The following is a 69,452-nucleotide window of genomic DNA, read 5'->3' as shown; positions in this document are numbered from 1 at the left end:
GCCAAAACCAACACCAAGCCAGAACGAAACTCTAAAATATTTTCTACTAACTGAAACTGAGGTACAGTATTTGCATTTTGAAGCCGACGTTAACGACTCACAAGCAAAGTTTTTTTTTTTTGCCTGGCTAGTGAGCTTGTTGCCATAGTCTACATACATTTTTTATTGGTGATTCAAGTGCAAAAATATTAACTAGGAATTTTGATTTGATTAAAACGCCCTGCAATGCAAGTTAGTAAAATGAAAAAACACCAAATACACACGTAGAAGAACGTTTGATAAGAATAATACCTGGGTCTTATAAAAAGTATAGGGATTTGATCGATGCCTTCCTACAACCCCTCCTTCACTCGCTTTACTGCCACACATAACTTCCAATCCCTTATTTTTTGGTTTATTTGGTTATAAAAACCTGATTTTTTCACGCAAGGACATCACTGCGGTCACAAATTCAAAAACTGACAGAACAAATGTTTGGAAAGGCTTCCTGTCATCCTCTTGCCTGTTAACAAAACATAGCGTACTGAGATTTGGTTTTCTCCGCAAGTCCCAACTTGAGAAAGTAAACTTGCTACACCTGTCGCTAGCATAAAAAGTTACCTGGATTTTCAAACATAGGCTACCGCAGTGACGATCGGTGAGGGAAAGCAAGAAAAGCAGTGCTTACCTGAGCGAAAACTATGCAAAGTATAATGACTGAATTCTAGGTTTAACTTCTTATTATTTTTATCATGTCTATTTTAACTTGAAAATTACTGTATTCGTGACTAGAATTACTCGTAACGCTAGTGAGTAGTCTAAATCCTCACCAAACCGCATGTCTTGCCTATAAATGCCAATTAACGCAAACGCTTCTGTCAGAAACAATCACTGAGGCTCCAAGGTAATTACAATTACAAAGGTAATTACAAAGGTAATTAACAATTACCCAAATTCAAAAATGTCAAAAAACGCCTTCGTTTTATCCAATCATCACTCGTTTTGCAAAACGTCACCAGCTGCTTAGCCAATCAGATGTGTTATGGTGAGACCAGGTGAGTCTTGCTTTCCCAGTGACGTCAATGCATACATTCGCTAGAGCGGCTAGACTAACTCGTCAGAATGGTGCTCGTCACGGTACACCGCACAAGCATTATAATGCCGAAATAATTGTTGCTGTTTTTTGATGTCTCCTCGCCATGTACTGTACTTTAGCCTACTAGCTTTCATAGTCATGCCTTTGCCCTTTTTACAGCGTTGATGTAACGTTACTTCGCCAATGAACGTTCAGGTGCGGGTGCAATATTTAGTTTGTTAAGCTTCTATACGCAGGAGGCAAACTTATCCAGCTTTTTGTACAAATTGCTTGCGGTTGTAATGTTTAGACCTAAGTGTTAGTTTTTGTAGTGTAGGCCTAACTGAATATCTCAGAATGAATATTCATGACGAATTAAATATTTAGACAACTATTATTCCATGTCTAACACTGGATTTTGGTCCTGCAACGTTAAAATTAAGATTGTTCATGACTTCTAAACATTAAATGGATATATGATCACGACAAAGGCGAAGCACAATTTGACAGATTTTTATGTTTGATTTGTTTTGAAAATGCTCTCAGAGCGCACCAAATTGGAAATGTTTTTCAAAAATTTCTGGGGGAGGCCCCCCAGACCCCCCGCTGGAAGTGTTGCCTTCGGCAACACGCCTTCGGGCTTCGCCCGACGGTTACGCCCTTCGTGCCTAGGCCTACTACCTTGCTGCAGCATATTTACAAGTTGCTTTCCCAACGGTTTAAGCCACCGAACGTCACTGGGCTACCGGTACTGGTAATGGCCTTTAGCAGGCTTTCCGATTGTATGTAGAAATATGCGTTTACAAATTGAGCTGTTCAGCTTGTATTGGAAATGTTTTATCTCTCAGGTTTTTGCTCGTTAAGAAAGCTACTCTGTCTTCGCAACGCTCAATTAAATGCTTATACTGTAGCTTCACACGCTGAGAATTGAACTGTAGGCTATAACCTATAGGCTACAGTTGTCGTTGAACATGTGCTAGTAGCTAAGACTTCAACTTGAGGTTAAATGGCAGGCTCGGAACTCAACGAAGTAAAATCGTAAGCAATGGCTTATGGTTTTAGAAAAATGAGAGACTTTGAACAAGCGTCTGTGTATAGGCTAGATGTATTTTCAAATGTAGAAGGCTAGGTCAGGATGTCAGTCACGAACATATAAGCTAGCTTACCAAGCCAATGAAAATACATTAACCAAACTACTGAACAGAGGCTTAACGTGAAAAAAGACTTTATTTGAACAAAATCGTAGGCTATATAGGTTATTGTACGGTACGTAAAACATTAATACGGTAACTAGATTTCAAGCAAATAGACGGTTCAACAATCATAAAAAGTTTATTCCTACTGCTGTTCTGAGGATAATTGTTTTCTTTTGGTTTTTCAATGATAATATCTAATTTCATATTGAAGTTATAAAAAATCATACAGAATAGTTAGCAAGATATCCAGCATCACTTATCGCTTATTGAAAAAACATATGTTGAAATAATACATTTCGAACCAAGATCCTATATTGTCACTTTTTTGTGACAGCTTGTTTTACACAGAATAACTATGTAGCCTAATATGTATACGCGCCCGAATGAACAGGTTGAGCCCATTTCCCAGATGCTTGGTAAGCTACAAAAACATTGTTTTCTTGGGTCATAAAATACATGCAACAAAGCTCGTTAGAAGTAATAAGGAAAATGGCACAAACATTTCAAATAAAATCACCCAATAACCAAACAAGTCACAAAAACACAGTAAAAACTCAAGTTATGGCGCACGTTCAATATCACGAGCCCTAGTTGGCTAAAAGGAGACCGTAGGCCACTTATGTATTTTCCGCAGCCTAGCCAATAAACTCATCGTTTTCGAGAACAGCGCAAAACACAATACACAGTAGCCTAGTTTATAAAAATGTCCTCATCGCAGATAAATTAAGTGATGAGCTAGCAAAGTAGATAGGCCTACATCAGTTGGTTCAGGATCAGCCGTAGGCCCATTTTCCCCTTAAGTATTTAGCTTGTCTTGATAAGCTTGGGTAAATTGTGAGTTGCATGCAAATTAGGTAACATCTCTCAGAAGTTTTTCGTACAGTTCTAAAGTTGGTAAGCCAAAATGTTGGCTTATTATAACTTATAAGACAGAAAATATAGCGTAGACTACTAAAAAGAATAGACTAATTTGGCTCAGTCATGATCTAGCCTATAGCCTACAGGTATTCAAATGCTGCGGGTCTTGACGGATAAGATTTTGTCGGATTATTTTTCTGCAGCCCAGTCCAAAGGTTTTACTGTAAAGTAGGCTACTTTCTTCTCTTGTTATCATTGAAATCCTTTGGCAGTGTTGCGACATTGTCGTGTTCTTCGGCATTGAAAGCACAGCCGTTTACCTTTAAAATAATAAAATCAATCGTTTAGCCTACACTGCTGTAGGCTAAGTTTAATAATTATTTTGCGTATTCAAACAAAAACAGAGTCGAAATACTTCATAAGGTCACCAAGTTTACTTTCAGTTAATTAAGTTATAGCCTAGAGATATAACCTGCAGAATGCAGATAGTAGCCTACTTATAATGAAAATAAAAGTTTATCATAACTATTAGATTTCTCATATTGTAATTTTGCATCCAAAATATGGTAGGTTATCTTTTAACAATAGTAGGCTAAGTGCGATCAAGGGCCGTTTTGAGATATAATTTCTGGTTAAAAGTTTGCTACACCACTGAAGTCCATTTGAATGCAGTAGGCTAGGTCTAATGTGACAAAAAAAATTGTATAAAAATGCATCAATGTAAGTGGGAAAATGATACAGTACAGTACTAACGTAGTTACCTCTCATTGTAGTGTGCAATCTTCCGCATTTCCATCTGTATCTGCGAGTTCTTGTGTTAAAGTTGCAAATTCCAAACCGTTTTTCCATTTTTCTGCATGCCTGTTCAAAAGTAAGCAAACCTCGGACTCGACCGGTTTTGGGAGAGATGCGAGCATCTTCGGCACTAACTCCGACTCTTTTAGCAGGTGTTGGAAGAATGTTAGTCAATGATAGTGTTTGCGGTTGAAAAATTGTTTCTGTTGAGGACTTTTCCGAAACCGATGGTGGTAATGTTGCTGCAGTATACGAGAAAGTCTTAGAAAAAGGGGAACCGTCTGATGTCAACGAAATCAAAAGATGTTTGAGAGATGAGATTTTCGGCGACGGGTTTGTGGTATAAGGAATCGTTGTTGGCAAAACATCTGTAAAAAAAGCCACTGTTGTATAGGATTGTTCAGCCGCAGAACTTTGGGTTGCGTTAGGCAAAGTCAGGTTAAATTCACTACAGTTCATGGAAGGTACTTTCTTTGGTTGATTAGATATCTGAGTTATTGATTTTGCACTAGGCATTGTTGTCGTCGTTATTTCAGGCGAATGAATGAGCGTAGACCTGCCTGCAGTAGTCTTGCTAGAAGGTTTATGACTAGAAACAGTTGATAAGTTTAATTTGGTCTTGATGGATGCAGGTGTCTCTGTTGCTAGCCGTGATAACAATGTTGAGATGAAATAACTTTTATTTTTATGTTTAGCAACACCGACGATATAACTTGTCTTCTCCAGTTGTTTCAGAGCAACAGTTTCGTTTTTTGGTTTATCAACTTTGCTTTTCAAATTGGTTTGCGACTGTGCTGAATCACCTGTGACCGCGATTTGGCCGGTAGTTAGCGTAAAAGATTGCGGGGCATGTGCTTGTGCTTCAAAGGGTGTCAATTGAAGGGTTAGCTGATTGGGAATAAGGAAAGCCGTCGGCTTTAAAAACGCACCTTTGTACGAACTTGCATTTTGGCTTAATCTTGGAATTGTGGTTGTACCCGTTTCGTTTCGACTGGCTGTGTTAGTCAATTGTTGCACCACAATAGAACCTGCTACAGTAAAAGCTGGAACAATGGAATCATTTCCAAGAAGTTTTATGTCCTTCAGTTTTGATGGCATTTTACTGATCGTCTCGTTATTTAGCTTTGTAACCACTGAAATATAAAGCATGGCTGTTAATATAGCCATCATTAGCCTTGATAGGGTAACTAGCCTACACTGTGAAACAAGCAGGCTTAGCACATCTCTGAAACACCCTTTTTAACGTTATAATACCGTATGGAACTGAGCTGTCAAAATCATCAGCAGAAATAACTCGCTAATGTTACAATTTGTCATTCATAGTACAGTATCACAAAATTCTGGTTTGCAATGCAATGCAGCACAGAGGCGTAGCCAAACAATATAAACACAATTACACTACTCACATTTCAAAACGAAAAAAAAATGAAAAGGTCTGAAATAGTTATAGCCTTACAATGAAAGACAATTTTTAAATTATCAAAAAGTTAACGTTAAAGCGACGTGAAAGTTATTAGAGCAGAACACTACTGATACACAAAAAAACGATTAAAACAAATCAAAAATAACAACCTATCTGCAACTGTGTAAAACCAACTACTGTACACTACAGCATTTCGCAGGCATTCTGCTGTAATTTTGTGCCTTAAAAACTGTGATTGCAATTAGGATAATGTACCCAGACAGCAAAATCAGTCATTTTTACATTGATTCTACGTCTGAAAAATGATGAATTTTACTGTCTGGGTAACCAAATATAAACGTGAAAAACTTTTTGAAAACAGAACAAACTCACCTAAAACAATTCCTACTCCAATAAGCAAACTTAACCCTAAGGTAGTCATCAGTAAGGAAATTGATTTAGGCATTTTTCAAGAAGCTTAACAGCTTGTCTTAAAATTAACTTTAAAATTTTTCTAAATACAATCCTTCAGTAAAATGGTATAATCAGGTGTGACATCAACAGATCAAGGAGTTCGTTCTCAGAAACATTGTGCAAAAACACTTGGAAATTGGAATGTTTTGTGCTTTTCAGACCGTTCAGGCTTTCCCTACATGTTGGTTGGTTTTGGATCTTTATCCTCGGATTGACAAAGTCATTGGTAGGTTAATCCATGCAGTCTCGCATAGGTCCTACTTGTAGAGGCTTTTGACGCAAGGTCGGTTACTGAGATTGGCAGAGTCAAGTTTTCCGATTGTTGAAATGTTGTTGCTGAAGAATTATTCCATTCACTAAGTGCCGCTGAATGGAGAACAGTCCTTGAAATGCATTGCTCAAGCGCACATCCCAAAAGCCAAACCAGCGGCGCTTGATCGAGTCGGAACCACTGTTAACGAGCGGACATCATGAAACTTCCTAAACTAGTCCACGCTTTTTTTTTCGGATAGCAAAATTACTTCACTTATTCAAATAACATTCTAAAGAAACTACTTAGAAGTAAAAACAAAAGATATGTTTCTATGTCGTAAATAGGCTGCTGTAGTGTGGTCTGTTGTCGTGGGATTCTTCAAACAATTATAAACTTTAATCTTTTCTATATGAATTTCCGCAGTTTACAACTCTAGGCCTCCTCCATGCTTTATGCCATTGATAAAAGTAGGTCGACACTGCTACAATACGCGATTAGGATGGGTAGCATTACTGCTAAATTATCCCACCCTCAATTATATTTTTCTAAACCTTTGAGCATTTCTTTGGTGTTTTCTCAAATTTATTTAACATTTTCATTACCTATGCTTATCTGAAAAGTTCACAAAAGCTAGAAAAACATGAAGCTTTTTACTTTTTCAAATGCTTTGCAGACTCAACACAATGTAACGCTTATTTTTTTTGCAATCTTAACTTCAGTTTTGAATTGCAGCCCAAGCCACTGCCTTCCAAGAGCACAAAGCTTGTCAGCAATTAGCGTTAAGCGCCGCATTTTTCAAAAAAACTCTGCAGAGAAAGCTATTGGCAATGTAAAAAAAGTCAATTTTAGGATTGCGTAAAATGTGTTCCCCAACTGTGTTTGTCTGCCCAGTTATCTCAGTGGTTAAGCTCAAAATCAAGTGGTGCTAGTTCGGTTCTCGGGTGTGCGCAGTGCGCTTGAGCATTTTTAAAGACTGCTCTCCATTCAATGGCACCTAGTGGGTGGAATAGGCTCACTTCAACCAACTATGCAAACCTCAATCTGTCAATCTTGGTAATCGGCCCTACATCAGTGGTTCAAAGACTCTAGAACAGTGGTTCCCAACTTTTTTGTTGTCACGGACCCCTTTGGAAAAATTATTAATTCTGCGGACCTCTACCTAAATTTTGCTTGAAACTCAACTAACATACTATTGACCAGTGGCGTAGCCAAGGGGGGGGGGGGGGGGGGTTACAATTCCCTCCCTTTGGCACGCGTGTGACGTCACGATATTGAGAATGATGCTTTCGGTCTCTTTATGCTTGAAAATGATGCTTTCAGTCTAAAAAAAAATTGCCTAATTTTAAACAAAACTGCATTAAAAGAGCGAGTTTTGCCAATACCAAACATCTTAGCCAGGAATTAGCAATAAGAAAACATAGAGACTTAGCTTTATTTTCGAAAAATGCCGAAAAAAACATGATCTTATCCTTTTGCTATGCCACCGGACAGCACCATTTTACAGGAATATTCATACCCACATTTTTGTTGAAAATGCTCTCAGAATGCACCAAACTTAAAGTAATTTTTCAAAATTTTCTGGGGGAGGCCCCCCAGACCCCCCGCCGCTGGGTCGTCACCCCCCCCCCTTTCAAAATTCCTGGCTACGCTACTGCTATTGACTATTGTAATAACTATGCTACTCAACTACTGTGTCGTATTGCATTGCCACTATGCCTCATGTAGCAAATATCAGGTTAAACACTTGCTCAAATAAGAAAATGAATGAATTGTTCAAGAAATGTCAACAGTATTTGAATATTAAGGTGACCCAAAGTGCCATGCCGACACTTTTTCAACGTAAGCAAGTTTAATGAGAGGGCTGTTGCTGCCTATCCTGAACTAAACGACTGAACTGTGGTTGAATTTTTGGCAATGCAACACGCATGTCATCTTCAACGTCCAGGCGATTTCGATATTTAGTTTTTATTGTAACAAGATCTAACCAAGCACTATATTATCTACTGGCCTACCAGTACAGCGTAGTCTCCAACTGCAAGCAGTGGTGTCGTTCCCCCACTATGAGGTAAACTTTGGTTGCACTGCATGCTTTCTATTACGTAATAGACGAGCCAATCTTGATTTGACTGTAATCGACATGCGTTGTGGTAGATGTAGTTGGTCAATGTAGCCTACACACTGTAGGCAGCAGCATAGATTTATTTTAATACATACCGGTACAGTTTATTCTCGCGGGCTTGAGCTTTATTGACACATTTGCATTCAAAGAGAGAAATGAAAGTAAACAGATCGCTTTTTGATTTTTTTTCCAAACTTAATCAAGGTAACCACGGACCCCCAAATGCTTTCTCACGGACCCCCAAGGGGTCCGCGCACCCCAGGTTGGGAACCACTGCTCTAGAAGTATGCGAAACTGCCAGGAATAGACTATTAAAAGCTTTGTCAGTCCATGAAAAAAGAAAAAAAACAAACCAGTTCAGTGGCTAAACGGTTGGCTCTTCCTAGACAGCAAATCAGTCATCTTTTACATTGATTCATTGTTTGCAGACGCTGAGGCTGAATCAATGTAGAAAGACTGGTTTGCTATCTGGATTGTGCTTGTGGATCTGGATTCGACACCACGTGAAATCATTACAAAAATTCAATTCAAATTATCTTTTCTTTACTGGGGCGCATGGGCGCCGATCCCTATAGGACAGCGGGGACATGTCCCCACCATCTTTTTACATGTCCCCACCATCTTTTTACATGCCCCGCCATCTTTTTACATTATTTTTATAACGTAATAGGGAAACTATTAACCGAATGTCACAATTGTATTAGTCAGACGTTTAAAACTTGGAAACCTTAGTTTAGTTAAACAAGAAGTTTTTGGGAAATTAAAACATCTGTAGCCTACCTGAATCTTCATTCTGAAGAGGGTTCGCCTCAAGCTGCTTCAAAACTGAAACAAATTTGTCCAACAAGATGGCTCACTTGTGCAGCTGCTGTAAAAGCAGGGCTTGGTAATTAAGTTATAAGTCAGTATTGGAAGTAGCTGTGAGTCAATTTGATTCAAATGTAGCAACGACTGCTAATTGGCTTTTGAAATCTTTTTCTTGTAGGTCGAGTGTGCTTGGATTATTAGAAACATTATCTGTCATTCAGCGATTGGAACGTTTTAACAAAGCCTTGCAAGGTTGCACGGTGACTGTGGCTGGCATGCTTGAAGGTGCTGAACTTTGTAGTGCTCCACTACAAACTCCACCATCTATGCAGTAAAGAAGAATTTCATCGTGTCTTTGTAAATGCTGAGAGAATAATAGTAATGGAGGATTGCAACTTTGAGTCATTGCAACTTTCACGTCCCACAAAGATCCCAAATCGTCTTCAGCATGGACATGGCCATCGCCAGCCTCCTCAACTTCAAACACCGGAGACGAAATATCGGTCAGAGTATTTTGCAGTCATTGACAGCGCCCAGTAAAATCTTACTGACTATTTCAAGTCGATCGATCTTGAGCACTACAAAGTTCTACAAGAATCACTCTTTAGTGGAAAGCTACAATCACATGTGGTAAACGATTATCCTGATTTCTCTGACACAGAGTCCCTTGCACAAGAACTATGCTTCTATCGAAAGCAGTAGGCCTACAATGGAAAGTTGGTGGAAGATTTTCGAATGATATTCAAGAAGATGCCATCCGCTGTTTGGCAAATGTTTCGCAAGTGGAACGTTTTGTGCGACTTTTTCTCATATCACCAGCCAGCTCGTGTTCAGCTGAAAGATCATTTTCAACTTTGCGACGTGTCAAAACTTGGTTACCATCGACCGTGACACAGAAACGGCTAAATCATGCAATGGTCTGCCATGAGCACAACAAAGTTTTGAATTTAATCAACCTCCATGACCTCTCCAAAGACTTCGTTTTTAATTCGCCGGAGACTCGTTGCCAAGTGTTTGGACGTCTGCTGTCCAATGCTGACACTGACAATTAAAATATTTATACATCGCATTAGACTTGTACCTACTGTATTTGTTTGTTTGTCAGAACAGACCCCCGATGTTTCTAGCTCGCTTCGCTCGACGCCCGTTTCTACCTTTTCTAGTAAATGTCCCCATCAATTTTAGAGAACGATCGGCGCCCATGCTGGGGCGAACATGTAGAAAACTTTAAAGTAAACACACAAATTTAGCACCAACAAAAAGAAAAGATGGCAAAACCAAAAGGTTTAAATTTAAAATCTGCATAAAGCAGCGCTTGAAAATCACTAACTTATCTCTAATTTGCACAGCTACCAAACCTAGAAGGTTGGTTTGGTTGGTTTTAGAATCTTTATCCTCGGACTGACAAAGCCTTGATAGGTTATTCCTGGTAGTTTCGCATACTTGTAGAGGCTTTTGACGCAGGGCCGGATACCGAGATTAACAGAGTGAAGTTGTTCGATTGTTGAAGTGTTAGCCTATTGCCAGGGGATTATTCCATCCATTTGGTGTCGCTGAATGGAGAGCAGTCCTTAGAATGCGTTGCTCAAGCGCACGCCTCGAGATTCGAACCAGCGCCGCTTGATCTTGAAGCTTCTTTGTTCACGAAGTCACGCGCTAACCAACTGAGCTATCGGGACGGACAATAAATAGAAAATATAAAAAACCGCACCGATTGTGTTCCTTCTCGCAAAAAAAAAAAATGGCAGAGGATAAGGCTGGTAATGATGTGGTGATATCGTGCACAGGGGTGTAGCCAGTGGGCCACCCGGGAGTTTGGAGGCCCTCCCCAGAAAATTTTGAAGAAAATATCCTAAAATTGCGCATTCTGAGAGTAATTTTAGCCTAAATCAATGGTAAAACTTTGTTAAATGATGCTGTACAAAGTGTGAAATTTCTATTTAAAATATTTCGGAGTGAGGAAAATTGGTCCCTTTATCCCTACCACCCCCGACTACGCTCCTGATCGTGAATAGGCATACAGTGCAAAATTTAAAAAGGGGCATGTGCTCATTGCTCAATGTCTGCATGTCCAGAAATTCTAGTGTCAAAAAAAACTTTACAAAAACACAGCATGGTTACACATTTTTATATGGAAAACAAACAAAGAATAAATTTCGTGCTATTTTTGTTTATTTTTGAACGTTACATAAATTATTTCATTTATGAATGTCCCTATAAATAATCTTTTTTGTGTTTTTTAAACTCAGAGTCACGCATATTATATGAGCATTTTCTGACGCAACGCTTGAGCAACTCTTAGATTTTGAATACGGTAAATGAAGCGGTTGGAGGGAAATTTGAACTTGATGCAAAAATGCAATTCCTTGTTGTTGAGAATTTGAGATATAATTTTTATATGCTATGAATTAAAGAAGACTTTTTGTGTAATTTTTTTGGAGACCCCAAAGTAGGATTACTGCATTTACCAAGACAGGCCAGTGTAAATTTAATGTAAGTGTAAGGCCAGGCCAGCCCAAGACAAGCCATGTAAGTTTAATGACAAGATAGTCTATCCAACTGTTTGTTTCACATCCACTTGCCAGACAATGCTTATTTACTTGATTCCAATGTAGGCAGTGGCGTAGCCAGAAAAAATTTTTGGGGGGGGCCAAATATTTAGTGAATTGAAGAGAACGACAAAATGTTTGATTTAAGACATCGCCACTTGATGTGCAGTGGCGCATCCTGGTGGGGGTTAGAGCGTGCCGAAGGCACGCGTACTCTAGGGGGGTCCGGGGGCATGCTCCCCCGGAAAATTTTTGCAAAATTACACTTAAATAATGGATTATAACGCTTTCTGGAAACACTTTCAGGGTAATATTTGTATGAAACTTATTAGCAGATAAACAGCTATTAACTTATTAAAGGTAGCTCTTATCTACACACAAACGGGCAAAAACTGCGGCTAAAATTAGAGAACACAAAAACTCAGCTACACAAAAACCCTACAGAGTAAGCGATTCTGAAATTGCTTCCACAGATTAGTTAAAAGAAGCGTAAATCGCGTAAACTTTGCGCGATTTACGATTTGCAAAATTTATTGGTGTCTTTCTGTGTGTCTAAAACAAGTCCTGGGGGGTGTTAATAGCCAGATGTCTTGGAAAACAATATAAATTTATGCAAATTATATTATATATTCAACAAAGGGTTCAACTTTGGAATCCAAACTTTGAAAATTTGGGGGGGGCCATGGCCCCGTTTGCCCCCCTGACTATGCCTATGAATGTAGGTCGTAATTTCAATCTGCAACTGAGGTACTTTTGCATATTTTTGAAATAGCCATTTTGTTATGTCAATGTTATTCTTAAATTAGAGGTAATACGGTATGTATTTGATTTAAAACTTATACTGTATATTGTAGGAAAATGATCACTTGCTTCAAAAAGGTGTGTATATCCTGGGACTAGTTGCAATGCTCTGGCATGGACTTGGACAATTTTATTACCTAAATGAGCAATTTTCATGCATATATTCATGTGTTTTATCGGGTTTTATCAAAGATAAAACCACGTCTTTTCATCGAATTAGTGCAGGTCCACACCACTGGAGTAGACTATGCAGATGACTAATGTGCACTGTCATGGTCTAGCATCAGCACAATTATTGCCTACATGGATTGTTAGCACATAGCCTAGGCTATAGGTTCTATGACCAATTGAGTAAATTTAAAGGTTAAAATATATAATTTAATATGTATTTACTTCAGAATTTATACAATGCAATAAACTAGGCTAGTGAGATATTTCATATACGTTAATTAGCTTACCTTCAAATCACACTATGTCAGTCCGAAAGAAGTCAAAGCATGATGATAATATGATCATGAGAAACCGTCCATTAAATCGAAGCATACGTGTGAAAGATCGCAAAAGAAGAGTACATGATCAAATTGTGAGTGTCGACTTTTTTATACTTATTGCTTATTTAGAAATATTTTGAAGCATGATCAGTGTTAAATATGTATATATGATATTTTGCACAAATGGGTTACCTGTCAAAGTGACACCCTACAAAGGTTACCGTACATTTCATGCTTATGCTGAGTAAATTATCCAATACAATTTTCTAAATCAACGAGATGGTTGACTCATTATGTTATTATGTTGACTGTTAGTAGGCTACTGTAGGTTATACCTTATGGTATGTGAATGTTAATATATATTAATATACTATCTGACTGACACAAGTCTCAGGGGACTGTATGTGAAAGTAAATAAACACCATTTACATAATTGATAACTGTTTTTAACCACAAACATTATGTGAGCTCGACTACAAATGTAAAATTAGTTTTTGCTGTGAAGTAAAAGATGTGTCCTGTCACAGAATTAGAATTTTGTTTATTCCCTATCATCTGTCTCATATATGTCATTCTCATTCAGTGCTGCTAAACCTGGTGTAATGGGTGGTCCTAAAGTATCATGCACCAATGTCAATCCCATTACGGTCAGGCCAATATTGTAGGATGGGTGACGATTATGGTGAATGGAATTTAGTTGATGGCTTATTCTGTCAAATATATATACCGTACGCATCAGCATTGCATTGACATGCGGATTATTAAACTTTAGATCCCAATACTGTTTACAGTCAACAGCTCTGTTTCTGGAATACTAGAAATTTCTAACTCTCATCATCATCTTATGCTAAACGAAATCATACATGAATGTAATATAGATAATTGTATGGCACATCCAGTGTAGAGAACCATAGAGTAGGCCTAGTTATACTGTGGTGGGTATGCTTTGATGATCATTTCAGATTCCATGACTTCATTTGCTTTTGCAATGGGTATTTGGTTTGTAACTTGGTTTGTAACAAATGGCAAACATGTTTTTGCACCATGTCTTCTTCCCTTTTGAGAAGTTTTATCTTTTTGAATGGGATTCTAGAAGCTTTATAGTACAACTGCTTTTCATCATAAAAAATTGATAAAAAATACTAATGAAAAAAACTTGCAGTATAAGTATGTAGTGTATCTATGAAACGGTATTCAAATGATTGTGTGCCTCACTTAATTTGTCTGCAAAGCATAATAATGTTTCCATGATTCCTGAATTGAAGAGTGAGAATCATAGCTTCAAAAGGTGTGCGAAAACGTGAAACCCTCAGAACCAGATTTTGGTAGCTTGTGTGATTACTGATTGCCTTGGCATACTTTTGTCAGCGTGAAATGATTTGGTGTCAAGCCATTTTTGTTTGTTTATGAAATGTTGCTGCCAATTTTAGGGATTTGTAGCGGCCGTCTTCTGTTTTTGTATGCTCACAGAAAGGCTGTAAACAACATTTTTACGCGATCAACCTGAATAAAGAGATTATTTATATTATGTACGGTAATCGATATGTTTTGCAATTCACATCTGCTCTACAAATATAAAATTGTTTTAAGGATTTTAAACGAACGATTTACGTTAAATTCTTTTCAAACCGCCCCCTCCCGAAATTTATCTTTTTTAGATGGTTAAAAACGGTTCTTTTAGTCGTTGTTTTTTTATATAATTGTTTTTTTACGTTTTATTTTTATTTTTATTTTTTCCATTTTTATATTATTTCCAATCGCTTCGTACATTTTTTCAAGTAACAACTCCTCATTTATCATAACAAAGAACTGCAAAAGAACGTGTTGAATTTAGTTGCTAAATAACTTCTTACAAATTAGTTTAATGCAGTTTTGACTGTTCTGTAAGTCAGAAGCAAGTGTGGTCGCATGCTCAGAAAGTGGTACCAATGACGAGGATGAGAACTTTTCGATACCAGTGATGACGATGTTAACAATCAACCTCCTTTGTTGCTTGTCTTAATTTCTTTTATTAGTTTGTTTATTTATTTCATTCCTGCCATTTCTTTCAATGCATGTAGCCTATTATAATGAGTATTTTATTCCTTAAAGTCTAATTGGTCAATCTACAGTCTACTCGACTGATACACGTTAACTTATCGATAAAAAATGTAGACTCTTGTAGAGAGTACCATACTAAATTGGAAAATTCAAGTTCTTTCAATTGAAATTTAATAAACTTGAATTTGTCAATTTAGTTTGGTATTTTATACTTTTATTCATGATTTTATGGATCATTGGTGAAGTCAAAAAAGATTTTAATGAAAAGTTCAGTGACGAAGTTTTATTTTGGCAACTTATCGATGTCTTGATTATCTCAGAACAGATATTTCAGAGAAGCAAAAGTGCAACTTTTGTTCCAACAGTTAAAATTTCGACAGATTCTTCGTACCGTACAAAAAAAACGTCGTTTTTTTTCTATTTTTTTTTTTCAAAAAACAAGATGGTTTTTTGAAAAGAACGAGCGCAGAAAAACGATTCACATCTTTATTTTTACCTACATTCATTTGATCTTTGCAGACGTCCAGTCAATGGTAAAAGAACCAATTTTGCGATATTTTGGTGATAAACCGTGAAATAGAACTAGCTGAACACCGCAAAAGAAACCACTGACAGTCTGAGATGAAACTGTTTTGATGCTAATTTGTGTGTGATCTAGCCTACTTCTGGATTGTGACTCTGTGTATTGTGAGATCGTACCAGCGTAAAGCATGTAGGTCAGATATCCTCCTAGCACCGATATTTTATTGATTCACAACCTTTAGGATTCAAACCCCAGTTTCAAGACCCAAGCTGCCGTCAACCGTGTTGCTATATCTCCAAAGAATTGCTGGTGGTTGGAACAAGCAAACACATTCTTAAAATTGTAAGGAAAGCTTTGTTGCAGTTGGCAGCAAAAAATATCGATCTTAAGCTATTTAAGTTTTATATTTGATATCAATCAAGTTTTGTTTTGCAACAAAACACCGCCTTATCGGCGCCTACCGGTTTGAATGGCTTTTTTCTACCCTCTCTATTTTGTCTTGTTTATTGTGTAAAATTGTTAATATTAATATTTGTTCAACCTTGTTGGGCATTTTGAAAGATTTGATTTATTTTTTTGCTACAAAACGCTTGAAGCATACAAGCAGCTACTCGAGTTATGCTACTTGACAGCGAAGTAACAATCGAACTGTAGTTACGAACTCCCTCTCGTTTGCTGATTGTTTTTCATCGGTTCTTGGTTTCATTTTCCTGCGGAAGACAAGCTCAAATGGGTTTACCTTCGAATTTTAATTCAGAATTCTTGCTGTGTGTTTTTGTTCCGTTAGTGATTTACCCGAAGAAAATCACTTGTAGACTGCCAATGCTCATAAAACAAGATTATGTTAATAATTTTTTTCTCTACATTTTGCGTCTTTTTTTCCATGAGAAAACATAGGCGCTTGCTTCTACAGCATGGTTATTATCAAAAAACTTTTTTGTTTGTATGTTTTGCACTATTATTGCGCTTAAAGCTATAAAATTTACTGAAGCTGTTAGCTTTGTTTAGAAGTTGTCTTTTTAAAATCCTTGGGATATTTGCAGTTTCCATGTACAGTAGTTTATAACTCGAGTGCAATTGTAAACCCTAATTAGCTTCCGTCTTTAAACTGTTATTGCAAGCATTTACAATTTAATTAGTTTTCAATCTTTTGAGTTCGCAATGATTAGCAAACTTCGCAAAACCACCGTTTTCAATAATATGCCCTTTCAGGTTTGATTTGCTGTTCATGCAAACATAAAACAGGTGAAAAATGTCCTTTAACAGCTTTTACGTGAAAACTCTTCGTCGAGGTCATTTATCAAACTGTGGTATATTGCTACGGAAGACTGTAATAAAGCTTTTGCAGTTGTCATTTGTCGAGAATTGATGCATTTTATGACTTTAAAAACGCGGCTGGGTTTATAGGAGTCTTTAAAGTCTGGAAATTACCAAAATTTGCACATACTCATGTATTCAGAAATGAAAAAGAAATCAGTTTCAGTTGTAGTTGTTGACTTGTATCAGCTAGAATAAACGTTCTTTTTACATTAAGATTGACTGCGTGAAGCACTATCGGCGATTTGCTTTGAACTGGGTGCGAGGTGAGGTAAATTTTGAACATCAGATTGGTCTCATTTTTGCTTCGAGGACAAATTTAAAACGATTGCGCGAGGTATCAAAGATTTCAAGTCACTCATTCTTGTAGACTGACGCATGCTGAGAAAAAGGCTGTGGTTGTCCTGCGTTGATAGAGATTTGGTTTCATTTCTGTCGCGTGGTCTCACTTTGAACGCAGTTGCACTGTTGGCAGGTACGGACAGGTGGTAGCGAGGAGGTTTCAATCCAGGAATAATAGTGATTGATAATTATGAAAACTGAACTGTGATGATTTTATTGCACAGCTGGATCGATAACCATAATGTGCTTGAGATATATGTAATTGTTAGGTTGATCACTGTCAGAATTTTTTTATGTTGTTAGTGATAGAGCACAGCCCGATACTAACTTCAAACCAACTTAAAGGCAGAATGTAATTCATCAAAGGGTTGATTTAAAAATTTTCGCCAAAACAGAAGCGCTGTTTGTAGCTCATGCTATCGAGCGCGGTTTCGATTAGGGATGTTTGAAATCGTTGTTTTTTGTTTTTTTTTCAAAGAAACTCCGAATCGAAATGAAAACAAGATAAAGAAATTCTGTTCCGAAACAAATTCAAAATGTCTCTTTTGTTTCGAACAGCTCTAGCATGAAGAATGTGGGCACTACGGTTTTGCTTCGTGGCAATAAATTTCAGTAAAATTGACAAATTCAAATTTTTTTGGATTTTATCTGACCAAACATTTCTTCCACCTATTACTTTTGCAATAATTAGAAGTATATAATGCAAAAAGTATCGCTGACATGAATTACCCAGTTGCTGGTAGGTGACAATGTAAACAAAAGCGAAATACAAATCAGTTTTTGTGGGAAGTTTAATTTTAACAATTTGAAGTGACATACACACTGCGCAGCCAGATATTTTGTCGAAGGTTTATTTATCAATTTTAAGAGTTATGAATAAATAAATCAACACATCGTCGTCAAACACGTGTTTTAGAAATTGAAGCATTTCTTTGGTGTGGTCACACAACTCATAAGCTCAACGTTGCTTTCCAAGGTTTCTTGTAAAATTCAAGGGTTTTCGAGGTAAAATTATTTGAGCTGTTGAAATTAGTTTCGTTGGAATAGTTGATAAATGTTGTAGCACAAGCTGATTTTCCAGTCCTCAGATTAATCAGATAATTGAATTAAACTTCAGTGACAGGGAATCTGAAACTTCTGTTTTTCTTAATCTGTTTAGTTAATTTTAGCAACTTAAATAGGTCGTGAGAAATCTAACAAAGCGACCATCTGGCAACCACACGAGGGTTTGTACCCCGCTGCGAACTCGTGAAATCTTATTATGACCGTGAATAGTCCATTCACTTCCACCATGTCGTCTCTGCCAGACCAATGCATGACAGAGGTGCTCAGTGATCTCAATCTGATCTATATTCGACAAATAGGTGCCAGTCTCAAAAAGGTAAGGCATCGATATTGTTTTGCATTTACATTGTATTGTTGGAACAGCTTGATTTCTGGTGACTGCCACTTGACAAAAATTCACTTGCTTTGAAGTTCATGCGTAATGTAAGAGCAAAGGTTGTTCTTGAATTTGCTTTGATCAACCCAAGGAGAAAAAGTCAACAAAAGATTGATTGAAAGCAAGGTGGCAATTAGGTTCCATACATCTTGACAGAAGCACTTCCTAGTGTGGTCATAAGATAGAAGTTGACATTATTTCATAAATCGGTGCAGTGCTGTATTTGGCATATATTATTACCAGTAATTTAAATTAGAACGAAACCGTATAAAAAAAATTGGTCCATTGTTTAATTTATGATTAATAGTGCAAATCAAATTACATTTCGAACATATTAACAGCGTTTTGTAAATACGGCTATAGCATTTTTATAGCTTTAGTTTAAATTATACGAATATTTTCAACTGACAGCATTGTGTTAAGACAACAAGCCACTTTTTGTTGAGTATGTAATAGTTTTTTATACTTTCATGTTTATATCGGCCGACACAAATAGCGTAGGAGCGTCACAGGCGCGGCATAATTACTAAGGTTAATTAAATGTAAGCTCTGTTCAAAACTTGACATCACTATAGTTATATTTAATGTCGTTAGCGCATGGCCGGCAACTGCGGTTTGCAGTTGTCTAACAAAACTTACTATTTTTTAAGAAATTGAAAAAACAAACCACTGGTCTTGCCCGTTCAAAGTGACGTCATTTTTCATAGTAGTGTCAAAACAATGTGAGCCTTGTGAGAGTTTTTTCTGGTTTTGTCACATTTTGATAAGGAAGTGTAAAGTTACAATTAGGTCCACAATACTGCTTGTGATGTCATCGTAGCAGTGTTGCTTTACTGTCAAGCCCATTCAAACACTTTTTGTCAAAATATGTGAAACATCGTTTTGCCTGTAATCTAAGCTCTAACCAATCACGCTTAGTTCTACTGTACTCCCATGGCTTGTGTGGAGAAAAGCAATTTTGCTGTTCTTGAAGTGAGATAACAGAAAAGTGGAAATGACAAGATGGAGCAAATTTTTTGATGTGCTGAATGCTGACACAGTTTAAAATGACACCTGTGGCGAATTACCGCCATTTAAACATAACATCCGCGTTTACACAATTCATTTGTCTTTATTATTGTTATATATATATTGTTGTTATATTGTTGTTATTGTTATATATTGTTATAGTCACAGTGATGAAAAATTTCGTTGCGTTTATCGCCGAATTTTTTGTGATGTCAAACAATGATTTGATGCAAGTCAAACGTTTATATGTTATTGCGATGCAGTGATGACACAGACATTGGATCCGATGAATAATTCTAACGTTTTTTTTTTATCAGCATTGTGGTTGAAATGGCGTCGAATGCTTTGCTGCGCCAACAAAAGTTATTCTTTCCAGCCGGAAAACAAACCCTTTTTTGCATTGATTGAACATCTGCAAATATTAAATCAATGCAAAAAGACTCATTTTGCCGGCTGGGTTTATTGCTGGTTACAATTCGTTAAAGTAGGTGTGAGATAACTACATTGGTACTTGGTCGTATGATGTTGAAAAGGCAAAAATAAACTTTGCTAAATACCATTCTTGACTTGACTTGACTGAAGTATTTTTTTGGATCAAAAGTGGACTAACGCTGCTCCCGACATACAGTCGATGCAACGGAAGCCATCGCGCAGGGCAATTAAGCATTGATTGCTTCTGGTAGTGAGACGACCGCCTTATATGTGTTGATGGAAGTCACCTTGTCGTATCTTAATAATTTCTCCTATGCTGTCGGGTTGCAAGGGGCCAATCTCTGTTGATAAACTTTTGTTTTTTTGCATGGATTTAACGTTTTGTAAAGGGAAATTCTTACTTGAAGTTGGAATGGCAGATTGATCTTGTGATTGGCTTTGAAATTTCAAACTTGGAATTTTTGTGATAAGATTTGCTTTCCTTTGAAACAAAACACAGCAAAATCTCCAGAAAATCAATTGTTTGTTTTCGATTTCTGCCTGGATTTTAACAAAACTATGATCTTTTTCAGCCAATATTTTGTTCTATATTTCTATCGCACAAAAGTCGAGATAAAGTTCACTAAAGCTTGTTTGATATCTGCGTGACAGAGTGACCGCGTTGACCACAGCATGTGACCTCAAGACGAATGGCCTCCGTTCCTTATTTGAGCTTGCGTCTATGTTTGTCATGTTGTCTTGTCAGCATTTTGCCATGAAAATAATATTTTCCGGTCTCCTTACAATAAAGCAATGTCAAAATAACGTATTTGTGAACGCGTGTGAATGATCATGCATTGGTAAATGATATATTCTTCATCGTAAAGTTAATGTGTTGGATCAATTGTAAGTACATGACCCGCAGTGGTACATCGCTAAATCAATCCGCCTGAAGAATTGAAGTATTCATCTTTCTGTGCCGTTGAAGATTCACGTTGTGATGATGTCTCAGCCAGAAGAAGTTGCCCCTCTTACGTTTTTTCAACGTTGAGCGTTATAAACAATATGTAAAAACTTGGGCAACTTTGTCGGACTGAGTTCAATTCTTCTAATGATGGATCGATGACCGAAGTTTGGCCTTATCCAAGCTAGCAAAGCGGTCAACGTCTGTAGACGTGAAATTTATGTAAAAAAGGATTGATTTTGGTGACCGATTTTTAAAAAATCTCCAGTGATAGAAATACTGGCGTTTCAATCGATATGGGGGTGTGCGCTTTGAAGTGCAACAAGTTAGACGTCACATTATTTTGTTTGCTAAACATTGATTCTTGTTGAGTACAGGAAAAACTTTCCTTTGAACACAAAATCTTTATTTAATTATCTTTAACTTTTCTTTAAATATCGTAAATAAGTTTGTATGTCCCATCCCTTACGTTAGTGAACCCCATTTAAAAATATCCGCGCCAACAAAAGTTTACCTATTGTCGCTAAGGGTTGTCTGAAAATCGAACACGTAATCCAATACATCCATGCATGAACCTTTCTGTTTTTGCATGTGACTTGTAGTAACGGAAATGAATCACCGTATACTTTGTTCGGTTTCCTAAGACACTACATCCAGCAACACATGGCACAACTGACCATTGCACCACTTGCTTTCCGCATCGGTCACACCGTATTGATTGATCCCGGCTTGCACAAAAAGTTGCTATTTCAACGTTGCCTGACGTTGAAAATATGTACAAAGGAAAATTACTGGCAGCTTGAATAGAGTTCGGATCCTTTCTCCTCGCTTTTGTGTTCCATGCAGATGTGCAACTGCAGCTTTGTTTTCTTGAACTTTTTTTTATTATTGATTGGTTTTGATTCGAAGTGTACGACCCAGAAGTCTATTGACTCATACAAGCTGCGCATTTTTGTTCAATCTCCGTTTCCTGGAAACTATTGCATGACTACTATGTTGCGACGTACAGGACCATTTCGAAAAATACTTTTTTCTTGTTGACTTTGTTATTGCTGCATCATAATTTTTCTTTTTTTCTCATCGCCATCAAAGGAAAATAAAGCTTGAGTGTCTTGAATTTTAAAGATCACTTGAAAACTCATCCGTGTGGAAGGCTATCGTATCTGGACTGCATATAGAATATAGATCAACATACTTGAAGATAAACTGCACTATGGCCATACTCATATGACGATATCAACAGCTTTTACATCGAGCATACGTAATGAAACGTTAGTTCAACGTATACGTTCCACTATTTACTTTACCAGGTTGTAAACTTTCCAAATTCGCTTTTTAACGATATTATTATCGTTTTCAGCATGTGGGGCTCCAAGAACGTTTGGAGAAGGAGATGAAAATCCGCGATGGTGTTACCCGCTTGATGGCAGCATGCACACATGAGACCCAGTTGTTAGAAGCCGCGAAAACCTTGCAAACTTCAAACGCAAGAACCTTCGCTTATATGTCAGAATTACAGAGAATAAAGGCTAACGAAGTTATGGAAGCCATCACAGATGATACTGAGTAAATATCTACACTCAACTGTTTTTAATGTCAGTCTTGCTTAAAAAGGCCAATGGCTTTTGTTTATTTTCAAAAATTTATTGACAGTCTATAACTTATTCTTTCTACCTGCTTTGAATAGTTAAGATAACGTTATGTGACCTACTAGCCTATGTCATAAAGGTTGATTTCACTTTATGCGTGCCTGATTAATTTCCAATCCACATTCCACACTGTCATCTACTGAGTAGTAGCTACACTGCTATGTTTTCAGCAGGAGCTGTGAGGAATCCAGGGTCTGCAAAGGAAGAGTCGCCATTTCAGGTGAGTCGATTGCCTTTAGCAACCGCAAGTTAGACTTTGTGTATGTTAACATCTGTAAAATACCTTCACCGCTTTTTCTGAATTCACAACGATTTAAGGTTAACAACCAGGCAGCAAAATCCGTCATTTTTGCATTGATTTTGTTGTCGGGCAACTACAGTGCATTCCGTGTGTTCAATCGTTTCTGAGGCAGATCTTTTTGAAGATTTTCCTTCATGATTGCGATGGTAATATTCAGAGGCGATTTTGTAGTTGCACATGATAAAATATTTTCTTTCAGATATTCGGATTCCACTTATTTGGAAGGATGTCTTTTCAAGCAGCAAGTCTAAAGGTATGTTGCCAACATTGAAGTAGGAACTCTTTCAGTTAACGTGATCTTCTGACGCCTTTGTATATCGGCTCAGAGTTTGTAGTTTGTATTTCCACTGCGTAGTGCGTTAAAGTTAGTAAGTTGATGCCTTTTAGATCGGACGAGGTGGAATTGTGACCGCTACTTGAACGTCTTTTCATAGCTCAATCAGTCTTTTAATATTTTTTGCCCCCCATTTTTATTTTTTCTAATCACCATTTTTACGATTTAAATTCGACCATTCTTGCTACCTGTTATAGAAAGTTTGTGATCTTCATTTTTTTTATCTCGAGATATCCTTTCGGGTGTTCTCACTGGCGCGTTTTTTAGTTTTTAATACCTTCTCTGGAATGGCGATGGTTCATTGCTTTTTTCTATCTATTTTAAAAACAAAATTAATTGTATGCTTGTCTCCATTGCACAGACCAAAACAAGCACGCTGTCTTCTGCTTGCTGTCAGTTGGTTCTGAAGTTCAAGATACCGAGCTGGATTGCGTGGACAGGTCAACCACTGATATCTCCTTCAGTGACGCCATTGTTTTGTAAGTTTATTTTCTGTTCGATAAACGAGAAGCCGCTTTTATGTTCGTTGCAATGTCCGCGACCAAAATACATCAAGGTTTACAGCATACTTTGAGCAGACAATCTCGCCGTAATTATTCGAAATTTAAAACATGGGTCAGCAGTTGGATAGCAAACATGCACATTGCACATCTGTTCTACATGAATCATGACCATGAAATCCATGTAACTTTGCTACGAATACGAGCAGTTGGTGCAATTTATCTCTATTTTTACCAGAAAGCCATGAGATCACTCGCAAGCTAGTAGAATAATGAATCGATAAACATGAGCGATCGTGTGGTAATTTTTAAGCTTCGAGGTTGTAACTTTTGCAAAGGATTGAGTTATCAAATTTTCTTCAAAAACCATTTCGTCGGTCTTATTGTTGAGATGCAATTTACTTAGCAAGCATTGTTTGCTTCTGAGAAACCTCCAATGAACCTTTGAAATGCTTTGAATGACTTGTAAACAGAACAATCGTTGACTGATAGGCATTGTTGTGCGTGCTGCGTTCTATTCAATCACTTGTGAAAATCGACCCAATTTTCCCATTTGTCGCCGAATTAGCTGATGACTTGGCAATAAAGCCATCACTTCACAACAGGCCATATGCCATACGCGAGCTTTCACTGGAAAACTCTTGGCACTGCCACTTCTGCCAATCTTGTTTTTCTCGTACTCTAGTTTATTGCCATGGAAGAAACAATTAATAGGAATGAAAATTTTGAACGAAAATTCTCTGTTTGAAAAAGTTCAATTGCGGTTATGTGATTTGATTTGGTGAAAGTTTCAAACATGTTGACTTTGAGAGGTTTTTCTCTTTCAGTGAGAACGCCAGTTATGACTTTAAGTTGTTGGTCGAAGTATTTGCTTACCCGATGTCCAGTGAAGGGGTGTCTGCACCCACCCCCCAGAAGTTGATGTCTCGCCTCAATAGATCGATTGGGAAGGGAGAAGGGAAGAGAATCAGAGAACGATTGGTGAGATCCCACTTGTTATTCATAGCAACCGTGGCGGGAATAGCAACACATTCAAAATACCAGCCATTCATCAGGGCTCTATGCACAGTTGCACAGTGCACACAGATAGTAAACACTGATTCGGTTTAATTAATTAGGTGTGTTATTTTGTGAAATAGACGATTTTAAGTTGCTGTAGAGTTTCTGCCTCCTTTACTTCATCCCTAGTTGCTGTCGTAGCCGACTGGGATAGTGAAACACAAACACACAGCAATCTTGATATTAAGTCAGACCCATTTTAGCGCTCTAAATGTGACCAGAGAATTCCAGTTATCTTGTTACACTACTCCTAACGTACATCTATTTTACGTAATGATGTCTCTTCTGTTCTTGTAATGCTTGTGTTTTGTATACAGAAAGAAAACGCCAGCAACGGAATTAAAACGTAAGCTTTCGTTTGTTCACCCCTTGATTTGTTTAACGCTGATATAGGACTGTTAGTATGTACCGTTGAGACTGAAGCTTAGGTTTTATTATTTCTAGTATTTTTAATCTTTCGATGAATGCCACTTGGAACACCAAACCGGTATTTCCGATCAAGTGTGCTTCAATTTGTGGAAGTGTGTTTCTTTTATGCCCATGATACCCATTTTCATATGACGTCACAATGTGTTGCAGCGGACCGCAATACGAGAAGATAGGATCTTTGGTGTTGACTCTGGGTGACGTGTCTGACGCAGTTAGGTCATATGATCTTGATCGAACCAATCAGCATCACTTATCGTTGCCACTGTACGAGAGCATCACATGTAGATTGGTGGGGCAACCGAAGTGCATCACTGACATAGCAATGTCTGGTTTTCTTCATGTTTTGGTGAGTTTGTATTTTTTTTTTTTTTTCAAACCAAAAAAACTCCAAGTTTCTTTGTGCACCCATGGCTTGCAGAAACAGTAAGGGTTGAGTGTACAACAGTGAAACATTTCCGGATTAAGCAAATCGGCCGATTAAGAAGTTTAGTCGTGAACAGTTCTGACGCACCGACCTTAATCAGCTGAGGTAGAATTTCCAATCACTGGTTCTCGGATAAACTTCACCAGTGGCGGCTCGTGCCATGGGGCTGCAGAGCTGCAGCCCCCCCTGAAAGAAAGAGAAAAAAGGGAAGATATGTTTTCCTCTGTGTTTGTCCGACCCGATTACTTTTTTCACTTATGGATTGCGGATTGAAAATTAAAATATTTAAAAATTTGTTTGGAAACATGGCTTTGGGACAACATTCTTTGCAGCCCCAGATTTTGGATTTCAAGTGCTCTGATTGGCTAAAAAAATATCCTTGAAGCTCCACCTCTTTTGGTATTTTACAGAATACATAACAGCAATTTTTGAATCTGTTGGGGCTGCATGGAAAACAGCCCCCCCCCCCCTAACCGAATAATTCTACAGACTTTTTAAAGTTAAGTTTTGTTTCGCAGAGTAGCGATGAGACATGACTGTAAATGTGATAGCTGTAGGATTAGGGTATTCAACAGGTTATAGGATGTACCGGTACTAGGGCAAGAAAACAACAGTGCTAGGACAAGAAACAATAGTGCTAGGACAAGAAACAATAACTTACACTGGATCTCGAACCTCAATCGTCTTAGGCTACTGTGTGACTGTGATGTGCAGTCTGACCATAAAAAGAGCTCAACACCTGCTCTCCTGGGCCACATCGAAACCTGCTTTTGCCTGAGGATGGGTTTCTTTTATGTCCGGTTTTCTTTATCCATCCTATTATTGTTATTACAAAGTGGCTATTTTTACACACTTGTTGCCATAGTTACAATCAGGTGTTGCCAGAGTTAGGATTAAAGTTAGGTAGGGTTAATTAAGGTAAGGGTTAGAGTTAGGAATAAGGTTAGGGTTTTGATCTTTGCCCAGTTTTGATCTTTGCATGTGACTCCATGCTGCTGAGGGTTGGTATAGTATAATATTTTCTAGGGCAAGGAACGATAATTGTTTCCACTCAGTGATCCGTCAGGAGTGATAGATAGTTAAGTTAGGTGCTTCACTAGTGTCTGCCCTCTAGGTCTAGTACCGGTATGCTGCAGAAGTGCATCTACATGAATGATTTATCTTCTGAATTAAACGGTCTTTCTGTTGGCTGCTGCATTGGCAACTCCTGTCTTCAATCATTTAATGTATGCTGAAGGCTTGTGTTGTTTTGCATCAAGTGTCAAGGGACTCCAGAAACTCATCAATGTTTGTCAAATGTATGTAGTTTCTCATAACATTATATTTAATTGCAACAAAACTGTTGGTGTTTTATATAAAGCCTAGATGTTGAAATTTGGCTATAATCCGATCATATATAATACGGTAGTTAAATAAAAATCGTATCTGCTTTGAGACCCTTGAAATATATTGGAGTAATAATTAACGCTTCTACCTGATGATAAAGACATGAAACGACAATTACGGTCATTGTATTGTTCTGAAAACATGTTAAAAGCAAGGTTTTCCAAACGTTTGATTGCTGTTAAAAATGTGTTGTTTCGTTCCTATTGTATGCCTTTATATGCCTGTCAACTATGGTGTAACTATCTTCTATCCAGTAGTAATCGCTTACGTGTTGGATACAATAATTGTTACAGAATGTTGTTTAATCTGCAGAGACGATGCAGCATCACCTCTGCATTCGTTGATAACAATATCACCATTTTTCAAGCTTTCATTTGTAAAAAATTATATCAGTTTGTAACCCGCTGTAACTTGTCTTCCAACCAATGGATATATGAACTAATGCGAACAGACTGTTACACTCAATCTTTGTATTTGGTACATTACGACTCAGCTCTTCGGAGTTGAGTATCTGCTTTGTTTGTACTTTCATCTTGAGTCTGATGCAAATAAATAAAAAAAAAATATCATATATATATGGATACTCTTATTTTGACTCTGAATCTACCTTCATTTAAAAAAATTGACAATGATTTCATTTGTCTTAACAGGTTTATGCTATAATAATTTACACTTTAATTGGAACATTTTGCAATTTATATACAATGGATAATTCTGTAATGTCATTGAAAAAAATTAGGTTTTCCCAGTTGTCTCTGCAAGAAAAACTTAGCATCAAAGCACAAGGAAGACCCACTCCAAACCTTGACATTTCCCAATCATCCACCAGTAGAGGTAACCCTTATGCAAGGAAGTTTAACAGAAATGTGTATGATGATCATGACTGGCTGTGTGGCTGCAACAGTGAAAATGCTTTCTTTTGCTTTCCCTGTTTACTGTTTGGTGGAGATCAAGAACATTCCTGGACCAAAGTAGGTGTGAAAGACCTGAAACATCTCAGTAGAAAGACAGAGAAGCATAGTAGATCAACTTTCCACATGAACAATACTTTGAGTCTTTCAGTGCTTGGCAGAGTTAATATTGCTACACTTATAGATTCTGGATATCAACTCTCCATTACTAAACATAATGAAGAAGTAACGAAGAACAGAACAGTATTGTCAAAGATTATAGATTGTATAAAATTTTGTGGCAGATTTGAATTGCCATTAAGGGGACATGATGAAAGTCAAGGCTCAAAAAATCCTGGTGTGTTCATGGGGTTAATTGATTTTGCTTCCAATCTTGACTCACGCTTCCAAAATCATTTTAATTCTGCAAAGGTATTCAAAGGTACATCCAAAACTATTCAAAATGAGCTTTTGGAAACGATTCTTGAGCTTTGCAAAAGCAAAATTAAAGAAGAAATATCACAGTCTGAATTTGTAGCAATCATGTGTGATGAAACTACTGACATCTCAGAGAAGACACAGATGGTGATTGTACTACGGTATGAAAGTCATGGGAAGCCTGTTGAAAGATTTTGGGGTTTTTTTAATCCTGCTAACCAGACAGCAGAAGCTCTGTCTTCAATCCTATTTCAGGAACTTAAAGTTTTGCTTGGGAGCAATACATCCAAACTTGTAGCACAAACTTATGATGGTGCTGCTGCTATGAGTGGTGCAAGAAATGGTGTGCAATCAAGAATCAAGCAAGTATATAGCAATGCACACTTTGTCCATTGTTATGCACACCAGCTAAACTTGGTTATACAAAAAGCCACTTCGCAGAATACCAGTGTCAGAGTCTTTTTTAACAGTCTTTCGGGAATCCCAAGTTTTTTCTCCAAATCTCCTCAAAGAATGGCTGCTTTGGACCAAGTTGCTCAAAGGCGTATTCCTCGCCCATCAGCAACACGATGGAATTTTAAAAGCAGGACGGATGTATTGGATGTAAGTTTGGATGTAAGTTTGGATGTATTGCTCCCAAGCAAAACTTTAAGTTCCTGAAATAGGATTGAAGACAGAGCTTCTGCTGTCTGGTTAGCAGGATTAAAAGCAGGACTTTTACCTCCGATACAGCACTGTATCGGAGGTAAAAGACGCACTTATAGAATGCTGCTCAACTTTGGAACAAAGCAACTCTTCGGTGACTGGCTTTGCTGCTGCTGGTATAAAACGAATGCTCATAGATCCAAAATTTGTGTTTTGGTTAGATTTCTTTTCGAAAATCATGCCTCATGTTGACATACTGTTTGCTCAGCTGCAGTCTGTGGAGCTTGAGTCATTCAAAGTGCAGTGCTCTCTGGATAATTTTCTGTCAGCAATACAAAGAATAAGGGAAGGCATTGCTGCAGACAATGAGTCACCTTCACTCACACGGAGAATGCCTGAATCCCAAATCATTGATGCTAAAGAAGTATGTGATGTTGTCTTAATGCAGTGTCAAGAAAGGTTCAAGTTCACCAATCATCTTGAAGCAAGCACTTTATTTAATTTGAAAAATGCTTCACAATATGCAAGACAGTTTCCAGAAAAAGCTTTAGAAAAATGTTGTGAAGCATACCCTATGTTAATCAAAGACAAGCTCAAACCGGAGCTGTCTGTTCTCTATTCTAGGAATGACATGCATTCAGTGAGTGGACTTGTGCAGCTGCTTTCGTTGCTAAACCTGGAAGGAATGCAATCAACTTTTTCTGAAGTAATAAAGCTAGCTAAAATTCTACTTACCACTCCAATGTCAACAGCAGAACCAGAACGTTGCTTTTCATCACTGAAAAGGATTAAAACCTTTTCCCGCAGCACCATGTGTACTGAAAGACTTTCTGCATTAGCCATGGTGTCAATAGAAAATCGCTTAATAACTGAAACCAAAGATTTCAACGAGAGGGTAATTGACCATTTTGCCATGGCAAAAAGTCGCCGAATGGAATTCATCTATAAATAAAGGTCCGCTGTCCTTTATATGTGATGCTCAGTAATGTGTAGCAAAGAGTAAATGTGGCACCTATGGCTTGAGCGAGATCAATGGTTATAATTACAATATGTGTGTGTGTATTTGTTTGTTTTTGTAATGTTAGGTTCAGTCGTGTTCTCATTGCTTTAAGAATTGGCGCTCCAATTGTTTCTGGAATGAGGAGGCGACTGATTCTTAACTAATTCATCTACTTGTTTTAAAGTGTCAGGTTTGGTGGCCGTGCTTAACTATATTTATCGATGCATATACCGCAATATTAGATCCTTTCATGCACGTCTTAAACCATTAAGGTTTTGCCACCTTTTCCTTTTGTTGGTTTTGTTACTGTATTTCTTTTTTACAATATCATTTCTTTTGCATTCTGTCAAAGAAAAATAATTTGAATTGAACTGAATTATACTTGCCATCCAGTGGGCATTTATACTTGTGATAGAATTGAGATTTTGTCTTTGTCCTTCTGTATTGTGATACATGCAGGGTTGCTAGCTGGCTTCAGCTGGCAAAAGATAATTTTTGTAGGAAAGAATAAAAAATGTTAACTTCCAAGCATTTTTAGTTCTGGAGCAGTGGGTGCATACATGCAGGGTGCTCCAAAAAAGATGTAGCTACGGTTATACTACATGTATACTGCAATATACTGTGTGTGTGCGAAGATTATGTACTTTGTAATGAGATCGTTTTTAACTGCAAAAAGTCGTTTGCTATGTATTTTCTAACTAATCACTTAAAGTTAAATTTAAATCCAATTTCACGGCTCAACGGAAGTCAAATCAAATCTGTAGATAGCGTCAGATACTTGGGTGTATTTCTTGACACGGCAATGTGTGATGACAAGGATATAAACCGACAAGTACGATCATTATACTGTTTTACCAATAAATTAAAATTTTACAAGAGCTCCCGTGAAGTTAAAAATGTTCTCTTCCGTTCATATTGTACCCCAATGTATGCATGTCACCATGGGAAAATTATCACCAACGTGAATTAATCGCTTGCGTGTTGCATTCAATAATGCATTTAGAATTATTCACCATTTGCCCAAACATTATAGCGTAGGCTACGTGAACATCAAGTCTTGTGTAACATTGTATGTCATATAACATTTGATGCATTACAACGGAAAAGGGCCTTTTTTTTGTTGGGTAATGTGAATCATCGTCAAACTCTATTGTTGATTCCCTGATAAGGTATGACTGCTATCGTAACTCAAACTACCTCCTTCATTATAATACCACTATGTAGGCTATGCCGTTACCTAGCCTTGATGGCTGCTATGGCACAGCAGTGATATCAACATTCATCGATTGATAAAGTTTAAATTTCTTTTTATAGTTGGGTGTTTGAACAGATTAAGTATGATATTTCATTTTGAATATTGATTTTTGTTTCGCATGTTTAATTTGTGTGATATGGATCGCATGATCTGAAATGGACGATTGATTAATAAATTTATTGCTTACTTCAGCGTCATTCCTGTGAATGTAGGCCTACTTCTGTTTGTCTTTTGTTTCTGTGTATTTTTTTGTGTGGATCGTATGTGGACAATCGTGTCCGATGCCGGCGATCGACAATAAATATTTGCAGACAACAAACTGAGCGAACTATTGAGAAAACGACGAAGTGCATAGAACATAGTTTGATTTGTATTTAGCACTGATTTTGAATATAAAAATTTGAAATATTAGTATTTTTCAAGCTCTACAGCAGCATTTTTGACTGTTATTCCACTCCCAAATTTCTTTTGAAAATGCTCTCAAAATGCACCAAATTAAATGTAATTGTAAAAAATTTTCTGGGGGAGGCCCCCCAGACCCCCCGCCGTGGGTGTCGCCTTCGGCGACACGCCCGCAAGGTTCGCCTGATATCGCCCTCCAACAATTCTTGGATATGCTGCCTTGCAGCCCCCCCAATTCAGGAGGCCACCAGCCGCCACTGAACTTCACGCAAATTGATTCTCGATTAACTAATCGCATGATTAGCTTAATTGGCTTCTTAAAACATCCGCCATTGGTGCATCTAACCTTGAATGCTTGAAAACACTTAGTTTACGTTGCGTCCGGAGGAGTCACACTCCTCAGGTCATTAAGCTTACGTGATAGTGTGGCAGAGTGTTGTCCGACGGTTGAGAACTATGTGGCATGAATTAGTGGTGCGATACTGATGAGCCTAGCCTCATGGGTGAAACACGTGTCTATCGCTGAATTCTTGCTACACTCGACTGCCGAGAAACACATGTTTAAAAGGATGTTGCAGCATGGATTTGCAAAACGTTTTTTGTTAATCCGACTGTTCATGGCGCGTGAATGAATTAGTTTTTTCGACATATGCATCTTCATTGAAACTATGGTGGGACATTTTCTTTCACAGCACATGGTCGGAGCTGTTCCAAACTGGACTTACATGTGGTGCGAAGTGAAAGCTGGATTGCTAAAAGGCTGGAAAGATCCAAAAGATTCAAGAAAAACTCCACTGATTTCTGTTGACATCGTGCCAAAGGTACCGCTCACACACTATTGAACAACTTACTCATTGGAGCTTTTTTAGATCTCTTGAAGTGTTATTGAAATACTGTATAGAATAATAATGTAGGTGTTCGTATAACGCTGTTTCCATCGCAGATACGTCTTGCTCTCAACGTATTACAAGACAGACAGCTTCAGCGCAACCGGACAAAGGCATAACCGAGTGCATGATTAGTATATATCACAGCATCAACATAATTATAAATACTCTTGAATTGTGTATGTGTTGAACAACCACTGGCTTTGCTTGTGTGGACTGAGTTAGTTGAGTTTCCTGTCCAAGTAGGTTTCAATTTTTCCCCAACAGGACATCAGGATCAATGAAATTGAGAAGATCAGGCAAAAGCGTCCACACAGCTTCCAAGTCCGAGACATTTCAGAACGCCACATCTTCGCTGCAGAGGATAAAGATGCCATGGTAAAGTGGATACGGTAAGTTGACTCCCTTGCTGGAGGGATAAACAAAACCCAAATTTACCAACCTCTTAACGATCGTTCTTCATATGAACTCCAGTTCTTTTCCAACGCTTTCAGCGTCTTGATCCTTTCTGGCTTGAAGATGTCAGCTAAGAAACAAATGATTTTTCATTAACGATTGATGATGATCACAGATGCTTGCGACAACACAAGAGCGACCATGGGGCGTGGTCAATTGCATGCTCCAGCGATTCAGCCAATAGGAAGCCGATGTTCATAGTGTCACCATCACCAAAGCGGGTTCCATCTGAGTTAATGTTCGACCGAGGAATAAGAAAGACTTTGGTTTATGACCAATTAGGTAAAGGCTATAATCTGATGTACGTACTTGTTACCGCTTTATAATGCCCACTGATTTTATTATTAATTTTTCGTTATCAAATCTTTCTCTTCACCTGTCTAATGGAGATAATCACGCGCCTCTGTACACTTTACTGCGCACACAACTGTTCATGAACGTTTTAAACCTCCAAGATTTTGCCATCTTTTCGCGTTCGAGGAATATAGTGGTAGTTTCTTGACTTGTGATGAACGTTATCACTTAGTTTTTGTTGAGACTGTTTATCTGAAGAAAACGAAGCATCCAGTATTTATCAGTGCGGCTCATCTGTTAAATCACACATCATTCGTTTTCCAGATTCATCGTTATTTTCTCAAAATGCGGCCTCACTTGCTTGGAAAGCTAATAAACTACTTTGACCTAAGATCAAAACTTAACAACAAATTTTCTTCAGGAGTAGATTCCCCCTTGAAAGCTATGAGTGAAGCAATAAGGTGCACCGATCTCCTCAACGACAAAGATGCGGTCAGCGGTGGTGCGGTCAAGGCGTCAGTCCAGTCAGCTTTGTTGGAAAACCAAGCCGCTGCGCCCTGGGCAAACTTCTTTACAGGGTCCGGAGATAAACCAGTGAAGGTAAACCTTGATTTTTAGTGGATATTTTGTGAAGAAAATTAATTAAATGATGAATTCAACATGATTTTTAGTTACCCGGACATTTTGCCGAAAGACATTTTGCTGAATGGACATTTTGCCGAAACTCATTTTTGTGTTATATGTATCGATATTCTCCATAATGTGTTTTAGTCTATCGTTCGCCACCTTAGTCCTTTCGGCAATTTGTCCATTCGGAAAAATGTCTTTCGGCAAAATGTCCGCGCACGGATTTTTATATGACAATATTGTTTCAGTGATCATTAGCACTACTAGTTTTATTACTTTGCTTCAAATATCTATGCTCAATCTTTTTTAAAATTAAACCCTTCCAAAATTCCTACTTGTTAAGTTTAAGTTGCTATAAATTGTTTAAAAAATGGAAGTTTAGAACTCATTTCGATGCAGAATTAACTCAAACAAATCTATCAGGTGACGAAAAAGACTGACATCCACTCTGGCGTGTCGGTCAGTCAACGAACCACTGCGCTCGCCGCACTCAAGCCTCTAGAAGGCGACACAAGAACACCTGACAAAGCCAAGAAACTGCGGGTTGCTGCTGCTTGTCTGCGGCAGATGACCGAGCCGTCATGCTCTGAAGCGTCAGGGTCGGATGATGCTTTTCTAACGGATTCTGACGATAATGTAACGCGGAGGAGAAGTCAAAGACTTGAAGCGATGAAGAAAGCTACAGGACCAAGTGCTCTGAGGAAGAAGAGACGAGCACCCACGTTTCCTGGGGTAAGTCTTCTTTCGCATGGGACAGGTTGCTCGATTTTCAGGGCAGGTGATGGAAACCAGGAGAGTGTTGCTTCCACAAGCTTTGTCTATGCTGTACCACCCATTTATTTGTATACATTGCTTATAGTTGTCCAGCCCTAGCAATACTGGGGAACAAAGAACGAAAACGGTAGAGCAGTAGCACTTGACTACCATTTTTGTATAGAAACATTTTGTTGAAAAAGCTGCGTCTTTTACATGGATTGTTTACTTTCATAGCAAATTGTTTACTTGATGAAAACAAAAACTCATACAATACTTCGCTGACGTACTGTGCACCATGACAATGCGCGTCCTTAGAAAGAAGAATGTGTGGCACTTTTATTGTCAGTAAGAACAGGCAGAATGCCATCGAAGATAACATGGAAATCTAACTGTCAATTACATTTACAGAGCAACCAATCGAGCAGTCCCAATAACACTCCGCCCCCTAAGCCACCTCTACCTAAGCTCCCACCTAAAATGAAATCGTAAGTCATACGAAGTTGGTTTAATCTGTCGTGTTTTTGAGAAATCAGTTTTCAAAAGTTAATCGCATCGCAGCTTCATTTTTTTTTCAAACTATTGTAATAATTGTATTACAAATAATTGAACTTGGTTGGCTTTGCGGTGAAAGGTAAGAAAAATATGTGGAAAGGGCAGATTTTGCTGAATTAAAGTGAAAATTCTCTAGTTCATTTTTTCTTGAGTCTGTTTCAGCGCATCTTAAATTTAAAGTGAACATTTGAATACCACCATGACCCGTTCTGTTTATCACAGCCATAGACGAGAGATGCTGTCATCCGGATCGTCTTTCGACAGCATCCTTGATGACAACAAACCAAGATCATCTAAAGATTGCCCGATGCAAAAGTAAGTCCAGCACCAAGTGTTGCAACATATAATCTTGGTCATGTTTTCTATAGCAGTGAAGATGAAGTCAGTAGAGTTTTCGAAACGTTTGAACTCCTAAGTTTGTGCAGTTTAATTTATTCGTCTAAAAATCAAAATTTATGAAAGGTAGCCTCTCTATCCAGACGTTTGGTGTATCATGAAGTTAGACAAAAGCAGTTTCAATTATCTTCGACGCAGAAAGTATTTGAAAAAGTCAAAGCAAATTTATTTTCATCTTTGGGTATGTTCAGTTGCTTGTACATAAAAAAGTTCTTAAATACTCATAGAAAAGGAGAGCTAGCGTTTGTTACAGGGCTTCACAAACGTAAGTTAAAAAGGTTAGACTTTCACATTGATATTAACAACCAAAAATCTATTGTTGAGAATCTTCCAAAAAAATCGGTTTAACTGGATTTCCTTAATCGTGAATTATATTTCTGTTTTTTTTTTCGTCCAAAATCAATTTTTGATGTTGAATTTGAAATGCTTCACCAACCAACACGTAGTTTTCGTTTCAACAACGTCTTAAATACAAAACAACCCTGATAAATCTTAACAAGTATGTTTCTTCCGTTTTTTTTTTTGAACGCAAAAGAAGCATTTTTGCTCCTACACTGGTGAAAACGCAGTAAAGACGATTCCATTGTAATTACCAAATTTGATAAAGGAAACGGGGTTGCTATATTAGACAAGTCAGACTATATTTCCAAGATGAACAGCGTTTTGAAAGATGAGTCTAAATGTTAACCAACAGATAAGGATGGCAATATTATGAAACTTCACAAATTTCAAAATAACTTACCTTACGTAAGAGTAGCTAAAGTACTCCCACTAGAATTCGTCCTTCTTCTGCTACCACTCCCACTCTTTACGGTCTTCGTTCGTAAAATTCATAAACTCAACATCCCACTAATACCATCCTTTCTTCAGTATACAGCTTTAATCATCAATGTGCCAAATAGCTCAACGAAATTCTTTCACCTATTCGATGTCACGCTACAAACCCAAAGGTTACCTCCTCATTTGTTTCTCTTGTACACCATGGCTCTTTTTCTAATCAAACTCTAACTTTTGATGTTCACTTTTTATTACGTACTTGTGATCTTACGTAATTTATTTTTTGTGCATCACGATTGATTTGGATTCATGTCAGAACATTTCCCATGGCGGTTGCAATTGTAGGCTGTCGCTTTCGTTGAGATACTTTGCTTTATCAAACACTTGACTTCTGTTACGTATGTCGTTCACTTATAATGGCAGGTTTGAATTTTAAACGATAATTTGTGTGTTGTGCAGGTTTCAATCCGACGAAGCTAGCGAAAACGTTTATTCTGTGATCCCAACGTCAGAGGAGTTGACGAACAGCGTCGATGCCGCCAGCGCCGAGTCGCTCAGAACTGAACGTTTCAGCCAGTCATCAGGCTATAAGTCTGAAACCGATTCCAATGGCTGGAGAGCTGGTGAAAGAATCTGGATCAAACGGGAAAACTGTGTCATTCCTTCCCCTGCCACTCCCCTAAGAGACGACGATTACCCGCTGCATGGTTTTGAACGCAGTGAGTCGCTGGATGTGAACCGCTTTCAAAATGCAACTCGGTCTGCAACTGTCAACAGCGGATCTAGCTTACTACCTCCATCTACCGGCGAATCAATTTACGCCGAGCCTGAAGAATGCCGTCCACGGACCAATACCATTCCCCAATCGTCACCTTCAAGGTTAAGGTCCAGGTTGATCTCTCAGCCCACAAGTTTCAAACGTCCGACTCCAACCCCAAGGCGATCCTACCTCACCGCAGTGGAGTCATCCAAAACAAACCCTTTAAAAAATCACATTTACGAGATCCCTTACGTCGCTTGCAACAAAGAAAACTATTCGAAATTCTCTTCCGGTCCTAACTCCAATCGATGTCGGCAAACAACTCCTCCGCCTCTTCCCCCTAAAACCAGGTCAGCACAAAGGCACAGTCAACCCGAGGAGCCCGTCTATGCGACAGTGGACAGGGAGAAGAAAGCTCTGGATCGCGCACTGAGAAAGAACAAAGACAGCTTTGTCAAAGCTCACCGTGCCATCATCACGGTCTGCAAACAACGAATGGAAGAGGAAGAAGGAAAGATTAATGAAAACAAAGCCAAATTTTTGTAACTATATCCCGGAATAGGTGTGTTTTTTTCAACCCTTTACTGCCAAACGTTTGCTGGTGTGTGTTTTGTAAGCAGCTTTTTTACTAATTCTAGCTTCGTAATGGTTGATTGAAAATAGTTTTCTGTGTGATTTTTTTTGCATGACCAATTCACATATCAATGCGACATGTGATATTAAATCTGCTTGAGTTTGACGCGTTTTTTCGTAATTAACAGATGCTTACGCATCAATTTGATATTTGACCACGCACTTTTCTGACATGTTTTATTGTCTTTAACACTGACTTGCCTTACTTACTGACTAATTCTCTTATAAATTCACATTGGTTGAGATGGAGACCGTTTACTTACGTTGCAAGTTTTGCATCCCATCTTGAAAATGTGACGTATTTTTCAAGATATAATGACCGGTGCATGGCAGACTAAACTAACCGTCTTGTGCCGGTCCACATGTTCGGCTGACCATGGTTTCAGCTCAAACGAAGATCATTTTTGTATTGGTTTATTTTGCCGTTTTGTTTCAATCATAGCTTTTGTCGTATTCCTCGATCATTCTTTTAAATGTAACTAAATGTTACTTTGCAATGTTTTATTTGATTCAATGTCTGCCGAATATAAAAAAGACCAGATTTGCTTAAGTGGCTGAACTGAACCGCAACGCTCTTTGCCGATGTTAGCAGCTGGCACTGCATACTCCAATAACATGTAGAATAACCTCTTTAAACAAGAAGAACTTCTGCCAGACCCCAATGACAATCAGAACATGTTATAAGTCTAAGAGGTCACCGTCTAATTGTGACCCTTCCAGCACTCATCCAGAGAATTAATCCTTGCTTTGAACTTTGTTTAGTAATTACAGAAGAAAAAAGAGTTATCGGGATCGAGCCCAGGTCATCGAAATGACTTTCTTAGCCTAAACAACTAAACCATGCAGCTGACGGCGAAACCATTACTTAAATTGCTTTATATGACGTCACGGAAAGCGTAGGTTATGATTGGTTCGAGGTTTCAATGGCTGTGGCAGAATTGTCATGTTAGCGTGGCGACCTTACATGTTCGCCGTTCTTGACAACTTGGATCATGTCGCTCCAGCCAGCCTTGCGCGTTTTGTTCTGTTCATGAAATCGTGAATTTTAAGTACATCATGTTTTATTTGCAATAAAATATCTAATCGTTAAGAACGCAAGAACATGGACCATGAAGAATTTGTCTGACGTCACAAAAACAAAGCGAAATATTGCCACATCACACGTGTCAAAACAAGGGCACGCTCTCATATCGCCTTTAAGAAATGGGGGAGCGGCACTTTCTCTGTATACATGAAAAAGACAAATAAAACTGAACAACCAGACGGCATTTAGCATAATAACATGAAAATAAACTAAAAATGTTAAATGCCATGTGGTTATTAGGTTTTCTTTGTCTATAGTTTCATAAAATCACCTCTTTATCAAAATTGTATCATATATGAAAGGTGGTTACTGGTTAAGTGCGCTGAAGTATCTCTGCAGTGCAGCACCGTATCTGTCATAGCTTCGGCAGGCGGCAATGACATTAGGTGGAGCAGCAGTTCTCAACAAGGGAGAGCATATGCCGATATTTATCCAGGGGAGATATAGGCATAAAAATACAGTAGCTGGCGAAAGGAATTTTAAACTCCTGTGCTTCGTATCAAGTAGAAGAAATATAATAGAAATAAAAGAGCAGTTATTTTAGGCATTGGATAACACTAAAAGAAAAACAATTAAAGTGTCGTTGGTAGGAATCATGCACACTGGCAATCAAAGGATACGTTGGACAACTCAATTACGAATTCAATCTACAACAGCATTAAGATTCGCTCTCTGACCGTGGAATGTCGTCCCAGTTTAGAGGAGGATTGTTCTGGAAGGATGATGTGCATGGCATTAGAGACAATGATCTCCAAGTTAGCAAATTAGTTATTCGTCTACATTGAATGAATGTAAAAATTAGACTGGTTTGCTAACATGAGTGAATCTACCAACTGTTCTCCCAGACAGCAAAAATCCGTCTGCAGACGTTGAAACAATGTAAAAATGACGGATTTTGCAATCTAGGCTGCCACCAGAGTTGCTGGCGTTTCTAGGTGAAGCGCAAACCTTGACTGAACAATGACAGGTTGTTTATGGCGGAACAGTTTTATAACTCCCATCTACAAATTACGTTAACCATGAATTAATGTATTTGTCAAGCGACACATCAGAGCGGGGGTTCTTTTAGTTTATGGAGGAAAAAACGATAAGATCAACAGCGCTTGTTCAACTCTCGGGGTGTGACTGAGCTTGGGCAACACAATTTAAGACAGCTCCCCATCTCTTAGTGTGTGGAATACTTTACACATAACAATCGGAAACTTCACTCTGTTAATCTCAGCGAACGGGCTGGAATCTTTGCGCCACTTTATATACATAAACATGCCTCACTCACCTGAAGTTGTTTCCACGGTCGTTCATAAACTCCTCCAGTAAAGTTGCTTTCTAGCAAAACTTCACCATCCGAGAATTCCACGATTCCTGTCAATCGATATGAAAGGCTGGTCAAATATTATATGAGGTCATTTTGTTTATTGTAATGTAACAACGTCTGCAGACGTTAAATCAATGTAAAAATGACGGATTTTGTTGTCTGGGGTTGTATCTGTTCTGACTACCCTCCCGGGAGCGCCACATTGCATTGAAAGTTTAAGATTGTTACGCATTGGATGTTTCATGCAACTGATGACGTATGAACTCCGTCACAGGCCAATATCGTGGGAAAACATGCACTCATTGAACAGAGAATATGCAAGATATACCAAAGAGTTTATTATAAGTGACCAACCAATCGATACACGGCTTGATCGCTACGGGGCGAAAATAGCCTTTAATTAAATAATCTTTAGAGCAATAGGGGGAGTGGAGGTTATTGTTGTTGAGATCAACAAAGTCACAATGATAATAACGAAGCTGAAACTAAAAATTTGTTAAAAGATGAAGATAAACTAAAGGAGTTCGACAGAGAGGCAACTGCACAATCAAAAACTTACTGGGTGATGAGCTGTTAAAGTTAATCCAAGATTCCTCTTCTTCCAACCACATTTCATTAAAACAATTCTCGACATAGTCCTCTTCCTCTAATTCCTCCCAAATCTACAAATGGGGGGAAAGTTAAAAGATTAATTAGGCTAAGGGATAGGTATAAAATAGATCTTCGGTCTTCAAAGCTTCATTGACGACTATTTTGCGCTGATCAATTAAATAAAGTTATGCTCTATACTTGTTCATCGTATTCATGCTCATCCATCATCCAGCCATAAACTTTCCAAGAGACCTTCTTCATCTACAGGATCTTCTAAGTCCACAAACGATTGTGATGGTCTTGCGTACCTAAGGAAATACTGCAGTTTTACGCAAAGAGTTAAGCAATGGCCAAATATTACATTTTTCACACCGATATTCACGCATCATTAAATAGCTAACAGAGCAAAACGTACTCAAACGAATAAGTTCCCTATTTCTACGTCGATCTAAAGTCCGATACAGTTTTATAACTCTAACTACAATAAAGGCCTACACTAAACAAAAGCCAACAAATAATTGGAAAGTAATCGATCTCGGTCTAAGAACCCAAATAAATTAGAAAGCAATTGACTTTATGTTACTGGGTGACACTGGCAACACATTGGAATCTACCAATGTCAACTAGATATTTCATACAGTGCATGCAAGAGTGGATTATTTGCAATTTGAATATTAACACAATCAAGAGAGCAAAGTTCACCTTTGAGGGTTGCCCTGTGCGTCTGGAGACGAATCGATCTGAAAGTGAAACATTGCAAGTTAAGAGATCTAAACAATAAACCTGAAGCAAGCAAGCAAATTTTTATGATTTTCGTTAATTATAATTTAGCAATTGCTTCTGGACTATGATGCTACATTTCGTTCCATTACTACAGTAGTATGTATACTGCTTATATTTTTTTAATCAAAGAGATTCATTATACAAATTAACACATAAATTAGAATACTTAGAATTAGAAGCTGGGCCATTGCAGAAAATGTGTTTCGGCCCCCATAAATGTGCAAAACCCGTTCCACAACTCCTTAAAAAAAACAACTACAGTACCAAGAGTTCGATCAAGCCCCAAAATAGCGCTTTGCATGTTAAGTGAGCGGCCAATCATCAAATATGACCTTGGACCGGTAAAACTATTTTCATTGTTGAGTTCATGTTCTCAAAGAAAGTGTTCTTATATTTCGTGTTATCAATATCAGCAAAATTATGTTGAAAATAGTAAACAATTTTCGTAGGCTATGCAAGTTAAAACATGCATCACCTGGTACTGTGTCAAGGGCGGTTGATAAACTCCGCCAAAGAAATTACTTTCTGGAAAAACGTCACCACCCGAGTGATCTACAATTCCTGTTGATTAAAAACACAGGGTGAAAAGTTGGTACAAAACCACATAAGACATGTCGGTGTGATTCTTCAGTAAATCTCTCAATATAAAAATACACAACTAGTACTTGTGTTGTCGCTAAATATCAGGGCAGCTGTCAGTCATACTGACACAAGACAATCAAAAACTTACTGGGTGATAAACCGTCAAAGTTGATCCAAGATTCTTCTTCTTCCAACCACATTTCATTGAAACATTTCTCCACATAGTCCTCTTCCTCCAATTCCTCAATAACCTGTTGTGAGCAACAATAAGATACTGCTGAGCTTAACCTACATTGTTTGTCAACAAATTACTGTTTTCTGGTAACAGATCGAATCTGTCAACTACTGGTGTTGTCAAGCCAGAAGAGTCAAAAGTGCAAGTGATTTTGTCTGTGCAAAGTTACGGACTTACTTAGTAGTAGTAGATTAACCAAGACAACTTTTGCCAAGCTGATGTGTCACAAATAAGATAGCAAGTTAACTAAAAGTGGTTTTGAAGAGAAACTTCAGCAAGGTGTTACAACAGTACAAACGATATCACAAAAAAATAGTCAAGACTGATAATTGATAAAGATTATGCGGAATTGTCTGTTTTTATAGGTTATCCTGTGTAATCAATGGCACAACTAACTTGCTACCTTATGTATAAGATATCAGCTTGGCAAAATTTAAGTCACAAACTTTAAGCAAAGAAACATGGAAATAACAAACATGCTTCTATCTGAATAAGTAATTATGTACCTAGGAGCATGATTTTTGCTATAGACCTAGCTGTTAAGTGTGATTCTTAAAAAACGTACATTCTGCTCTACACAAGACAAATTTTCATGGTTTACAATAGCCTTCTTGTTTATCGACGATGGGATTACGCAGCAAATAAGGTGCTGGCTTTTAAATAATGTAATCTTGGCTTGACACCCTTCTAAAATTGATTATTGATAGACACCAGTACACCACTTACTCTACTCAGGGTGTAGTAAATTGGGTGGGTGTAGTTGCTGAAAAAAAGACACCTGGGAGAAAACTGATGGCCATCCTACTCTCATTACTACCAACGGCAATGAATAATAAAAACCTTATCTTCTCATATCCTCAGGCTCAGAAACTGTAAAAGACCTTCACTTACTTGTTTATCAAACTCTTCTCCATTTATCATCCAACCATAGTCATCTAAGAGACGTTGTGTATTCATGGGATCGTCTTCACTTTCTGTATTCATTGATGAGTCCAATGCTCTCACATAGTCTTCATGTCTAAATGTAATCATGTATCAGCAATTAAAATTGATTGATAACTAGTAAGAATGAGCCAGTGACCATTCATGAAAACTTGGTGACATATTGCAATCAAAAAGCCTTAAAGGCACAAATGATAGTTGTTCCAGACGGTTGTTCGCCTGGTCAAACGTCATGTAGAAACCGTTCGGGTCTACTGAATATTACGTCATGGAAATTCCTAAAACATGAGCCAAAATTGCACCATCGTCCGTAAGACTCGTGTCAAACCTGTTTAAACATTGTGCCTTTGAGTTATCACAAATTTTTCTGATTCATTCTCGAAGTTGTTTGTTGGAAGTCGGTCGCACATTTAACTGGTTTATTTGGTGCTTGCTAACTGGACAAATTCTCCGTCTTTTATCCAAGTAATCTGTATCGTAGTGACAGTTTTAGAGGTGTAGGCATTGCAACCCCATTTCGATAGCCGCGGGCTAATTTTACAGAAATACACTGTTTGAAAAGAAGTTCAAGTGTGTGTTTCTTCGGTCATTATATACAGACGAACGGATTCGGGAACTTTATGTTACAATTTTCCCACGAAGAGATTATGGTTTACCGCTGTGACCAATAGTTAAGATAGCAAACCAGTGGTTTTCAGACTGTTTCAATCAACAAATTGTTGAGATTGATGTGTTATGCGATGCCTTAAATGTTACTAAATATATTCAAGCCATGTTTCTTGCCCCATAATTATTAGGATTATAAATAGCCTAAGTTTTACAGATTTATATATTCCCAGGTGCAGTAGCCTATACTTGATATTCTAAGGATGAATTAAACATTTACCTTCTATTGATTTCGTAAACTAAATGCTGGCCTGAAGGTATAGTCTCAGGTGGTCCTCTCATAATAAATCACTGCACAATATTTATTTTAAAACTATCGTGTGATCATATCATTTAAAATACACTAAAAATATCAAGTTCTTTATAAGACTGTGTTTGCAAGAAATCACGCTGCTATATAATCAGGCCACAAAGTTACCTAACCCATGGTTGTTCTTAACCCACTCCTAAACTTCAGTGGCCAGTAGTACGGTACTAAAGTAAAGCTAAAATAATACGGTAGTAAAGTAAGTAATACAGTACTAAAGTACAGCTAATGACATTTAATCATTATTATTTATTCACATCAGATAAAGTTGGCCTTTACGGTATGAATTCTCCGGGTCTGCTACTATTCGGTGAGTCCAATTTGCTGAGTTCCTAACCTCTAACCCTAAAACGGCAATGATAATTAGGCTACGGTACCCAATAATTAAAAAAAAAATTGAAAAAATCACCGAATAGGGATCGGACTCACCGAATCGGACTCACCAAAACGGGCCATTCCGGAATTCTCCCATATAGGCTACATTCGGGCTAAAGCTATTAGCCTAGCCGTACAATTCACAAAGTTATAACATTGCCTTGAGCTCACATCTACAGATTTAGACACTGCTGACACGACATAGTACTGCCGGAATTAGGTTTCATAAGAGACCTCAGTTTGAGGATAAACATTCTTTCAATCACTTGTAAAAAAAAGTCCGTAAAAATTAAGATTTTAGAATTTAAACACGACGCAGACAAAACACACAGCCACAGGATATTATACTATAGTGCCACATGAGGTTTAAATTCTTGGATGTACTTTCTGTATTTTCAACTAGCACAGTTTATTTGATTAATTACGGCACTGGGCCTGCAAAATAGTGCAAAAGACTGAGCAAAAAACAGCCAAATGCAAACTTATAACAAACACAGCGAGCAGGTAGGTTGACGTCACAAGACATCACGTGATATTGTTTTGGTAATCTCTGCAGTGTTTTCAAATTTTTTTTATTCTTGTTTTTCCAACCCGCTGAGCAATCTTGCTGCATCCATAACTTGTTGGAGCTTCGTCACGAAGCAACCACTGTGCCTCTCGGTCGACGGACATTGGAGCCCAACCATTTTCTCCACTCTAAGATGTAAACCTTCAAACGAGCACCTCCATTGACTGAAATCAAAACACCCATTCGTGCTGCAGTTTAACTTCTGATTAACGAAGGTGATCGACAAGACATCTCTGCAGCTAACGTAATTGGGCAGGCCATAAATGGAATTCTGAATGGAAGTCAAGTTCCACCAGACTTCATTCGTTCATCCTCAATCAACGTCCCATCGGCCTGACACTATAGGGTTTGGTTTGGTCTTGAATCTTTATCCTTGGACTGACAAAGCCTTTGAAATATTCCTGACAGTTTCGCATACTTGTAGTGACGCAGGGTCGGTAACCGAGATTGGCATAGTAAAGTTTTCCGATTGTTCGCCCTCCCCGATATTGCACGTCCGCCCCGATAGTTCAGTTGGTTAGCGCGTGACTTCGTGAACGAAGAATCTTCAAGATTAAGCTTCGCTGGTTCAACTATCGGGTCTGCACTTTAAGCAACGCGTACTAAAGACTGCTCTCCATTCAGCGGCACCTAATGAATTGAATAATTACCCGCCAACAACACTTCAACAATCGGAAATCTCACTCTATCAATCTCGGTATCCAGGCCTGCGTCAGACGTTCAAAGTCTCCACAAGTATGCAAAGCTGCAAGGATTAAGCTCTCAAAGAAGCTTTCCCAGTCTGAGGATAAAGATTCGATCAACCAATCTTGTTGCTGGAGAATTATTTTATCCACTTGGTGAAGGTGAATAGAGACCAGTCCTTAAAACAATGGTTTCCTCAAGCGCACACCACGAGACCCGAACTCCCGCCGCTTGATCTTGAGTCGGCGCGAAACCATTGAGCTAACGGAGTGGACGTGGGTGCGCCTCCGCCTTCTTTGCACGGATGTCGGACTTCTTTGTTCAACATTGCACCAATAGGGGATGGTCTCTTTCTCCTCCTGTGATTGTGGTGCCGAGAAACAGACCTCAGACCACATCATCAACGAGACAACAACTGTTCCATCTTCAAGCTAACTTACTTAACGGAGTGGAATTAAGGTAGGCTATGCACGTCCTGAATGATGAAACCAAAGACAGGCTGCTCTCTTGTAGCCTTCAGTGTAGTTCGGGAACATCGTGAATCTGGAGTGTTAAAAGGATAGACACTCCGACCCAGAAACTCCCACGACAAAAAAAGAACATTTTTGTCTTGCAATGCTAATAGATTGAGTTGTGCTTTTAGCAGCATGACCTTTGTTTTCTTTACAATTCGCTATTAGCCTACCACAGAGAATTTGCAGCATCAGGCTAAAACAGGTCCTTAATGTAGATTGTGAAATGTTTTCTTGTTTGAATGAAAGCGAAGTTTATTTTTAGTTTTGTGAAGAGTAGCAATCATGTGTCAGTGGGAAACCACGTACGGTATAGACTATTACAGTTTTGATGCAATCAGTTTTTTGGATATGCAGTGAATTCTATTTGATTGAATTTTAAGAAGTAGATCGAAGGATTAATGTGGACCTACACATCATTGTGTTTTGTTGAAATCGTTCCCCTTCCCCCTAAAGCTACTTGCTGAATACGCCCCTGACTCGACCATCTGTAAACGTTGAATTAATGAGAAAAGATTAATTTTGCTAACTGATTCAAAGAGGTTGAAACGAGGTCTTGGCAAAGAGGTTGAAATAAGGTCTTGGGTGTACCAAATACCAAGCTTGCAACTTCAACCAATACCTGCCATGCAGTGTATCACAGTACTGTATGCTTTTGATTGTGTAACAAAAGCAACGTTCAATATCTACTACGAATAGGCCTCTACGCAGCCGCAGGGCTGTGGAATAGATCAGGTATAAACCGAGAAGTTGGAGTCGTGTATTATTCGCCCGAGTCTAGAGCCCTGCCTGTATGGTTAGTGCGACGAAACTACAAAAGATTGAATTAAAATATAGTTTTACTGCTCCCCTTTGAACTGTACCGGTTATTCAAGCTAGCATTGCTTGAGGTTATTGAGACATGATGCAATGTTTACTCAAATTAACTGGCTGCAGTGCAACAACCTTGGTAGCTTTCACAAGATTGTCATAATCACCTGGACAACCTTTCCAACCATCCGACGTGATTCAAATAAACGTTGTGTTTTATTCCATGGTTTTACTTGGGACGTAGCCACGAGGGGGCTTTGCCCCCCTAAAATTTTACCTTGCCTCCCAAAAAATGGAATTTTAATGCTATTAGAACGTTTTGATGACATTGTATTACATGTTGAATGACGTTTCACAGATTTTTGGTTGCATTTATTAGTTATAGTTTTAATGCTCAAACAAAAATTTTTTCTCCAAATATTGAAGCGTTTGCCCCTCTCCCAACAGTTGTCTTTGCCCTCTAAAATTTTCTTTCCAGCTACAATACTGGTTTTACGCGTCATGCTTTTGGGTTAGAAGCGCTATTGATATGAGATCTTGAATCGTCACATGCTTTGACAAATATTGCAAGCGATGGTGTAACTATAATTTCATGTCTTGGCGTAACTTTAATAAGACTTGTTTGCGTAAGACGTGGTACACACACACAGGCGAAAATATCGGTATACGAGTGCATTAGTGCTATAAATAGATTTACTTCTGATATTTTACAGAAATCGCCTAGTAGCCTACAAATTTGAAATTATAAAAATGTCAAATGCGTTTAGTGAAATAAAATAAATACTGGTTTTATACCACTTACATTTTGAACACTTTATTTTTGCACGAAATATTTCCGTAAATTGAAGCTTAACTACAAATATTAACTTACCAATAGTTTGTTCAAGCACTCAGTAGCAAACTTAATTACACTGTTATGGAATTTTTTTAATGTGTAGGTCTCTTTAAAGGTCTCAAAAGGACTAAGTGAGCTAATCGCGACTTGATTTAGCATAAAATCAAAATGGCTGTAAAACTAATCTCATTTCACAGTGGACTGATGTGTTTTTATTGAAATTTTCTTCGTTTGCTAAAGGTAATAAAATCGGCAAGTAGAACGCATTCTAACAAAGCAGCATTGTGCAGAAATAGCGAAGAAATTGTAACAAAACACCGATGAATAACTTCTGATTTATAACAGGAATCAACACACTTCGAAGACAACAATTTAGACATCGCACCATCACGATAGGTAAGCATTTGCATTGCGCAATTTACTGCTGTTGACACTTCAAAATCTAAAGACGAGCTATATGTTAACATGGTGAAAAATGTGCTAGGTTTGTCTTATTCTAAAATAAATTCTGGCTTTAATTTTCACAAATAATTATTGCGAATAAATACTTTTATTCGTGAAACTAACTTACAAACTTCACTGTAAAAATCACACATTTCAAAACTCTAGTCAGGAATAGAAAATAAAGGTAAGCTCGTGCGGCCGTAGCAAGAGTTCCGGCCAACATGCCTGTCTCTTTTACATCGATATTACACATTCACTGCTACTTTATTGTATTCGTTGACTACTTCAATTGTTAAGTTACATTTCAGACGTTGAATCAATGTATGCGTGGTATGTTTGTCATTATGGGTATGCGTGGTATGTTTGTCATTATGGAGTTAAATTTGCAACTACACAGCGCCACAGAAGCTAGCAGCCATAAAGTTCAGTACAGAAAGCTATGCCAAGAATACTTTGCATTAGTGCAAATAAGTTTTAAATAGCACATTGGGTTGGTCACTTTCTTAAATAATACTAATTCACTTATGACAAAACTTCAAATATTTTATCGTACTAAAAATATCTATAAATCAAGCAGCCATACAGTGTAAAATTAGGTCAATAGTGAACCAAATGAAAAACGCAATAGGAAACGAATAACGATGTTTGAATATAAAAATCACAGTCATAACGTCTCTTGTGGTGTCGTTGTCATTCTGGGACTGACTTAATTACTGCAATGAAACTGTTACTGTTTGATCTAAACAGCTTCCTCTTTACGAGAACGAAATCGGGAAGAAGGGTAATGTTCCGAACTCGGCCGTTTTTCTTACGTAACAGTGACGTCATGACGGATCGTAACCATGACAACGCTGGCTCAACTGAAAACAGATAGAGCTGAACTTCGAAAGTATCGACGACTTCATTGTCGGATACATCAAAGACTCCCAAGTTTGTGGGGGGAAATTCCTTATCTGTGTTGTTCTCCGATGCGATGCACTTTTCACGAGTCACAACGTCCACTCTGATTCTGCATGCTGAAAGACCACCTGGCTCTTTTAGTGAGACGCGAACGATTTCTTGGACAGCTTTTTGGATCAGGTGCGGACAGTCTGATACAGCAAAATCTGCAAAAAAAAAAACGATCAATATCACAACCAGTAACCACACCATTTACTGACGTGACATGAAAATCTCAAAGACAGGTTTTGTGTTAGTGATTTTGTACGCAAGTAGGCGAAACTGCTAGGATTAACGTGGCTTGTTTTTCCAACCAATTTTTTAGTCAAAACAGGGTTCTTCACAAATAATTTCAAATGAAATGAAGACAAGATTGCATAAAAACGAAAAAAATGCGGTGGACACTCGTGAGCATGAGCTGTTGAATCATATTTGATTTCAAAAATGAAATCTTCTGTTAATTCGAAACAAGATTCTTATTTTTTAAGGAATATTTCGAAAGTATAAACTTCCGAATTACTTTCTTATAATCTGAGAGTAAATATTTTCTAATGTTCAATGGTTTTGGCTTTTGAAAAACTAAAACTTTTGAGAAAAATACGTTTTGAACAGTTCACCAAGACGAATGCTGAGCATATTATAACAGCTGCAGACTTTCTGGAAATAATAACGTTTATGACTTCACTTACTTCGGTTATTGCGCAATAAACTTTGTAACTTATCGCGGAGACGATTGATTAGAGGATCGTCACGCTTCAATGCCTCCTCCTCCAACCACTCCTCTGCAAAAAAGAAAATGAGAATCAGTCAACCGTGCGATGATGAAATTCACCGGCTTGTTTCATCACAAAAATTGCGCAATGTTGAGGAAATGGCGTCTTCTGTGTCATCTCAAATCTTGGCGTCTTCGAAGGTAAAACTGTTTATTTCACATGACTCCTAACTCTAATTATAGTACTTTGCGATGGAAATTCGCCGGCAAATATGACTAATTATAATTACATTGTTATTCGCTATCCTGCGCGGGGAACAGTTTTGGATATGGACAGCTTTGTCTGACGCAAATAAATAATAACAATACTGTAAAGGTTTGTGAAGACTGATTAATTTTACTGTTTGTTCCCATTAACATGCTGGCATGGCTCAATGGAACTAATACAAGAAAAATGATATCATATGGCACGGAAATCAATTGTACACGAACAAGGCTTAGTTGTGGTGGTTTAAACATGTGATTTTGAAACATACTTAAAGCGGATATTACAAAACCAAGTTGAAGCCAAAATTAACCCGCGTTTTTCACACACAACGTAATTCAAGGGAATTCAGTTCAGGAACGTAACCATGAGGGGGTAATCGTTTCCCTAAAATTTTATCCTGCCCCCTAAAGAATATGTGTTTTAATCCAGACCGAGGCGCCGCCACTGCTCAACCGTGGTGAAAGGCAGAGACCCTCGGGAGAGGCGAAGAAGGTTTATATGACGTTTCAATACCATTATACGGTAATTAATGACGTCAATGCCTAATGCCGCCTCGCTGTTAGGCATCATAAACAGTGAAGAACAGCAGCAAATTAAGTCCTTTTTTCAATCAAGGTGCAAATGCCTCGCGATCGCTTGCTTTGTTACTTCAACAAGCGTGTTGTTTTCATTATGGAATTCTTGAGCGGTATGTTATTATCGGTCAATGACCAGTAGTAACCTCTAATTGTGAAGTCGTTGTTCTGCAACGTAATTCTAGATTATTCTGTATCTGGAACGTTCTGTTGTTTTCACAATTGCCAATATCGTTTGTCATGATGTCACAAGGTTGTTTACGAATGGACCTCTGATTACGAAATCGTTATTATGTAAGAATCTTCTTGCGAACGTGACCTTCTATAAGCTTCTGCTTGTTGACATTTAAATGCTACGTGACCGAACGATGGTTCTTTATGATGTAATCTTCTCGAAGTTATTGGACTGAACAGCCAACTATAAATAGTGGTGTAGTTTGTGTAATGTTTATTCTGAGATTATTATTATGGTGATTGTTACGAGTTGATTATGAGAGTTGTGCTATGAGTTGTGAATTGGTATAGTTGATGCAGAAATTAGAGTTATTTGAGAAGCCGTTCGTTGGAGTCCTTCAAGCGTTTTTATATATCATTTCACCAGTAGAACTATCCGTGAATTTAATTGACTGCTTTTCGGTTTGACCCATTAAACTACGTCATTGAATCTTTCCAAGTCTTTTTCCTGGTAAGAGATAGAAAGAAATCGTGACATTCTGGGGGCTCGTCCGGGAATTAACCGAAAAACCGAATAATACCGAAGATTTATTGAATAATAAATTAATGTCAAAATGGCGGATACTGTCAAACATGAGATGATTGAAGACTTAGGGAGCATGGCTGAACGAATGGGGCTGACTGGTAATGAGAAGTCTCAGTTTGTGATGGAAGAGTATCACAAGATAATGGACCAAAAAGCTCAGCGAGAAGCTGACGAAAGAGAAGATAGAAGAGCTGCTCGTGAAATAAGGAAAGCAGAACTTGAAGCTGAAGAAAAGCGAGCACAATTTGAAGCTGAGGAAAAGCGAGCACAACTTGAAGCTGAGGAAAAGCGAGCACAACTTGAAGCTGAAGCAGAGGAGAAGCGGGCGCAGCGCGAAGCAGAGGAGAAGCGGGCGCAGCGCGAAGCTGAAGCTGAAGAAAAACAAGCTCAACGAGAAGCTGAAGAGAAACAAGCTCAACGAGAAGCTGAAGAGAAACAAGCGCAGCGCGAAGCAGAAGCTGAAGAAAGAAGAGCGCAATATGAATTGGAAAAGTTAAAACTTGAATTAGAAAGACAAAAGCTGGACATTGGTGAGCGATCTAATTCTACCAGTGGCGTATATTCAGGGTGTGCAAGGTGTGCACTGCACACCCCAAGAAATCCAGAAAAAAAGAAAATTTCCATCGGTTGTCGATGTTCTTTACTTTTCTGATATTCTAACATCTTGCTGCATGCTGATTGCTTTCTTTTCAATTGCAAAACTCGTCCCCTTCTAATTTTAATACTCCAACGTTTGAGGTCATTGCCTTTAATTTTTTTCGGTCATTACCTTTAAGCTTTAAGCTGGGTGTGCACTGACACCTTGGCGAGTGCTATTTAAAATAAACAATTAAGAAAAATGACGTCACAAGGCAGCTAAAACAGCAATGGTTTTAGTTCAGCTAGGGTGTGCACTGTGCACTCGCTGATTTGCACACCTTGGCGCGTCATTGGGGGAATCCCAGGCAATAGCAAGTTTTAGCTTGTTGGATTAGAGTTTGAGCTATGGTTTGAGGTGATCAGAGTTGGAAACAAGATAAGATAAAATGTTTTTTATGCACCAAGTGCCAGTAAATTAGGACTAGCTTGTCTGAATCTGCAACAAAGCTTATGGTAACAGCCAATATCATTGATGCACCATTCTAAAACAACATATCTAATCGTTTTGTAATTGGAGTGTTTGTATGTTACTGGTATTGTACCGTACCTTATTGCTGAAACACCTTAATTATGTAGCAGGTGCCAGCTGACTCAAAGTCGCTTTCTGTGTCTCCTGGTTTGTCTCACATTAATTATTGCCTATGTTTGTTTCGTCTTGGGTGTACCACCGGTACGGTATATAATATATATATTAAAATGTGAAGCCAATGAACAAAATGATACCGGTAGGCTACTGATAATAAAAAAATTGGCTAGTGGCTAACATGCCAATATGCCAACATGGCTAACATGCCAGCTGCGTTTAGACTACATGCGTTTTTACTGCGACAAATCGCATCGCTCGATACATTCCACGCGAGTGTATTGGAGCGCTTAGACTGCGTGCGTCTTGTCTGCGGTGACGTGCGGTTTGTCGCAGACATTTGGATGGGCTTTGACGTACCGTAACGCAATGCATCCTAGTATACGTCAGTCTAAGGTAGCCTATGTTTGTGAAAAGACGTCAAAGTAAGCTACTTTGATGTGAGGTAATGGCAGAAAAATAGCTTTCTACTGCAAAAGTAAGTTATTAGGCAGATTTTAGCCAGAAATAAAGGCCTTTTGCAAATGTTTTATTGTATTTTTAGTCAAAGTGGATGCCTCCTAGAATTCAAGGCAATTTTGTTTGCCAAACTTAACTCTTGTTTCATTCATCTAGCTCTACGCCATAGTTTGAACTGCATTTTTTTAAATGCATTGTTAGCTTTCAAGCCAGTGATGATTTTGCAGCAATCTTGATCACCATCTTTACTGTGGCAAGCCTAGGAAATTTACCGGTACCAGTAGGTATGTACAAAATGAAAATCAATCAATCATTGGTTTATTTTTTGGTATTACAGTATATGTACTGAACTGAGAGAGGAAGGAAGCAAAAGATCTTATATGAGGTCAGCTTCCATCCTGTTAATATGTTACAGGAGATGTTACCAATAAAAATTAGTTTAAAAAAAAAGAAGTTTGATGCATACCGGTACTGTTTAATACATAGGTAGCCTACCGTACTTGAATATCAAGTGAGTACTTGAATATCGAGTTACTAGTTAATGTATTTTCAAATTGTGAGGAAAATGATCATCTGAAATGCACCAACTACCAGACCTATCATACTGTTAAGTTTGTAAAAAAACTTCGATTACCGTACTGATAATGTATATTATACATTTTAAAACTAACTACCTCTCCTTATATTATTATTAGGTAGGCTGTAAGTAAACTAGGTACTTACCCTGTATGTTTAGTTTGAGACAACATGCTTTTGTTTAGATTGACACAGTCACCCCAGTAAGATTTTCCATTTTTATTTCAGACTCAAGTGATGATGGTCCATCCAGGCGTCCAAGACGTAATCAAGATTTTGATAATGAAACTAATAAAGTCATTTATTCATTGCTTTATCAGGATATAATCGACAGTGTTTGTTGTCAGATCGATCAAAGATTTACTGCTGTCACAAAATTCGAGTTTTTCCAACTGCTGTGCTGTGACAAGTTTCCTGAATTCAAAAAAGAATTCCCTGACCATTTAATGACAAAATTGCAAGATATATATAGAGGAAAATTCGATTATTCTCGGCTTAAATCTGAACTTCAAGTTGTGTACTCGCTGCCAGAATTTTCGCAACAAACTGTTCAAAGCATGTATGAGTATGTTCATCAAAACTCTTTAAGTTCTGGCTTCAACGAATTGTTTAACTTAACGCAGCTGGTACTTAGTATTCCCAGCACTACAGCATCGGCAGAACGAAGCTTCTCAGCTCTAAAGAGAATACATACCTGCTTGCGTTCCACACAAGGACAAGAAAGACTGAGCTCGCTCAGCTTGCTTTCAATAGAGAAGGAACTTTTGCTAGAACTGAAGCAAAAGCAAGCTTTCTACGACGATGTAATTCAAAAATTTATTGCACAAACAAGAAGAATCGAATTATGCTATAGATGAATTTTCCTTCTGTAGTCGAGGTGTTAAACATTTTCGTTTTTACTAAGTAGTACGGCGGATAAAAGTACAGCCGACCAACATAGCAATCGACTTTCTTGTTTATTACACTGGTCAACACAACTTTTCTTGCTTGGAGTTTTTTAATGGATTGAGGGTAACTTTGAGGTGCCGAATCTGACCTCAGTTTTTCCTGTCAGGTTCGTGAGATATGATAACAGCAAATTATTACTTTTGTTAAAAGTGGAAGATTTGACGTTGCGTTTATTGCACATACACATTGTGCTATATCCAGAAATCCAGGTCATGTAGTACATAAGTAGCTGAAATACACCCACCCACTATAATTTTGATACCAATTTGTTTTCTAAGCAACATTATTAACCATCCAGTAGTAACAAGCCAAAAGGGAGGCTAAAAGAATAACTGACCCCACCCCCGTCAATGTTTTGCATGAAATCACAAAGATTTAAACAGGCTTATGGCAATGCTTGTTCAGTAACCTTATTTAAGCTGTTTTGGCCTATCTAACACTAACCTTTCGTTATAGCACTGCATATGTTGGTGGTAAACGCAACGCCAAATCTTCCACTTTTGACAAAAGTAGCAATTTGCTGTTATCATATCTCACAAACCTGACGTGATAGGATAAATCTGAGGTCAGATTCGGATTCAGCACCCCAAAGTTACCTTAAATCAGTTCTCAAAGCCTATGCAAAAAAAAATGTTTTTTTTGTTGACCAGTGTTATCGAGTTGCTTTGCTATTGTTTTTTATTTTAACTTTCACCTGTTTGTTTTTAATCCGCTTGTACATTTCTCGGGTCTGCTACTATTCGGCGAGTCCGATTCGGCGAGTCCGATTCGACTAGTCCGATTCGGCGAGTTCCCTATTCGGCGAGAGCCTTTTTCGGCGAGTGCCCTATTCGGCGAGTTTTTGAAATTTTTAAAAGGAAATTATCGGGTACCGTACCCTAATTACAATTGCCGTTTTTACATCGTTTTAACTTCGCAAAACGTTGAAATCGTGCAGAAAGGAATAAAAATAAAATGGTTGAACCATTAAATTAAAATTCGTCATGTCAGTTCAATTGTTTTTATTTTTGACCATCATATGAAAAACAGTACACGTCAACATAGCAAAGGTGTAGAAAAAGGTAGAAGCGACAAAACGCGAACGTTAAAACGTGCTTGTGACCGAAGTAAGTTATTGAGTTGAAAGAAACATACGCGCCGACTTCCGGGGGGCGGCGCCCCCGTAAATTTATGGTTGAGGGGCAACAAAAATGGTGATGACAAGTGGTGTTTCAAAGATAAAGCACTTCGCGAAAGAGATTTAGATAATTTAAACGGACTTAAAGAATGCCGAAAGCAAGAAAAGCCTACGTTGCTCTTGCCCGCAAAACAGCAGCTGATCGCATGGCTATCTCATACGGTATGGAAATTTCAAAGTAGATGGTAGACTGTAGACTTGTAGAGTAACTTACGCTGCTGGAATAGTCACGTAACTATTCACTGCAATATTAAGTAAACCAGCTAAATTAGACGCGCTATTTTCAACGAAGTCTTCCCGCTGTGAGACAATTATGATTCAACAGAACGCATTGTTTTCTTCGCAATGTGTGAGAATTAAATCGAAAACCGATAAAAAAAAAGGTGTTTAATGGTCTTGGTCGCAGATATTGCCTGCATTAACGACGTCTCTTACCGCTATTATCACCTAGCTAACCTGACATCATTGTTTTATGCGGCCGCTAAGGTTTGACATCGACTTTAACGATCATGGAATGTTACGTAATAATAAGAACGATTATATCCTACACGGAAAAATAAAAAAATGATCTCCTCTTTCTGTTTTGTCTCGTGAGCCTTGCATATTGCTCAACAAGTGCATAATGTTTAGAATTGACAAGAAATCATTGAATTTGAAACTTAAGTTTGAATCACTGCAAATAAACGTATTCAAAACTTTTACTTAGGCCGACGCGATTTCACACTCCGTCATCTACGTCGACAATGATTTTTAGTGCGTTCATTTTGAAAATTGCCGAGCTGGAGACAACAGCTTGTCCCGTGTTAGTTGAACTTGTCTTTTTGAGGTGAAAATCACTTGCGAACATCTCGACCTTTACTCGAGTATGGCCTACTGTATTCAATAAAAGACTATAAAGACTTTCGATAAAAAACAGAAGAGAAAACACTTCGCCGTTGTCAACGCTTTGAAAGTAAGTAAACTAATTAGCGAAACGAGGTTAATAAAACTGATACCGGGTTTTCACTCTGCTTGAGATCATGATTTTTTGCGTTTTATTTCGATAACTTCACTGTCTTGATCGTTGTTATTCACTCGCACGAAAAGGAAATGAATCGGCTTGTTTTCCAACAGTTCCAATCATGATCTAACAATATCAAAATTTTTAGGACTAGGCGTACTGCATGCGTAAAACTAATCCTTTCAAGCAGCGCTTCTAATAAATTCGGTTTGCGACCTATTTGTTAATATAAACAAGACACTAAGCTTAATCAAAGACTATTTTAATTGAGTAAAATAGCGTTATGGTTATGACGTCATCACCTTTCTCGCCCCCCAAGGTTTTTTGAAAAGTCGGTGCCTATGGAAAGAAATTTGGCACGGTCGCAACACCTTCAGAAAATTTTAAGATATGAAGGGAAAATAAAACAAAGAAAATGTTACGAAAAAAAAATCATGTTTATGTCTATAAGTTAGTACTTTTGAATAGTTAAAATGATTAGTTTGGATCAACAAATGTGTGGCCTACAGCTTGGATTGAAAGGAAATTATCGGGTACCGTAGCCTAGTTATCCCGACCAGCAAAAATTTGTTCCAAGAACACAGTTCATCTTTACATTGTAGTAACAGAATAAAAAGGCTAACCAAATGTGTGGCCTATCGTGTTAACGTCGCTAAACGTTGAAATCGTGTAGAAAAGGGAGCTTTTGCTGACTAGGATACTTTGAAACTGAGAAACATTCACAGAAGCCTTTCGATTTGTTCCAAGAACCCAGTTAGCCTAACAGTTCATTTTTACATTGTAGTAACAGAATGAAAAGGCTAACCAAATGTGTGGCCTACAGCTTGGATTGAAAGGAAATTATCGGGTACCGTAGCCCAGTTATCCGGACCAGCAAAAATTGCCGTTTTTACATCGTTTTAACGTCGCTAAATGTTGAAATCGTGTAGAAAAGAGAACTTTGCTTACTAGGATACGTTGAAGCTGAGAAACATTCACAGAAGCCCTTCGAATTGTTCCAAGAACCCATTTAGCATAACATTTCATTTGTACATTGATTCAACGTCTGAATATATTATCTTAAAAATGCAACATATCGTAGGGCTTCTGTGAATGTTTTTCAGTTTCAACGTATCCTAGTCAGCAAAAGCTCCCTTTTCTACACGATTTCAACGTTTAGCGACGTTAAAACGATAGGCCACACATTTGGTTAGCCTTTTCATTCTGTTACTACAATGTAAAAATGAACTGTTAGGCTAACTGGGTTCTTTGAACAAATTTTTGCTGGTCGGGATAACTAGGCTACGGTACCCGATAATTTCCTTTCAATCCAAGCTGTAGGCCACACATTTGTTGATCCAAACTAATCATTTTAACTATTCAAAAGTACTAACTTATAGACATAAACATGATTTTTTTTTGTAACATTTTCTTTGTTTTATTTTCCCTTCATATCTTAAATTTTTCTGAAGGTGTTGCGACTAGAGTTGTAAATGCAAAAAAAACGAACCGTTTTTTTTTAAAAAAAACGTGTTTTTTTTCAAAAAAAACTTGGGCCAAAAAAAACACGCGTTTTTTGTTTTTTTTTTCATATTTTTCTTGAAAAGTTGCAAATTTTTTACAATTTGCAGCTTAGTTTCATTATAGTGCTCTTGAAAAACATTAAACTAGTAAAATTGGTTTTGTTGGTGTGCTGAAATTCCTAAGTGTGTGTGCTTGGCAGCAGCATATGTTTTTTGCATAGCCCTATACTAGCCTACGTTGTTTCACTTTCTTCTTCATTCTCAGGCATGTTTGTGGCAGTAGACCTGACAAACATTGAATTAATGCAATTTGATACATGACATAATGTAGATGAGTTAATTTCTTTTTCCTTTTATGGAAGTGCCCTTTATAGAAGGTAGCCTACGATGTTAGTGTACCGGTAGGCCTACTGGTTATTCTTGTACACACTCAATGGGTTGACAAAATTTTGGCAAAAACAAGATGTCAGTATTCAGAACACACATTACCTTGTTTGTGGTAATTTACTAATGCAAGCTATTGCCAATAGCTTGTTTAAACATGTTTTTATCTGATAGCTTAACAACGATGTATAATATATGCTTCATAAATGTTGAAACAGAAGTATTCTTTTCGTGTGTTGTAAGGTCTTAGACACTTTGTCATTGATGCTTCCTGCAGATCATTTGTGACATAATGCAAGAGATCTTATCACTGATATTTTTAGCTGTCAAAAGTAAGTGCATTTGTCAGAAAAGGTTTAGGTTAATGTTCCTTTCAAATGCCCACCACCCATATTGACTATTGCTAGTAACTACCAACCATGAATGAAGAAATTTTCCCTTTAAAGTGGAGTTTTTCAGCACTGCTCAGTGTTCACATAGTGAATAAATGCTTCATAATACTTTTCCTGACAAGAATAAAGTTTTACCCATATTCTCGCAATGCAGGATAAAGATACAAAACAAACATCAAAGATGAAAACTTATTTTATTTGGGAACTACGCTGGAGTAAAAAGGAGTGAGAATTGACCTCTTGTCGTTACGCACCAATAAAACCATGATGCGTAACTTTAATTTTTTTATTGGGTAGAGGAAAGATTGATGAAAAGTTTGGCAAAAACAAAAAAGTGCTAAAGTCTCAAAGTCCTGAAAACTACAGTAGAAAACTACCTCGTTATGTTGACCAAGTATTCGCAGTTTGCCTAAGGTGTGCGCATGCAAAAGAAAAACTGATCTTTTTGAAGAGATGTGCAAGCCGTAACGTTTTACTTCCGTCGAACCACCGTCAAGGTATGGATTTTGATCTTTTAATACAGAAGCAAAATCGAAAATTTTCTAAAGAGCTCGCAACCCTTAAAATACAGGCTAAAAGCGACATAGGCTTATGGAGTGCATTATCGGAATCCCAGCGCTTTCTAATCAATGAGAAACGTCTCAAAGAAAAGAATCGTTTTATTCGTAAATTCAACTGGTTGGTGTCTAAACAAAATTCAACCATAGAAGCTTTGACCCGGAATAGTGTGAGAAAAAATAAAAGTTCCAAGAATGCCAATGACAGAAAGAGATACCGTGCACGTCGCAAATTTAAGGCAATGCAGGAAGCCATGAATAGAGCCAATCATCTGATCTTAAATAAATCGTCTCTTAGCCTAGATGATCAAGATAAACTTTTACTTATGAATGGTTTAAATTTTGCACCGACCCCAAACTGGACAGAGACAGTTGAAAACACTGAATGGTATAATGCCTACCAACACATCAGGCGGGTTGAGTGGAAAGACGTTTTCTTTGATGAAAGTACTGAACAAACAGCTATACCGAAAAATCTCAAAATAACTAAAACTTCCAGACCTCAGTTAGATCAAATTCACCAGAAAACCAAAGTGTATGTAAACATGGCATTTAGTAAACTTAGAAATTTGGGAACAGCGGTCAAACAAGGCTATCGCAAATACAATAACCTTACTACTGCACAGCGCAACAGCCTTAACAAAATTCAAAAATTGGTGTCTGAGAAAAAAATTGTGATTTGCAAATCAGACAAAGACGGCAAAATTGTTTTACTTGATTACCAGGATTATGACCAAATTTTGCAAGAACAACTTAAGCAGTTTCAAACGCTGCCCTACAATCCCACCACCATCAACAAACACATGGATCAAATTAGAAAGCACTGCGAGGATTTTGTCTTGAGATTGCATAAATTGGGTGTCGTTGACGATAATCTGCTATACCATACAACCGGATTTAAACTAAAAGGTTCATCCTACCATCGAGAGACAGGTAAAAATGCCAAACATTTTCGGGATAATCAACCAGCCTACTGTTACCCTCTCTTCAAAACGCACAAACTGATTTCGGAAAATTTATCCGCTGTCAATGTCAAAGACATTCCAGTACGTCTACTTCAATCTGCTGGAATGATCACTACATCCCGCATCACCGCTTTCCTTGAAAAACTATTGGCACCCATTAGCATCAAATTTTGCCAATCCAATCCGAACGAATACTGCAGGGATAGCAGAAACTATATTGAGGAGCTATTGTCCTGGCAGAGTACAAATTCAAGTATATACAATTGATAATGTTTTGAAGAAATCGCCCTTATACATTGTAGCGGCGGATGTGAAATCACTTTATCCTTCTCTTAAACGTTCAGTCGTTGATGTTGCCTTGTATAGTGCTTTGAACACACACACCACATTTTCTGCTGAAGCTAAGAAAACAATTGTTGATTTAAATAATTTCTGTATGAACAATGTTGTGACTCAATATCAAGAGCATTTTTTCACTCAAACTGATGGTATTATAACTGGAGATAACAACTCAGTTTCACTTGCTAATATAACTATGCATTTCATTCTGCAATCTCTGCGTACAGTTATTAACCAAGCATGCATTTTCAAAAGATTCATCGACGACATCATTTGGCTTTCATTTGGACTCGAAACAACTAATAATATAAAATTAGCGCTTATTGATAATTTCGCCAAATTTGGACTTGAATTAACATTCAGGCAGGTTGATACTTCTCAAGAGACAGGCGCAGTGGAATTTTTAGATGTCAATCATTGCATCACCCATGGTAACAAGTTTAAATTTACCACTGAAGATTTCGTCAAAGCTACAGCAAAAGATCGTTGCTTCATAAATGGAAAGTCGCACCACCGTATATCCACCTTCAAATCCATATTATACGGAGAAGCCATTCGAATGCGTCTTCTGAATGAGTGCCATGAACATTACATTTCCAGCTTGTCAAGACTCAAAGAAAAAGCTGCTAGGTCAGATTTCCCTATCGCGATGACAAATGACATGATTGGAATTGCTTCAACTTGGACTGACAGACTTAGGCCACCAAAACCTCAAAAGAAAAACAGCAAGACTGTGTGGGCTACTGCTTTTCCAGCTTTATTAAAAATGAGTGAAAAGGAAAAGGAACTTAAACCTGATGTCATGGTCACATACACAAGGCCAAAAACAATTGGAAATTATGTTACAAACTACAAAGATCTATCAAAAAAAATCCAATCTTCTGTTCTACAAAGAGGTTATTCTGCCCCTTGTGGTCGCTGTGCGTTGTGTGGTAACCATGGTCATCATCGTTTGTCAATGGTTTCACGTACAACGACATTGAGCACTCCGCAAAGACTTTTTAAGTTAAAACAGGAACTCAATTGCAGCAATTATGGGATTTATGTAGCAACATGTTTACTTTGCCATGAACAATATGTTGGACAAACGGTTAATAAATTTTCGGTTCGCTGGTCAGGCCATCGTGCAATTTGGAACACTTTCGATTTTTCTTCTAATAATGACAGGGCTGCGTTATTAAAACATTTTGCTGTATTTCATGATCTAAGTACTGAACCACAACTTTCCCAATGCTACAATGTCACATTTGTTGAACAACCCAATATTGATAATCTAGATGCTTGTGAAGATAAATGGATACATAGGATATACATGCCAAAATAAATATCCAAAAATTAATTCTGCCACAAGTTTAATTTTTTGACACTCCACTACATTTTTGGTATTTTTTCAATATTTTACTGCCTTATTATTCACTGCCGTCTTTGCCTACTCTTTTTTCCACAACGCTACATTTTGTGTTTTCCAAGACGCTCCATTTAATTATTTATCGCTGTACTTAGTTTGTTTATCACTGCCTTTGACTGCCGTGTTCCGCATATATACTTTATTTTCTTTGCCGTAATTTGTCACAACGCTACATTTGCAGGCTTTGCTCATCGCTCTTTCATCAATTCTAGTTTATATTTTATATTTGATACGTAATTTACTTTACTGCCGGCTTGGTTTAGTTTTCATTCAGCATTTTTTCAATATTTACGCTTATGCTTTTTCAATTTTTTACGCTCATGTTTTGACATTATTGCGTCACTGTAATGTTGTTTAAAACATTACTTGTAGGTTTTAACTGCCCTTTATCAGAACTGACGATGCACTGAATAAGTGCGAAATATATTTTCTGTAACATCTACTGACAACTGATCCCTGTTACCTTAGCAATTGAGGTTTTAGCTTTCTAGATATGGAACAGGGATCGTTTCAGAATAAGACTAGGTCAGAAAGCGAGGCAGACTCCGACGCAGCTCAGCATCAGCCAAGAGCAGTTAGCTACAGTACTTCAATTTGGATGGATAAGTGCAACCATACTTCTTTTAAAAATGTCTATGACAGCACAATGGTGTGATTAAGGGAAAACAAACATGACTATGACATCACAAAGGAGTATTGAACCTCTTCAGGGAAAATAAAAAACATCAAAATGTTTCCATCTTTCACTACATTTAAATGTGATTTGGGCTAAAAGTTGGGACTTTAGCACTACACTGCTTTTGCCAAACTTTTCAACAATCTTTCCTCTACCCGATTAAAAAGAAATTTTTTTTTTAAAGTTACGCATCATGGTTTTATTGGTGCGTAACGACAAGAGGTTGATTTCTTCTTATCTGAAAAAGTAGTCGGTAAAACTTGTTTTAATGTTCATAAATAGATAGCCCACCCCAGAAAACATGGGGTAGAGCTAAAAATTATCCAAATATGTTGAGCGGTTCTTGAGATATTGCCGTTTTTCTATTGCTCCTTATCTATGAAGCCACCTAGTGGCTAAGGTTACTTCACTTATAACTCGAGAACCGCTAGTGTGATTTTCATCAAGTTTGCACCAAATGCACATCAACTGGAACAACCTCTTGACGTTGTGCTGGAAAAGGTGTGGAGTGCTGGTCAAAAGGGCCTTTGTTAAGTAGAAAAACAGGACACTGACCACCTGGTCCTAACATGCCCATTAACCAAAATCCCAGGTGGCTTCGAAACTGTACACGAGTGTGATACTGCATTTAACAACTGGCTGGACCAAATTACAGACAATACTTGAGATGTGCCAACCATAGGACACTGTTACTACTATTTGAGACAGTGAGAAGTCTTTATGGCTCGTCGTGTGTTGAGACTTGGGATCTACAAAATTGCAATGAAAAAATAGGCCTATAACAGACATATAGTCTGATTTAAAGTAAGTTATACGAGTTATGAGACTGTTTCTTTGTAGAAAGATACGCTATTGCAATGAGTTTACCCTAATTGCTGCATATTGTGACATTTAATGTCAAAATAGGTAAAAAAAACAAAAAAAACGAATAAAAAACAAAAAAAAAACGATAAAAAACAAAAAAAACGAGCTCGTTTTTTTTTAAAACAAAAAAAAACGTTTTTTTACATCTCTAGTTGCGACCGTGCCAAATTTCTTTCAACTCAATAACTTACTTCAGTCACAAGCACGTTTTAACGTTCGCGTTTTGTCGCTTCTACCTTTTTCTACACCTTTGCTATGTTGACGTGTATTGTTTTTGATATGATGGTCAAAAATAAAAATAACTGAACTGACATGACGAATTTTAATTTAATGGTTCAACCATTTTATTTTTATTCCTTTCTGCACGATTTCAACGTTTTGCGACGTTAAACGATGTAAAAACGGCAATTGTAATTAGGGTACGGTACCCGATAATTTCCTTTTAAAAATTTCAAAAACTCGCCGAATAGGGCACTCGCCGAAAAAGGCTCTCGCCGAATAAAAAAACGAGCTCGTTTTTTTTTAAAACAAAAAAAAACGTTTTTTTACATCTCTAGTTGCGACCGTGCCAAATTTCTTTCAACTCAATAACTTACTTCAGTCACAAGCACGTTTTAACGTTCGCGTTTTGTCGCTTCTACCTTTTTCTACACCTTTGCTATGTTGACGTGTATTGTTTTTGATATGATGGTCAAAAATAAAAATAACTGAACTGACATGACGAATTTTAATTTAATGGTTCAACCATTTTATTTTTATTCCTTTCTGCACGATTTCAACGTTTTGCGACGTTAAACGATGTAAAAACGGCAATTGTAATTAGGGTACGGTACCCGATAATTTCCTTTTAAAAATTTCAAAAACTCGCCGAATAGGGCACTCGCCGAAAAAGGCTCTCGCCGAATAGGGAACTCGCCGAATCGGACTAGTCGAATCGGACTCGCCGAATCGGACTCGCCGAAACGGGCCATTCCGACATTTCTCAAGGTGTTGCAACTGAACTGAAGTATGTGACTTTAGAAATGCAACTTAATGTTTGATATTAAGTCTCATTCAATAGGCGCTGTCAAATACATATCTATTTTGTATTCTTCTCCATTCCGACAACATTAGTTTTGTCAATTCTGTTCATGTTCAGAATTTGTGCTGAAAATGCTCTCAGAACGCACCAAATTCAATGTTAAATTTAAAAATTTTCTGGGGGAGGCCCCCCAGACCCCCCGCTGTTGCTTTGCCGTCACTGAACACCCTGTCAAAGTGGTCACGGTACGCCACTGAATTCTACTAATGATAATGCTCGAGATGTTATTATGGCGCAAGTTAGACGTCCAGATTTGCCATCATTTGTTGAAGAAAAAGATGAGTTGGATAGTTATTTGTTAAGATTTGAAAGATATGCTACAATAGCCAAATTGGAGAAGTCGACGTGGGCTACCCAGCTAAGCATGTTACTATCGGGACAAGCTCTTGATGTATATTCAAGACTTTCGCAAGAAGAAGCCATGAACTACGACAGATTGAAGTTAGCTCTGTTAAAGCGATACAATTTTACCGAGCATGGATACCGTCAAAGATTCCGTGAGGCAAAGCCTGAAAAACACGAAAGCCCAGGTCAATTTATTGAACGTTTAAGAAACCTTTTGTTAAAGTGGTTTGAACTTTCGGGGGCCGAACAATCATTGGACGGATTGGCAAACCTTATAGTTAAGGAACAATTCACAGATTCATGTTCAAAAGATCTGTCTGTTTATCTAATGGAGAGAAGTCCAAAGAATCTAGAAGAAATAGCCAGTGTGGCAGAACAGTACTTAGTTGCTCATGATGAGAAGTTGTCGACTGAAGAAACGTTGTCATGCGATAATGACGAGGAGCAAACAAATAATTCTAAAGGAGGTGCGGTTCCAAGAGAAGTACGTTGTTTTAATTGTAATGGCTTAGGTCACAAGTCTGTTAACTGCCGGAAGAAGACTAACAGAAATCATCAGGAATCGAGGAAGTGGTGCAATCGTTGCAATAGGCAAGGACACGAAGCGAAGGAATGCAAGGACAAGTCGTTGTCCCGATCCAATCAGTCTAGAAAAGATGAAGACACGGACGTTTATCGATGCGGTTGTGCGTTAATGATTCCTAAACCAACGCTTGACGAGGAGAATCCGGATGAAGATGTTTGCGGAAAAATAATACCTGAAGATCACCTGCCAGTAGTGGATGGAAAAGTTGGAGACAAAAAGGTAAAAGTTTTACGTGATTCTGGTTCTACTGGTATAATAGTGAGGAGAGATTTGGTTAAAGACAGTCAATTAACGGGAAAAACTGGCCATGTGACAAAAATAGATACCACTTCAATCCAAGGACCGTTAGCGATGATATCTATCGAAACTCCGTATTGTAGTGGGACTGTGAAAGCGTTATGTTTACAAAACTCTTTAGTTGATCTGATAATCGGAAATGTTTTTGAGAGAGATTCTGAAGTTACTTGTTATTCTTGTGGCAAGAATGGTCACTTTGCTCGAGATTGTTCTGCAGATAATCAGCAACGATCTCACGATGACGGATATTACGAGCGCGAAGAACCGAGGAGAAGAGGCAGGCAACGACCATTTGGAGTTTGCTATAGATGCGGTAGACGCGGACACTTCGCCAGGGAATGCGTTGCTAACGGCGGACATTCAGAAAACAGACGTTGCCGTGACAACCATTGCTACCGATGTGGAGAGATTGGACACATAGCCAGGAGCTGCCCTTTTGATGAAAAGGCTTGCTATAATTGTCATAAAGAAGGTCATCTCGCCAAGGACTGTCCGGAGAGGAGATGTTTCCGATGTAGGAAGATGGGTCATCTCGCTCGCCGATGCACTGAAGATGTTGAGGACGTTGAAAACTTTCACAGAAAACGTGACTATTGTTTTGAGAAAAGCTATCGTTGGTAGATCATGCAACGATAGACTTATGAGAACTGATTATTGAGTAATTAATTGTTTTATGGTGTGTTTTGTATTGATTGTGTTGTTATATTGTTTGCAACAATATTCTAAGGGGGGGCGTATGTCACAATCAAGGTGCAAATGCCTCGCGATCGCTTGCTTTGTTACTTCAACAAGCGTGTTGTTTTCATTATGGAATTCTTGAGCGGTATGTTATTATCGGTCAATGACCAATAGTAACCTCTAATTGTGAAGTCGTTGTTCTGCAACGTAATTCTAGATTATTCTGTATCTGGAACGTTCTGTTGTTTTCACAATTGCCAATATCGTTTGTCATGATGTCACAAGGTTGTTTACGAATGGACCTCTGATTACGAAATCGTTATTATGTAAGAATCTTCTTGCGAACGTGACCTTCTATAAGCTTCTGCTTGTTGACATTTAAATGCTACGTGACCGAACGATGGTTCTTTATGATGTAATCTTCTCGAAGTTATTGGACTGAACAGCCAACTATAAATAGTGGTGTAGTTTGTGTAATGTTTATTCTGAGATTATTATTATGGTGATTGTTACGAGTTGATTATGAGAGTTGTGCTATGAGTTGTGAATTGGTATAGTTGATGCAGAAATTAGAGTTATTTGAGAAGCCGTTCGTTGGAGTCCTTCAAGCGTTTTTATATATCATTTCACCAGTAGAACTATCCGTGAATTTAATTGACTGCTTTTCGGTTTGACCCATTAAACTACGTCATTGAATCTTTCCAAGTCTTTTTCCTGGTAAGAGATAGAAAGAAATCGTGACAATAGTTCTTTCAAACAAACTACACAAGCTTACCTTCTGCAGAGCTGATCTCAGCATTCGACTTTTGTTGATGAGAAAATTGAGATTTGTTTTCCACTGAGTTTTCATTTTCTTGTTGGTTTACAAAAGTAGAAACAAAATTATCCATGAAAACTTGGCTGGTCCGGAAAGAATTCCTATTCACAGTAGTTTTGGGATGCATTTTCAAAAAACTATACTATAGTATACATATATAAAGATTTCTGAAAGTTTAAAATAGGTATGAGAATCAATTATTTTACAAGAGTTTTTCACATCCCACTGATGTCATATCTTCAGAAGCTAAACTGAATTGAATCCATAAACTTTTTACCAAATAGAAGCCCCTTTATTAACCCACGGGTTCGCAAAACTGTAAAACTTTTAACTTTCTGCAAATTTTCAAGAACCTGTATTATAAACCGGCGAAAAAAAGTAACGCAAAATGTGTGTGTAAGCATGTGAATAGAACAATTAAGTTGTGTGTGCGTGCGTTTCAAAAAAAGAGAATTAATTTTTGTTTCTTTTGTTCAGTTAAGAGCATAAAAGGGTCCTCTCGAATTGACCAATCAACTTCTTTTTCCCTGTTAATATCAGCTGGAAAGGTTACTTCTGAGCATTTTGGAATGCCGCTGGCTTTTGCTATCTGGCATCTTGCAGAGTCAAACAAGATGCAACAAGATTAAACCAATAAATCCAGTCAGTTTTAATAGCCCCTCCAACTCGGCAATTTTACAACCCTTTGAGCAAATTTTACAACAACCTTTGCATAACTTCAACGTTGCAAGACGCTAAAGTTTTGTGAAAAATAAAATTACTGTTTTTTATGGAAAAAAAAGACCATCCTTCAAGTTCAACCATCCCCAAAACAAGTTCTTATTGTGTTTTTGAAAAAACAAATGTTTTCAAGAAAATTTTTTTGGTCCGTTTGGATAAAGCGTAAAAGAGCCCAAAACGTGTTTAGTTTTTACAATGTGGGTAAATTGTAATTTGACTGATCAAAAGTCCAAACAGTAACGTTGTGTTTGGATCAAATTGTTTCATTCCGGTTTCTGAAGTTAGCTAAACATCACAATTTGCAATTTCTACATTCACTTTTTGTTACAGTAGAATGATGTATATTTTTTTTATTCTAGGCGGCTTCCCATTCTTTTCAATACATTTTGTGAAGGAGAAGCCATCTCTTAATTGCCATCGGTTATTTATTTAATCATTTGATGTCTGACAATCTGTTCTCAATATTATTTAAGCAAGCGTACATTTTATGGTGCTGAAAACAGGAAACAATTAGCCATTAAAGGCACCACAGTCTTCTTAACAACAGTTTTATACAGATTGCAACGATTTATAAAAACAAAGCGACAATCGAAACAGTTTTTTTTAAGTAAGATCGATTTGAGAAGTATTTATTTTCGCAAAGCTTAACATTTACCTTAAAAATACCTTTTTTTTAAAGAGTGCAGCAAACGGTATGTGAGAATTGCTTTTCATTGTCAAAGAAAAAATTGTGGAGTCTGAATAAGCGATACAAAGCTAAAATAAACAAACGAAACA

General features: G+C 37.8%; 4 protein-coding genes across 6 annotated transcripts; 2 read left to right on the top strand and 2 right to left on the bottom strand.

The window, feature by feature from the left end:
* Positions 1-18,282: 18,282 nt before the first annotated feature.
* On the top strand, positions 18,283-38,790 carry LOC145782232 (uncharacterized). The gene is made up of 16 exons (XM_082594011.1): positions 18,283-18,402; positions 22,206-22,411; positions 22,668-22,714; positions 22,995-23,048; positions 23,491-23,608; positions 24,457-24,610; positions 25,006-25,034; positions 25,268-25,463; positions 32,250-32,378; positions 32,712-32,836; positions 33,016-33,182; positions 33,616-33,794; positions 34,245-34,553; positions 34,986-35,062; positions 35,352-35,444; positions 36,762-38,790. Exons 1-16 carry the CDS (start codon positions 18,283-18,285, stop codon positions 37,606-37,608), a joined length of 2,850 nt encoding a protein of 949 aa, XP_082450137.1. The 3' UTR covers positions 37,609-38,790.
* A 1,313-nt stretch (positions 38,791-40,103) lies between these two features.
* On the bottom strand, positions 40,104-44,237 carry LOC145782233 (uncharacterized). 3 transcript variants are annotated; one of them, XM_082594012.1, is made up of 8 exons: positions 44,114-44,237; positions 43,177-43,303; positions 42,199-42,301; positions 41,944-42,029; positions 41,388-41,425; positions 40,884-40,993; positions 40,654-40,756; positions 40,104-40,141 (listed from the first exon to the last, which is right to left on the bottom strand). In XM_082594012.1, exons 1-6 carry the CDS (start codon positions 44,173-44,175, stop codon positions 40,903-40,905), a joined length of 507 nt encoding a protein of 168 aa, XP_082450138.1. In that variant the 5' UTR covers positions 44,176-44,237; the 3' UTR covers positions 40,104-40,141; positions 40,654-40,756; positions 40,884-40,902. The 3 variants fall into 3 exon arrangements, with proteins under 3 accessions (XP_082450138.1, XP_082450139.1, XP_082450140.1); XM_082594013.1 differs by having other exon boundaries at positions 43,177-43,697; positions 44,114-44,231; XM_082594014.1 differs by having other exon boundaries at positions 43,556-44,227.
* A 3,851-nt stretch (positions 44,238-48,088) lies between these two features.
* Positions 48,089-68,117, bottom strand: LOC145782474 (uncharacterized). The gene is made up of 3 exons (XM_082594270.1): positions 67,914-68,117; positions 50,057-50,149; positions 48,089-49,534 (listed from the first exon to the last, which is right to left on the bottom strand). Exons 1-3 carry the CDS (start codon positions 68,080-68,082, stop codon positions 49,119-49,121), a joined length of 678 nt encoding a protein of 225 aa, XP_082450396.1. The 5' UTR covers positions 68,083-68,117; the 3' UTR covers positions 48,089-49,118.
* On the top strand, positions 50,969-57,274 carry LOC145782475 (uncharacterized). The gene is made up of 3 exons (XM_082594271.1): positions 50,969-52,212; positions 53,520-53,647; positions 54,168-57,274. The coding sequence occupies exons 1-2, from the start codon at positions 51,711-51,713 to the stop codon at positions 53,597-53,599; spliced, it is 582 nt and encodes a 193-aa protein (XP_082450397.1). The 5' UTR covers positions 50,969-51,710; the 3' UTR covers positions 53,600-53,647; positions 54,168-57,274.
* Positions 68,118-69,452: the final 1,335 nt, after the last annotated feature.

The sequence above is a fragment of the Aplidium turbinatum genome, chromosome 13 (genome assembly GCF_918807975.1).
Source record: "Aplidium turbinatum chromosome 13, kaAplTurb1.1, whole genome shotgun sequence".
Taxonomy (NCBI): domain Eukaryota; kingdom Metazoa; phylum Chordata; class Ascidiacea; order Aplousobranchia; family Polyclinidae; genus Aplidium; species Aplidium turbinatum.
Note: the sequence above shows the minus strand (reverse complement) of the source record. Positions and strands in the feature narration are given on the sequence as shown.

Excerpts from the sequence above, each read along its gene's own strand:
- LOC145782233 (XM_082594012.1), bottom strand. The coding sequence starts at position 44,175 with ATGAGAGGACCACCTGAGACTATACCTTCAGGCCAGCATTTAGTTTAC. Across the intron at positions 41,426-41,943 it reads CGCCCTTGACACAGTACCAG|ATCGATTCGTCTCCAGACGC; the intron begins GTGATGCATGTT and ends TTTCACTTTCAG. Across the intron at positions 40,994-41,387 it reads GCACAGGGCAACCCTCAAAG|GTACGCAAGACCATCACAAT; the intron begins GTGAACTTTGCT and ends GTATTTCCTTAG.
- LOC145782475 (XM_082594271.1), top strand. The coding sequence starts at position 51,711 with ATGGCGGATACTGTCAAACATGAGATGATTGAAGACTTAGGGAGCATG. Across the intron at positions 52,213-53,519 it reads AAGACAAAAGCTGGACATTG|CTCTACGCCATAGTTTGAAC; the intron begins GTGAGCGATCTA and ends TCATTCATCTAG.
- LOC145782474 (XM_082594270.1), bottom strand. The coding sequence starts at position 68,082 with ATGCATCCCAAAACTACTGTGAATAGGAATTCTTTCCGGACCAGCCAA. Across the intron at positions 50,150-67,913 it reads TGAGATCAGCTCTGCAGAAG|AGGAGTGGTTGGAGGAGGAG; the intron begins GTAAGCTTGTGT and ends TCTTTTTTGCAG. Across the intron at positions 49,535-50,056 it reads TTTATTGCGCAATAACCGAA|ATTTTGCTGTATCAGACTGT; the intron begins GTAAGTGAAGTC and ends TTTTTTTTGCAG.
- LOC145782232 (XM_082594011.1), top strand. The coding sequence starts at position 18,283 with ATGACCGTGAATAGTCCATTCACTTCCACCATGTCGTCTCTGCCAGAC. Across the intron at positions 25,035-25,267 it reads GCCAGCAACGGAATTAAAAC|CGGACCGCAATACGAGAAGA; the intron begins GTAAGCTTTCGT and ends AATGTGTTGCAG. Across the intron at positions 33,183-33,615 it reads TTTGGTTTATGACCAATTAG|GAGTAGATTCCCCCTTGAAA; the intron begins GTAAAGGCTATA and ends AATTTTCTTCAG.